Source organism: Periplaneta americana, unplaced genomic scaffold (genome assembly GCF_040183065.1).
Source record: "Periplaneta americana isolate PAMFEO1 unplaced genomic scaffold, P.americana_PAMFEO1_priV1 scaffold_28, whole genome shotgun sequence".
Lineage (NCBI taxonomy): Eukaryota > Metazoa > Arthropoda > Insecta > Blattodea > Blattidae > Periplaneta > Periplaneta americana.
In genome coordinates, this window is record NW_027185509.1 from 110683 (window position 1) to 182771 (window position 72089).

The window sequence follows — 72089 nt, forward strand, 5'->3', positions numbered from 1 at the left end:
ACACTTCCACTTTCTAGTGCCTCCCTTTGTTTTTTTAAAATCCTGCTAACACTACGAGACGATATACCTGTCGCTGCAGCAGTTCTTTCGATAACACTCGACACAGATATTGTTTGCTTTCCGCGTTTCAGTGCCTCATATTCTTCAGTAAAGAATTTGTGTACATTAATAACCATGTTCATACTGTCCGACTTCAAGGCTTTCCCGCGTTTTCCCATATTGCCTACCATGATTATTAAAAACAAGAGCACAACACACATTACAATGTTTAAGATAACAGGGAAACCATGCAATTCCGAAAACATTTTGTTTAAATTGTGAATTATTGTATATTATATTATATTATATTATATTATATTATATTATATTATATTATATTATATTATATTATATTATATTATATTGACACAACGAGACACACACTTACTTCACTATTCACTAAACACTACTGAATAAATGAACTCGAACAACGCCAAGCCGCCACTGAGAGACCCACTAATTGGATTTGCAAAAGTGTGTTCTAGAAGGGCCAAGGGAGAAGGAGGGAAGGGAATTCCAAGAATTCTACAAAAGAAAACCTTTCCCCCCTTACATCTGTTGACAGTCGATAGACAAGGACCGCAGACAAGGATAGTAGAAATCACGCCAACTTAACCCTCATGCACTGTAGTTTGTTTCATGCAGTGGCGATTTCTCTTAAAGAGCACAGGAGCACTGCACCACCTCTTCAACTAACGCATGTTTTTAAATTTATATCAATGAGCTGCAGTAGACTATGTGAGCGACACAATTCTTTATTATAATACTATGTAAAAATAACACTGCACGTGTACTGGTCTTGTTGACGCCTGGGACTTAGGTTTACCGCTCGACACTTGCGGCACACTGTTCCATTCGAGCATGCGCAGTAATACTGTTTCACTGGCAGGCTTTGGAGCATGGTAGGGAGCCAGTACAGCGTGCGTAGGAGGGGTTAGGAGCACTTTCAGATGTGTTCTCAAGCTCGTTCCATCATAAATGTTACAATGAGTAGTGTGCATAATCTTCTTAGTATGTAATATTCTATAAGACCTTTACACGAAAAGATCAAAATAAAGAAGATGGGTAGACCTACACATGAATTAAAATTATAAGTGACAAGAAAATTCAAACTAAAAATGCAATATGCGGCTGCGATATAAAAGACGCTGTATTTTGTTTTCCTTGCCTGTTGTTCGACGGCGAACATTTATTGACAAAAACAAGTACGTTTTATGAATTTTATTTATTTTTCTGTTTGAATTTAGGACTGTGCGTAGTAACTAAATAATTTTGATTATCGTTCTGTAGATATGATTGATTTGAAGCACATGAATGAGAGAATTAAAAAAACACGATTCTTCAGCTGCACACATCAACAATAATGTTAAATTAGCAGTGTTGGGTCAAACAAACATACGGACATAATTGGATTGTTGCAATTCACGATGATAAAGCTACCAAGCACAGATATGTGCGTGCGGTTTTGTGGAGCTTTGAGTTGGCTTTAAGAGGTCACGAAGACGGAAACTCATCTTTAAACGCTATTATTTTTCTTGGCCTCGTCAATTTTAGTTCTGAATTAGACGCACTCTTAAGGAACATTTGGAAAGAGGAGCAGTGTTTAAGAGCACATCAAACACTATACAGAACGAAGTCCTTCAAGCCATTTTGATGCATGCCATGATGAGATTTCAGAGAAATGAAGAAGTTGCTGACTTTTAGCAGTTAAGGCAGATGAGACGACAGACGTATCGAATGCTTGTGAACGTGTGAACTGTGTTATAAAACGCAATATAGCGAAAACAATATTATTTACGGTGTGCTGCATAGAAATTGAACACTTTACTTTGCTATTAATGGACTATATAGGAAACTGATTAACTGCAATTTCTTGACTAACAAAATTATGTAAATCTATACCTACGTAGCGTATGTTAATAGTAAGTGATGTAGTGAGTACCTATAACAATAATCGTCGTCGACGTCTTCCTAACAAGTATTAGGCCAAGTGGCCTGTTACGGTCTCAAACTAGAATTTTCATATAATAATAATAATAATAATAATAATAATAATAATAATAATAATAATAATAATATGATAATCATAATCTTAATAAATATTTGTGCACCACCAGGATTATTTATCACCACACGCCACTGGTATATATCAGTGACATAAATGAGCGTCAAAGAATAGTCTGCAATAGACCACATAAACGATACGAGAATTGTAATGTGACTTGAGTCGTTATTGCACGCACTCCCCGGCAGTTACAACTAGTGATGGGTCCAACCGGCGGCGAGCTAGCTCCCAAGAGAGAGTCGTTCGAAAGAGTGAGTTCGTTCACGAGCTGGCTGCCGGCTCGTTCGTGGCTAGACAGCTCGCGAACGACGTCGTTCAAGAGCTGGTTGCGTAACATATCGAAACTGTCAATAGTAGTGTAATCTAATGACATTAGGAATCAGAAGGATAACAGGGACAATCGTATTATGTTAAACAACACAGATGAAAAAACAAAGCCTGCAACATAAAGGTTATATAATGTTATACGTATATTTTTCTACACACACATCAGCTGATAGAAAGCCGCGTAATATTAGTTCTACATCCGTCCGCTACTGGCGTATGGCGCGGTCTCACGTTATGTCTTTCTCAACTGCAGATGTCACGTGATGATGCAGTGAATGCCATTGGTTATTCGAGAGCGGGAGTCGTGAGACGAGCTGTGAGCTGGTCGAGAGTCGCGAGCTGAAGGAGCTGGAAGTGCCTCGCGAACGACCAGCTAGCTCGTTACTAGCTCGGAGGAGGGAGTCGTTCAAAAGAGTCAGTTCGTTCGCGAACGACCCGTCGCTAGTCACAACGCTTGCGGATACGTTGGTCTATGCTCAGCTGGTCTCGATCGATGTTCGTTATTTCAGTGCCAACTAATTGGACATTAATAATATCAACCGACAATTTCTATAAGACAGAAAAAAAAATGTTTGTTTATAACATAAATGAACGCAATGAGTAAAAGTAAAATCTAATTCAGCACAAATTCCACAACAAGACTTTGTAAGTTCAGTCTTTGCAGAGAATATTTTGCAAACAATAATCAGTTGCGAAAACCACATTAACATTCGTTGATTACCCATTTTGCATTGCTCACTATAGTCAACGTGAGCGACATGATGAGACAGGTAACGTCTTTAATAGACAATCTTACTTAAAATTGGCTCTTAAGGAACCCGCAGGTTCATTCCCGCCCTCACATAAGTAAGCCCGCCATCCTTTAATAGATAATCATTTAGGTTAATTCTACGAAAATGTTTAAGCATTTGGTTATAAAAGATGTTTTGCTATTATTCAGTACGATATTTTTAAGTCTACAAACATTTCATTATACATAATTTACATCAATGGAAAGCACTTAACTTTAATTCTGCTATAACATTAAAGATTAGGTTAGAAAACTTACATACTTTAGGTAGGAATTAATCCATGATCTTCTTCTCACTTTGTTTATAGAGTCCCATTCAGTGTCCGAATTCTAACGTCTTCGTCAAGTCATAGTCCAGAAAATCAGTATCTTTACACAATCACAACTATAACAGTAAATTAAGGCATTTACAAATAACTTTATATCTAGTAAAAAACACACGAGATGAATAATGAGATGGATGACAAATGAACGCGCCTACACTTTACTGAAACAGGCCGATGAATCAATGATCTTGTAAAAACTAAATCCCGGTAACTCACTCTGACAAAACGAACTCCAATTCAACAAAGACAACGCACTGCCTCACTACCGTCCGCCCTCACCCCGGAAGCGATACCGTAACTTCTCTTTCCAGGCATTCCTTATTTGAAATCTGTTTAGTCAGAAAAAAAATGGTGAATTCACCAACGCTTCCTATTGCTTAAAAGTGAAACTACTATAACATAGATAGCCTACCGCCATCTGTCATATACTTTATGATTTACGTTCGAATAATTATAACACTAAAAAGAAGTTATGATTTCTACACAAGAAAATAAGGTGCATCTACACAATTCAACTTTTCTTCAACTTTAATTATTCAAGCAACGCAGGCAATATACGTAGTGAAGATGACGTTCAAAACGGCAAACTATGTATGTACAAAATCTTCATGAGTCTTAATAATTGAACGCACCTTTTAAACTTCATTTTTTCAATATAATTCCCAGATTTCATGCGTACGCGCATAGAAAATTGAACCGTGTAGATGCACCTATGAGCCACCGGCGTGGCTTAGTCGGTTAAGGCGCTTACATGCCGGTCTTAAGTTGCGCTCGGGCGCCGGTTCGATCCCCGCTGATTACCTGGTTGGATTTTTTCCGCGGTTTTCCCCAGCCGTAAAGTGAATGCCAGGTAATCTATCTCGGTATCACCAATCTCATCGTCGCTAAATAACCTAGTAGTCGATACAGCGTCGTTAAATAATCAACTAAAAAATATATGCAGCTATACAGATGCACGACGATCTTAAAATGCCTACAGTTTCTGGATACATCCGAGTTATTACCAACAGAAAATGAAAATGTATTACATAATTACAAATATTGGGAACTGTAATGTTGCTAAATACACCAAGCATGAAACCCTAAAACATATTCTACTGAATTAATAGGTGGTAACTTATACTTCAGTTAACCACTGAATCGTAATTGACCTTATCATTATTAAAGAATTGTCGTAGTAATAATTGTAGTAGGTTATTTTACGACGCTGTATCAACATTTCAGGTTATTTAGCGTCTGAATGAGATGAAAGTGATAATGCCGGTGAAATGAGTTCGGGGTCCAGCAACGAAAGTTACCCAGCATTTGCTCAAATTGGATTGAGGGAAGATCCCGGATAAAACCTCAACCAAGTAACTTGCTCCGACCGGGATTCGAACCCGGGCCAGCAGTCAGACGCCCTAACCGTTACTCCACAGGTGAGGACGATGAATTGTCAAGGCTCTTCATGAAGCCGGACAGTAACATCAAGGAAGATGTCATCTGTTGTCGTCGTCTTTGCTCAATTTTCCAAGTTGTTCTAACAGCTCAAATGGAAGAGTGAGGAACAAAAAAAAAAAAAAAAGAAAAAAGAAAGGACGTCTGAACTTACCACTTAAAGTAAGATGCTTTCAAAATAGAAGTGTAATTTATAAAATAACTGAAGAAATAAAAAAGTGAATAACTCATGAAGGAAGAAAAATAAGATAAAACGAAATAAAACAAGATAAAGTAAAGAAAAGTGAACTAGTTGCCTAAAATATAAGTTCTACTGCTTCTTCTTCTTATTATTATTATTCTTCTTCTCGCTTTATTTATACACGTCTTATTCAGTAATGAGTCCGAATTTTAACATTTCTAACTGAAATTAAATATTGCACTTCGTAATTTCCCTCAGAAAGTATATTTATCATCCAATGTCAAATCTAAATGAAATATACATATATATATATATATATATATATATATATATTTTGTAACCGTAAGTAATGTCATTAATTTCAGAGGGTTATTCTTTGAGATATTTCAAACAAAGAAGTTTAGTACAATAAATTTGTCCCGTTTTCGTTTCCTTTACGAGATAAAAATTGTTATACATGAAACATTTCGTAGTGTGCTTTGGAAAAGCAATTGATTTAATTGTCAATATGCTCAGTCAATGTATTGTGAAAATAAATTATTGAAAAGATTTTAGTTTTGTCCTTTTAATATGCAGAAATCTGATCGGAACACGTATACACGTTTAAAGAAAGTGGCCATGTTAAAAAGTCTCACACACTGAAACACAGGACGTCCTCGATCGGAAGCTGCTGTAATGCTTTAGGTATTGGCAGACTACGTCCGCAGTTGACAGATTTGCATGAGGACGACCAGCTGCACTCTATGCCAGATGTCTTTGGAGCAGACCATAACAAGGGTCTCATGTTATCGCTGCGCTCCCATTGGTTGGCGAATCATTACTTAGCTGAGAGCGTTGTAGAAATAAATCAGGACAATATTTATGAATATTTTTGAATATGCTAAGTTATTAAAATATTTACAAATAAATCAGGACAATATTTATGAATATTCTTGAATATATTAAGTTATTAAAAATATTTACAAATAAATTATCATAACTTTATGAATATTGTTGATCACACTAGCGCGTGCGTGTCCCGGTTTGGACGGTATTCAGAGACGCGTCCTCTACTACAGTTCTATTGCGTCTAGCGGTGTATGAGCAGACGACAGCAGTGCAACTAGTGGCTGGTGCAAGAAGTATGTTCAAAGACATTACTTTAATTTTCACTTTTCCTTATAATATGAACGTAGTCGGTCACTTAATTCATACACAGACATTTAGTATCGTCGACCTGATTGGCGAGTTGGTATAGCGCTGGCCTTCTATGCTCAAGGTTACGGGTTCGATCCCAGGCCAGGTCGGTGGCATTTAAGTGTGCTTAAATGCGACAGGCTCATGTCAGTAGATTTACTGGTATATAAAAGAACTCCTGCGGGACAAAATTCCGGCACTGACGACAAAGAAAAGGCCGACTTATTAAATTCCTATTTCATTTCGGTTTTCAATAATAATAATAATAATAATAATAATAATAATAATAATAATAATAATAATAATCCCGCTGATAGGAGTGGTTGTGTCACAGACCATGAATGTGAACCAAATTCGACTTTCAAAATAACTTCCAAAGGGGTTAGAGAGAGAATAACGAAATTAAAAAATCGGAAGTCTCGAGGACCAGATAGTATTGCTACAGAGATTCTTAAATTAGGTTCCGAGGCCATAATTCCATACTTAATGCGTATATTTCATGTTTCCATAAACAATGCAGCTATTCCATGTGACTGGAAATCAGCTATAGTGGTACCCATACATAAAGGCGGAAATAAATTAGATGTCGGAAACTACAGACCTATTAGCCTTACATCTGTCGTATGTAAAGTCACGGAGCATTTGATATCGGATTATATTCGTCATGTTCTAAATGCGAAAGACTGGTTTTACAACCGCCAGCATGGTTTTAGGGAAGGCTTCTCATGTGATAGTCAATTTACGTCGCTGGTTCAGGATCTAGCTGAAGAGGTAGATAGAGGCGGAAGAATCGATGCAGTTGTGATTGATTTTTCGAAAGCATTTGATTTGGTGCCACATGACATATTAATAGATAACTTAAGTAGGCTAGGAATAGATAAAAGAGTGGTGCTATGGATCCAAGAATTCTTAAACGGTAGAACCCAGAGAGTTAGAGTAGGTCATGAAATATCGGAAATTGGAAATATAAGTTCAGGGGTGCCACAGGGCAGCGTTCTGGGGCCATTACTCTTTATAATATACGTAAATGACCTATGCCAGAATATTACATCAAATGTGAGGCTATTTGCAGATGACTGCATCATCTATAGAAAGATTATAAATAATTCAGATGTAGATGCTATTCAAACAGACTTGAATAAAATTTATAACTGGGCGTTAATGCATAAGATGAAAATAAATGGTTCTAAAAGTAAATCTATAACATTTTGTAAAACCCGAGAGGAAGCTAGTCTTAATTACGAATTCAGTGGTGTTGTAATTCCGCAAGAACAATGTTGTAAATACCTAGGAGTGTATTTAAACTCCAAACTTTCTTGGGGAGAGCATGTTGATAATGTTACGGGTAAAGCATGGAGGGCACTTCACTTTATTATGAGAATCTTGAGAAAAGCTAGCCCCAAATCGAGGGAAATAGCATATCTAACGTTAGTGCGACCGTTAATGGAATACCGAACTACGTGTTGGGATCCCTATAGAATATACCAGATAAATTCCTTAGAAAGAATCCAGTATAGGGCAGCGAAATTTGTTAAAGGTAAAAGAGAAGATGGAAACGATACGATAAAAGAACTTAAATGGGAAACTTTGGAAAACAGACGTAGGAAAACTAGAATAACATCATTGTATAGAGCACATCTAGGTCAGAAAGCATGGGTAGACATAACGGCTCGGTTAGAAAAGCCAACGTACTATGGTAGGAACGATCATGATTTTAAAATCAAATGTAGGAAACAGAAAACGGATGTAGGCAAATTCTCATTTTTAAATAGAACTATAAATGATTGGAATGACCTACCTGCAGCGGTCTTTGAGGGCTGTCCTTCCTTAAGGAGATTCAAGAATAATTTAAAAAGTTGTATATAAAGTGAAAATTAAAATTAAGGTGACATTCAACATTTAATTTTTTTAAGGTGACATGTATTTATCTAGGCTGACGAGTTTACTTCCTTGGTTTGAATTGTAAATTATTTAAAACTAACGTGTAAGAGGGCCTTAGACTAGAAATGTTTAGTTTAAATGTAGTTCTGTTTATAAGTATGCATAAGGATGTAATTATTTGACTTATTTGAACTGTTGTATCAGTGAAGCGAGGTGAGTCAGTGAAGTTATGGTTTTACAGTGCAGTGAACAGTTCCGATCAGTGATAATTTATAGCGTCAATGAAATGTGTTCTATAGTGTCAGTGAAATAAGTTACAGAGTGTCAGTGAAATGTGTGCTAAAGTGTCAGTGAAATGCGTCATAGTGCCACTACAGGGAATGAGATGAGAGTAAAGTGAAAGACTATTGAAACTTACGTAGGACCTATACATAATTATGTAGGTTGTATTGTAAAATTAGGTATTTTATTTTATGTTTTATTATTATTGTGTTAAATTCTATTGTGTATTATTATTGTATTGTGTGTAAAATTGTATATGTGTTGTAAAATGTATTGTGTATTGTAAATTTTATTGTGTATTGTTAATATTGTATATACCACTGCCACCGGGTGCTTGCCCACTTGCAGTGTAAATAAATACATACATACATTCGGCGACGCTGATATAACCTCTGCAGTTGCGAGCGTCGTTAAATAAAACATAACATTAACATTCAGTATCGTGTGAACCGCGCTCTCTTGCATTTCGTTCCGTTGTTTATATCTGCTCCAAAGACATAGATCTGGGATAGAGCCTGACAACTCATTACGTAGCCTCCAAATCCTCCAGGTCTGACGCCAACCGATTTCTTATTGTATTTTGATGGATTATTGCACATCACAGAAGAAAGTTACATACCATAGGCCCACCGGTGGCTTAGTGGTCAGACCTCCAGGAGGTCCGGGTTCGAATCCCGGTCAGGTCATTGAAAAATCCATAGTGACATTTGTAGCTGACAAAGTCGCAGTTGGAGTTTTTCTCGAGTTCTTCTCTATTTTCCCGTATTAGGCATCTACATCATTCCAGCACCATTTCCACCATCGTCGTAAAATAACCTACTAAAAAAAAGTATGCCGGAGGCTACAAGGTAAAGTATTACTGTAGCGGGTGTGCAGCGACTCCTGTGTGGGCGAGTTGGGCAGAACAAGATATAAACCATTTCAACATTTACCATTTATATTATTTAAACTACGTACACCAGAATACGTTATATTGTCCACGCCTGTGGAGTAACGGTCAGCGCGTCTGGTCGCAAAACCAGGTGGCCTGGGTTCGATTCCCGGTCGGGGAAAGTTACCTGGTTGAGGTTTTTTCCGGGGTTTTCCCTCAACTCAATTTGAGCAAATGCTGGGTAACTTTCGGTGCTGCACCCCGGACTCATTTCACTGGCATTATCACCTTCATCTCATTCAGACGCTAAATAACCGAAGATGTTGATAAAGCGTAGTAAAATAACCCAATAAAAATACGTTATATTCACTATTTAAACTATAATAAAGAATACAGCCCACATTATTTTCGTCAGCGCGGAGCACCCTGGGGCTAGCGTCTCTTACCCGCGGAGGGCACACTGCACCATGGGTTTGCTCTCTACCTTTCCTGCTGCACGACGGGGCATACGAGACGGCTCCGCTTACCCTTTGCACATTTCAGCGAGAGCTGACGACCATTGATTTACACTATTATGTACTGTACAGTATAATGGAAGGTATTTCATTTCATAATATTATAGCCTACTTGTTTTGTAAATAGTCTACAAAGGGGCTTCAGACACTGAATACTTACATACGCCGATTGCCACACAGACAGTTTCCATCTCTAGAATATTATCTTCCTCCAAATATAACTTTTGTGGAATATGATTTTTATTTTTAATATATCAATAGTCTTATTGAACACTATATTGTATTCGTTTAACTCTTAGTATTACATATAGGTAACTAAACACATCTACACTTTGCTGTAACTATTATTATTATTATTATTATTATTATTATTATTATTATTATTATTATTATTATTATTACTATTATTATTACTATTATTCCATTGTTTTCCGTGTTGCTGTTATTTTTATTTGCTACGTATTTTTATACTGGTTGAGTGGAGGAGAAGGCATTTTGGTCTTAACTCTGGACAGTGAAAATAAATAAATAAAATAAATGAACACCGAGCGGGCTAGCGGCGTGGTAGAGGGCTGGCCTCGCATTCGGGAGGTCCGGGGTTCGATCCCAGGGGCCGGCAATCCTAACTGAGGTTTTTCATGGTTTCCTCAGTTATTTCCAGGCAAATGCCGGGATTGTACAGTCACAGAAGAAAAATCTGGCCAATGAGCAGCAAAACTCGTAATGTTACTTATGCCGGTTTTGTTGTGATTATAACAGTACTGAGTGTCTAAGAGGGATACTGTTTACTCCCCCCGACGTTGCTGGTCTCGGAAGGAGAGGCTTTCGGACTGTTTCTGTTCACATTCCATAAGGTTGAAACTCTTGTGTTCTTGTCGACATAGGCCTACAAAAATTTTCTTAGTAAGCATGGTAGTAGTAATTTTCAGATAAGTCAATATACAATACAATATAACATAAATATTTATTTGTTATTCAGTCTAAATGACTTATCAGTGTTTTAAAAAAAGATCAATAAAATGTATAAATATAAATATTCATTGAAGTTAAAGGTTAAAATAATGCTAACGTTTTCGCCTATTAGCATCTTTAGGCATTTGAGCAATATTTTATATTAGTTACTTACGATACGTATATATTATAGAACGAATTGCATCATGAACAGCTCAACTTCCTGTTGAAAGTCATACCCGCATTCTACGTTTCAACCATCTGAAATTATTTCGACGTCCGCTCAATATGAAGTTTAATATTGGAATCAATAAGAACCAGAAGATTATATCATTATAATACATATAATTACATCAATAACGGCACATACCAGTAATTGGTAAAATTATACGACCAAATGTAAGCATTAATAAGACATTATAGAAGTAATCAATTTTTATTACAAGGTAATATTTTATTTAATTTGAATCCATTTTAAATCTACAATTTAATCTTTGTGTCCTATAGTTGTTTTAATTATTGTCGTAAATTTAAGTAGAGATGAGGATAATTAATTCAACTATCACACATATCAAAACAATAATTAACTCAACTATAGTTTATAATTTAATTTGCACAAATGATTTTAATATGTTAGTTTTAAGATTGATTAATGTATATATTCAACAGCCATGCCTTTTACTGTAAATTAATGTATCACATGACACTGTTGGCTCAAGTGCCTGAAGATGCCAATAGGCGCAAAACGTTAGCATTATTTTAACCTCAACTTCAATGAATATATATTTTATAAATTTTATTGATCTTCTTTAAAACTCTGATAAGTCATTTAGACTGAATAACAAATAAATATTTATGTTATATCATATTCTACAGAAATTTGTTATTTCATTGTTTTTACCATTGCGGGTATGAGGAATGTTACTGATTTCATTATCATCTCCTCTGTTCGTCTCTCTTTAGTCTATAGACCAGGGGTGCTCAACCTTATGAATACTGCGGGCCAATATTAAAAAGAAATATTATTGGAGGGCCACAGACATCGCCCAATAATAAATTATTTACATAAATGTCTTGCTAATTAGTGATTATTGTAATTTATTTTAATTAATAATACAGGTCTGTTCAAATATTTTTTTAAATTTTAAGTTTGAAACTTTAGTATCGGGCACAGCTGCTATAGACATACTACATTTATTTATGGTTTATTCTTATTTTAATATCTTCCTGGCAAAACAGACTGCCAATATGACGAAGAGTAAACAAAATTGAGAAAGATGCAATACATAGGAACTTCGTTCTAAGACGATATAGAAGTTTTTTTATTGGGTTATTTTACGACGCTGTATCAACATCTAGGTTATTTAGCGCCTGAATGATATGAACGTGATAATGCCGGTGAAATGAGTCCGGGGTCCAGCACCGAAAGTTACCCAGCATTTGCTCGTATTGGGTTGAGGGAAAACCCCGGAAAAAACCTCAACCAGGTAACTTGCCCCAACCGGGATTCGAACCCGGGCCACCTGGTTTCGCAGCCAGACGCGCTGACCGTTACTCCACAGGTGTAGACGATATAGAAGTGAACAGTCAGATAAAGTAGAATAAATATAAATTGACTGACGTAATCCAATACAAATGGTATAAGTGAACATTAAAATAAATTGAAATAAATATATATAAATTAATTTAGGTAAACAATTAATAATAGTGACGAAAGAGGAACATAAATAGATTTGTTAATTAGAAATAATTTTTGTACGATTTAAGGAAACGTTTGATTATATAAGCGGTTTACTATAACTTATTTATCTATTCTATTTTTAAACCTACAGTATTTACTTTAGTTCTGAAAATAAGGGAAAATATACATTCCTGAAGTAAAATAATTAATATTGAATGTTATTTTTATCACAAATTAAAATGTTCTTCTTCCTATGTAGCTCTAGTGATATACAATATTTTCCTTCTGGACTTAATAATCTGTCTAGAAACCATTGGCATTGTTCACTCTATCCATTCTTCTACTTACAGAATTAACAAGGTTGTGGATATATCTGACAATGCAACATCATCCCAAGCATCTGAAACGAGATCCCACAATTCGTCTGTATTCCTAGGACGCCGACCCTGTAGTTGTTCATTAACATCGCGTTGCACTTCCGCAACCATATTTTCTATGGGATTTAAGTCAGGACTTCTTGGCACCCATGGAACCTCTACGACATCATCCCTGTGAATGTTGAACCACCGCTGCATGGCAACACATGTGTGTACGGAAGAAAAGTCGTGTTGGAATTTTATTTTGTTTTCGGGCTGAAACACACGCACACTAGGTAGCATCACATTTTCCAGTATATTGGTGTACTGATGCCCATTCATATGCCCATGAATCCTCCATAGCGCCGCCACCATAACCAGAAATCCATCCCCACACCGACATGGACAAACGACCAATGCGTTGCCTCTGGACCACATATTCAGGGTCAAATCTCTTGGATTGTTTCGGTCGATACACTTGCACTGGCCCTGTTCATAAACACTTTCTAATTCGAAAAGATGACCTTTTGCCATGGATAGTTGTAATGCATTTGGCAAAATGCGACACGATCAATTCGATGGTCTTCAGTCAGAACTTTACCGCCACTCTTCTCGGCACAATATTGCCACTATTGAGGCTTCTACGAGCCGTTCTGTTGGAAGCAGGAAATCCCGTGTCGGCAACAAGCATTTTAGAAGTGTGAAATGGAAAGTGCCTCGAACGTTCTATTAACATAAGATCTTGTTGTGGTGTTGATGCCTTGGGTCTTCCGCTACAAGGTTTACGAGTTACGTAACTTCGCTCTTGATACTGCCACAGTTTAGTATAGACAGTTGCGAAGCTTAGGATGATTTTTTGCAAATCTCGTGATAGTTGCTAGACGCTTGGAGCGCTGTGAGTACTAGGAACAACAGACTGTGTCACTGCCATCGTGATCTAATACAGGCCGTAAGGCAGACCATGTAACTCGCTTAACCTGATCACGAAGGGCGGCGTTTCAACCATATAAATTAGTTATCGTCTGCTAGGGAAAGAGTCTGTGATGAGGCGATAGTAGCGATCCTGGTGGTGAGCAACTATCTATGGATGCATATTTCAACTGTCTATGTTTGCATATTTAGTAAGTATTCAGCTTCGCAACTGTATATACTAAACTGTGATACTGCGCTCACCACCTGGACGCTGTTCTAGTCGCAACTCCATAGCGTTCTCCAGCTTGCGCCGCGCTAAATCCGCCTTCCTCGATCAGTGCAATTACTTTGGCTTTGACGTCCATAGCTATCGAACTGAAAAACTAATGATGATTTTCGAAGTGGTTGTAGCTATTTATAGACAAAATCTGTTGGTAAAGATGGACAGGGTCACGTGTCTAGGACTCTAGAAAAAACACGAAGTAGGCTATACAGTGGTCATAAATCATAAATGTAGTATGTCTGTAGAGTGAATACAGACGAACAGAGGGGATGAAAATTACATTAACAACATTCTTCATATCCGCAATGGCAAAACCAATGCCAAAACAAATTTCTATATGTCGACTAAAACACAACAAACATTGCAATTATACAAATACAGTATATTATAGACTTTAAACAAAACCATTCCGAACGTCAGTCTCTCGTAGCGTAATAGCTACGAGGGGAAGTCAATAGTGTCCCTATTAGACACTCTGAACAGAAACAGTCCGAAAGCCTCTCCTTCCTAGCCCAGGAACTTCGAAGGGGAGTAAACACTATCCCTCTTAGACACTCTGTACTGTGATAATCACAACAAAACCGGCATAAGTAACATTATGAGTTTTGCTTCTCATCGGCCAGATTTTTCTACCGGGATTGTGCCTCTTGAAAGTCCGGCCATGGACGGCGATCCTTCCCTTAATCCTTCCATATGTGTGAGTGAATGATGTGTAATGTCTTAAATGTTTGTGTTGTATCGGAGGTGGCCCTGGCATAGAGCTGATCCCTCATCCGGGGAGGCCCTCCATGTCCTTGTGTGGTCAAAAAAGTATGTATGTGATCCATAGTAATTCCTCTCCCGACAGGTCGCAGCCCTCTAAGGCCCGGGTGGCGTGGGTCGTGTAAATGTACCTAGAAGTGAGAGGTTAAACTAAGAGAAAGAAAGAAAGAAAGAAAGAAAGAAAGAAAGAAAGAAAGAAAGAAAGAAAGAAAGAAAGAAAGAAAGAAAGAAAGAAAGAAAGATAAATGAACAACATTTTTAATATAAGAAAACATCATCATCATAGTAGGCCTATCAGACTCTACAGTAGCTCAGTAATGGGGAAAAGTGCCTCATTGTGTTCCCTCCCCTCTGTCCGTGTTTTAACCCCTTCCACCCATTACCACGACTTGCCTATCTTTACTAGGCAGCTCGAGCATGTCTTTCATAACATTGGAGTGGGCATCAGTGCTGGACTCATGTCTCGTGGTAGAGCAAAGAATATGTTTTCAAACTCGAATGGGAACTAAAGTACTTTTGTGTCTCTCATAATGACAAGGCATTTTGTCTGTTTAATGTGCGACGACATTTTAACACTGTTCACGCAAAGGATTACAGTGAACAATGTTTTTCAGATGTATTTCAATTGTTATTTCATTTCAGTTTTCACATTGTGGTTGTCATATACATAGTTGGCTGTCTTATTATATATGTGTACTATTTTTTATAAAATAGTTTGTGATGTTAAGATATTCCGAATTACGCATAAATTATTTAAAAGTATACTTTTTATATTCCTTCTGTATAGGCCCAAACCGTGTCAGAAAGTTATAAGAGTTGAAGAAAACCAGACATGAGCCGCTTCAGTTTGTTTAGTAAAATTGAAAGAGTTGCTGTGGTTCTCTTTAGCTATGGACGAGAAGATACAAAGACACTGCGCAATTAACCTTTTGTACGGGGTTGGATTCTGAACTCAGCATAAGTTATTTGGAGATTTTTTGATTTTGTATCTTTGAGAGGCAATACAAGGGGAAATGATATCTTCGAAGTTGTGACAAAATATGAATTATCCTAGGAAAACTTGACACTCCAGCAATGATAGGGAACATATTTGCTTCGTAGCTATATTACGACGATTTCTAAAATCCATTCATGAATCATCAGATGAATTCACTACATAATACATAGAGAGGCGTTATGTGCTAAGGCACACAGATAGCCGTAAAAACCGTAACAATGAGTATTAGTTTTATGTTACACATGTAATGAAAGAGTGTTACATTTAATTAAATGTAATATAGTTATGTGCAGTACCTTATTGATCTGAACAATAATAGATCCAAATAGTTATAATCCGACCGCTGGCGCCGTCTTGTGTACAAAGAAGGAAGCAAGCGCACCGCTGCTGTGGTGTGAGGCGAGTTGCTGATCTAGCTTATTGAACTTTAAGTTGAATTGCAATCAGTTAGTTGTGGATCAGGAACGAAATCGGCCCTTAATCACTGATGCATTGTAAACAGTTATCATCGCCATATTGTCCACATCAGACGCCACGAGCGAACGAATTGCCTTTTAAATGAAAAACACGATTGTTTTTAAGAATTTTGCCGCCCATAGGCACATGCACATCTGCTCTCCCCGATCCCCATTTCATTTTTAGTAATGTCGGCATCTCGCTCCCCTGAGCTGTTTTCTGTCGTCTCTCACGACATGTGAATTTAATGAAAACATCTAGTGAAATCTTCGGTACACCATGCAGTGATAATTGTACTTTATCACAACGAATAATTATAGTAATTATTATTTATTTATTACTCGTAATGTCGTGACAATATCTGATTTGGCTTGGAGGATGAGGGGAGTACGTTACACTAAACTCGGCATGCTCAACATTAAAATCGCATTGCTGCGTATGTTGTATCCTAAATAATGCAAACTGTATATGTGTCAATATTCAGCAGTAATAATTAACCATTGTCGTGGAATATTTCGCCACTATAAATGATGATGGTAAATCATACGCTTCTCCTCGAATAACACTACTGATTGTCTTAAGGCAAGACAAACTAAGAACTATATTAATTTGATTTTGATGATGATGATGATGATGATGATGATGATGATGATGATGATGATGATGATGATGATGATGATGATGATGATGATATCTGAAAGTAGAAGTAGTACTTCACTTTCAGCAATTATAAGAAATTAGAGGGAACGAAATCTGAAAGAAAAACACGGAACTGAAAACAATCAACTTGCCAAAGTAAATGAACCAGATGAACAATGTAGTTTAGAAGCAAAATTTTTAATTCAACAAATTCAGACTTTCGGGAAACAAAATTGTAAATTCCATTAAATGACGCTCAAATCTGCATACTGATATTTAGCAAGTCATCAATAAATCTCAAATAAGACTGTAATATGCTTGTTATGTTTATAATCTTCGTACTCGATCAGTAATGCAAAATTAATCAAAGAATCTTCACGATGCGCAATGCTTAGTAATGGAACTATTCATCATTTAATAGGACTGCGAGGCGAACCTAGCGGCAGAAATTGTAATGACGCTCAGACACCCATTCTCGATCGTGCTATGCGTATAATCTCGTAAGCAACGTTAGAGATTCATTTGCACATGATTATCAATTCCGACTGTCAGTTTGACATGCTGACTATTAGAAACAGTCAGAGTTTGAAGTTCGCGCTGTGCGAACAGTAAAATCATGTGCGCATGCTCGGAACTGTTCAAACCAGTTTGAAGCTGCTGTGCCAACAAACCTAATAGCAACTCCATGTAGGCTAACAGAAACGGCATCACGATATCACGGTTTAAATTACACTTCAAAATATTATTCCTACCTCTGAAATGATAGGTATATTTTATATTCCAAATAACCATATCTTTCACCACCTAGCATTTCACAGAAACCTTTTGAATCATCCTGTGTAAGTTCATCGTTTTCTTGTGGTAAAATTGGACAAACTTGTACATTTAGATATAACACGCTCGAAACTAATTACGTCTTTGTTACATTACTTGCCGTGAAGTAACAGGGAACAGCGTTGATTACACACAACAAGAATGGAACAAACTTACAATCCACTCACCATTAGTTTATTACACACATGAGCTACTGTGAGTTTTCTTTTTCTATCACGCGTTTCTTTCCATCAGTCCTGTATTTAGTTTTATGGTATCCGGCATCCAGCTTAACGTTTGGTTTCAAACAAATGGATAAGCAGCTTTTACCGATCTTGTATGTTTATGAATGGCACTTAATATTTGGTGAAGGGAACATCTGACACTAGATTAATGTCCTGTTTCTCTGTTAAAATTGCTCTTTTTGTGAATGGCCTTCTTACCAATGAGCTAACTTTCTTTCTGATGGCTTCGCGAGTAGCCGGATTTTATGTTTGTGTATGTTCAACAACTTGTTTCTAAAAACTTGGAATTTGGAAAGGATTTACATTTTCTTTTTTTTATTTGGAAAAACCTTATGATACTGTGAGGAGAAAATATTTATGGTCAGTTTTGACAGAGTATGGAATACCACAAAAATTAAAACAATTAATAAAGGAATGCATGATTAATTCGAAATGTAAAATTAAAGTTGGAACTGTTATTTCAGACAGTTTTGAAGTTCAATCTGGAGTGAGACAGGGTGATGGTTTGTCACCCATACTTTTTAATTTTGTCTTAGAAAAGGCATTACAGAAACTTAGGAATGAAAATATTGGAATTTCATTGGGCAATGGTAAAATTAATTTATTTGCATATGCTGATGATATTGTCCTTCTAGGACGAACAGAAGATGACATCTGACTCTTAGTAGAAGAAACAAGAATAGCAGGATTAAAAATTAATTCTGATAAAACTAAATACATGACTATATCACGTACCATTGAATGACACTTTTCTGCCCAATAGCAGGTCTTTCACTGCAAAGCCAGCATTCTCTAATCTTTCCTACTTTCTGCCTTCCTCTTAGTCTCCGCATATGATCCACATATCTTAATGTCGTCTATCATGTGATATCTTCTTATGCCCCGAACTCTTCTCCCGTTCACCATTCCTTCCAGTACATCCTTCATTAGACAGTTTCTTCTCAACCAGTCACCCAGTCAGTACCTTTTCTCTTCCTGATTGTTATTATTGTTGTTGTTATTACTATTATTATTATTATTATCATTATTATTATTATTATTAATTCATAGTTTTCACATCAAAGGTAGGTCTTTCACTGCAAACCCAGCATACTCCAATCTTTCCTATTTTTCTGCTTTCCTCTTAGTCTCGTCATAATGATCCATATATTATCTTAATGTCGTCTATCATCTGATATCTTCTTCTGCCCTGAACTCTTCTCCCGTTCACCATTCCTTCCAGTGCATCCTTCAGTATAGTGAGGATCACGTAAGTTCAGTTCCCAAACAGCAAATATTTCCGCCTTGTCAGTGTTGCCAACTGTTACCAGATATCACCTCATGTAGTAAAATCACGATCCTATGTACTGAATGACTTCTTTACTCACCGTACTTTACCTTAATGTTGGAAGGTTATTCTAAATAGTTTCAATAATAATGAGAATAATAATAATGAGAAATGTATTGCTATGTTCTATTCTTTTATTCCTTTACATTATTATTATTATTATTAGTATTAGCATTAATAGGTTACTAGACGTAAATATACAACAAAGTATAGTATATAATATTCAAGAATCAAATCTGTTCCAAGACCTTTCACTTCTAGATACCTTTTTAAAGATTTCATTGGTTTGTAAATTGCTTAATAATGTTACACTTACACTTATTATTTCTGCAACTCCACGTCTGTTATTGAAAAAATGTATGATACATAACTGTGAAGTCTCTTTTTGGCTCTTGTGTCCTAAATTTAAATAAGAAAAAACAAATGATTCAAGAAATGTGAGCTGGTGAAAATTAAATACTCAATTAATAAAATAATTACTACCAAAAGAGTATTTTATTAATTCTATACAAAAGATGGATTACACAGAACAGAATGCCAGAAATCATAGATTTATACACAACATACAGCATGAAACGATCATCCAAAAATGCTTTTTGTACACAATAACATCTTTCAAACGAAGTGAAATAGCCAATAAGTTCAATAAATATTATGCTAATAAGTAATAACTATAATTAATAATTATCTACAAGCTGTAAAAGGGAATAAAATAGTATATTGTTGAAATTAGGGGGTTATGGTTTATTACGTGTATTTATAATTTTAATTACTTTTTCTACATTTAATTATATTTTAATTTCTATTAGATTAGTTGGTGGTGTGGTTGTTAGTTTTAATCTGTGTACGTCAGACTATTAAGGAAAAACTGAAAGAAATATTAAATCTACAATCTACTTTATATAACAATATTTAATCAAGAACTGAATATTACTATTAATTTAATAACATAAGACCCAAAACATCTCCAAGTCCAGACAATACACATGCTGATTTTCTTAAACATGTTGGCAAACAAGCAAACTCACTACTTTTATCTTGTAATCTCATCTAAAATACAATATCTGTCTGGAGAAAATCTATCATAACATCAATTTTGAAAAGCAATTATTCAACTAATATCTTTTCGAGTTATCGACAGATACCACTTACTAGTATGATAGCCAAAATTATGGAAGAGATGATTTCATAGATTGAATTGGTTCCTGGAATCTAGTACCTAACTTTCATCTTATTGAGTTGACTTTAGAGAATTGCATTCAACAAATGGACAGATTTTAAATTTTAGTCAAGATATTAAAGATATTTTAAACAGAAAACAAAACACCTTAACAATTTTAATTTATTTTCAAGGATCATATGGCTCTGTAGATATAAATCACTTAAGAAATTGCAAACTTAGAGTGTCCATGATAAAGTGTTACACTGGGTCAGTGACTTGATTATTTGATTCATTGTCACAAATATATAAATAGAGACAGATTCATCTGGGCTTCCCACATTGTTGTTTTCAGGAATACATTTTCCAATATTAATGTCGATGGTCTAACTAAAGAAATAGATCTTATGATAATCTCATCATTTGCAGATAATATGGTTCTCTAGAACAAAAAATCACAGTCCACAAATATTAATAAACTGAGCCAAAATCCCAACAGACTTTTTGACTGTACTTGGAGAACTCAAACTTGCTCAATTAAGGGAAACTTTACTAATAAAACACAATCCCAAGTTATTTCAAAATGAATAGTATATAAGTTAACTTTAACAGATGATGTTAAGAAATGTGATACTTCTCCAGACATTTTAAAAATCATTAAAAACGATAAATGATCTGGTCAGTGAGTGACTACATACAGTATTTTTTATAGATGGATCCTGTTTACCAAGCCATAGATGTAGTGGTGTTGTAGTACAATACCAGTATATTCCCTTTTACAGGGAATTATATTCAAACACTTGTTTGCCCCCATTTTAACCGTGACAGCACTTTTTAGTTCTTTTAAACATTCTGGTTATTGTATTGTGTTTGTGTTTAGTGAAAGATTTTAGATAAGGGCGCAAATAGCCATAGTAGCTGACACGCCCTTTTTAAACGCCACTAACTAACTAACTAACTTCAAACACTGACTAATTTTGATAGTGAAAATTTAGATACACTTTTAAGCTTACAAAATATCCAGTATCAACTTCATAAATCTGAGAAGGCTGTCATACTATCAGATTCAAAATCAGATATTCTTGCTGCAGTATTGGACGTAACAGCATGAAATCTCAATATTTTACAGTGTTTTAATATTTTAAGCAAAATGGTCGAATTACATCGACGACTGGTACTTCCGTGGATCCATGAACTTTATGGAGTGGGAGGTAATGAGGTAGCTGAAAGGTAGCAAAATTACTGTAAGGTTATCTATACCTGCATCTTACCACACTGTTAAAAGAATAACAAGATCAGAACATGACAATGTGGTAACAAAATTCGGAATGATTCTAAAGCAAATGAAAAAATTGCAATAGGCCATCCGGCATCCGCTCCACGATGGAGGAAAATCCTCAGAAGAAACCAACTAATCAGACCAAATGGGGGATCCAAACTACCCTCGAGTGCAGCTCTGAATCTGCAGGCCAATGAGTCTACCGACTAAGCTACATTGGCGGCTCCATTAAAAATATGAAGTACATGGCACTCAGATTATTAAATTGACAAACATAAACAATTATTCATCAGTTAAGCTATAAAATATAATACATAGCAAGCAAGTTAATTCAATTTAAAAGTATAAACAATTCAATCAGTTGAAATATACAGAAATTGATAATAAATATCATGCAAATTACTTCACATTACAAGCATAAACAATTCATCACTTGTGGTATACAGCCTACTATTTAATTTACAGCACATACAATTCATCAGTTAAGCTATAGGCCTACAGTCTACTATTCAATTTACAGCATATATAATTCATCAATTAAGCGAAACAAAAATATAGTATAATACATAGTAAAAATAATACACCTAATTTAATAACTGAACTTCTATGAAAATCTACAGTGGAAGTACTCATATTATCACAGGCCATGATTGTCTCAAATATTTACTAAGAACTGATATTTCAGAATCTCCCCATGCCATTTCTGAAATCTCAATGAAGATATGGATCATTGTCTTGACTGTTTAACTTTACACAGCTTTCAATCATCTGGTTAAATATTGGAGTGCAAGATAACAAATGACATCAACTGCTGAACACTTGGTATCAATCAACCAACAACTTCATTACATTAAAGGGGAAAAAAAAACTGAAAGAATTAATTGTATATAGACACAACTCATAAGACAAGGCCACTTCAGGACAGTAATTGGCAAGGCTCTGTTGTTTTAGGATTCTTATGTAGATTCAATTTCACCTGAAAGAAAAAAGTAGCATCTATAAGTATGCCTAATTATGAGAAATAAGAGAAACGGTTGCAATAGTAGTAGTAGTAGTAGTAGTAGTAATGATGATGATAATAATAATAATAATAATAATAATAATAATAATAATAATAATAATAATAATAATAATGACTGTAAAGTATGGAAATTAATATTGCAATGTAATATCAAAAGGTGATTTCACACCATCAACTCTTATCATTTAGTACGACAAATCTATTATATTCAGTTGCAATCACCAGTAGCTGTTCTATCCTCCATTTTGTTGTTGGCTGATTTTTCACAAGTCTGCTATGATATGCAGCACTATCCATGACAATAACGCATTGCCCTAATGTTCTCAGGTCAACAACTGTGTTTGCATCCACTTCTCAACTACAGGGCTATTCATAGCACTATGGTAGTCCTGACTTTTCTTTCAATTGCATGAAAAAATTAAATCAGCACCTGCAATAAAATTATACCTGGGCATATAATTACGTCACATGAATTCACAGCATTTAAATAAAGAAAATAAAACATAACATAACATGACATGAGATCCTCTTTGGTGAAAGGCTTTCCCACGTTTTTATTTAGTCACCAATTTTTATATTTTTGTACCCTGATTTAAAAAATTACTCTTGCCAAATTTATGTAAAATATAAATCAATATAACTTACCGAGTATAAATCCACCTTTCGTTCCGGCATCTAATCTTCCACCCTCATTTGTTGGTCTACGAATAACACCATTCATGTCACTGGAAACTTCACCTGGTTTATTTCATGAATAAGTGGGTGATCCTACTTAAAAAAACAGAGAGAGAAAAGCAATTCACATTGACACTCTAAGAGACACAAAAATTTTAAAGACAGGAAAACCGTTCAAGAATTTTATAACTAACCTGTAGTTATAATATGAAACTATTAATTGCAAAACATGTTGTTCCCACCTGAATTCATTACTAGTAGCCTATATTAATTGCAATTTCATATTCCACATAAGTGTTAACCTATTTGTTAGTAAAAAATTCAATCACTCAATGTCTCACAATACATTGAAATTTACCATTCATAAAAATCCAAGTCTCATCCAAGAATACTACGGGTTTAGGGTTCTCATGCTCCACATTTCTTATAATTCTCTTAAAAACTTTCTCGTACATGTGTATAAGGATCCCCTTTGCTCCATAGAAATTTCATCTCTTTCAAAATTTTTTTCACCGATGATAAGGATACTCTAAATAAATATGTTTCATAATCATCATTCATATGTTCCAGAACTTTTGCTGCTGTTAGTACTTCCCCTGTAACAGTAAATGAAAATTATGCCATATTTTTATACATATGACTAATATCAGAATTACATTGCATAAATCAACACAATAATTCCTGTAACTTCCCTACCTTTATGTAACTTGTCATAAATAAATCTCGCAATTGCATCTTTCGTAAAATCATCAGCATCAGTCACTGGATGTTTACGTAGTCTATGTTTTCCTGGTGTCACAAGTGGGGTCCCCGTCTGTGAATTTGTTATCACTTTCCTAGCTCGTAGTAAAGCCAAGCTGTAATAACAAACAATAACATAAACTTCTAAAAATTGTTATATCATAAAATTCATGCATGATACCAACATTTACAACTATATGAATAGAAAATGATCAACATGTTAGGTTGGGTCTACGATAGGTTTAAGTAGGCTAATAGGCTATTTAGGTAATTCTCCAGAAAAGCTACATCAAAGAAGGCATAATTTTATTTTGTTTAATTGATTTCTGTGATATTTACATAGTGATGAACACGTGGTTTTAGTGCACAGCCACAAATACTTTTAGCACAAAAATCCTTTGACACTTACCTGTATATTCTAATGCATTGTTGTAGTCCCTCCCTCAAACTTGTTACTAATTACCAATATAACATGCGAGAGGTCCAGGACGAAGAGAAATGGTTAGTTTCCCAGTAGTGCGTCCTCGTCCTCTCGAGTGTTATATCTTAACAAGTACTTTGGGTGGGGTAGCTTTTCTGAAGAAACACCATATTTAATATTACTTAGACCAGTCATGAATAAATTATTCAGCCAGAGTCAACGTTCCTATGCTTTATAGAGTATATTATATAGTTATTATATAAAACTGAATTATTTTTAAGCACCATAACAGGCCAACATTCATGTAATATTTGTTGCAATATCAAGTTAATAATTACAATATGACTTGTACTTTCTTCGGCCGATGTGGCATGTAAATTGTGATCTGAACGGTTAATTTAATACCAAAAGAGAAAACTGGAAAATTACTTTCGTGCTGTTTGATTATTTGTTCGTCTAATTTGTAAATATATTTAAGCTATCACCTACTGCAGTATTACAGTATCTTAAATGTATTTAGTTTGGCAATATGAAAATCACTGACTTGATTAAACATTAAGGCCTAACCTAAAAATTTGTTTTGTTTGACCACAATCATGAAATTATTAGTGCAAACTCCTAAAACTGAATACCACTTTGAAATGTATGCTTAAGAATACTTACTCCTAATAATTTTCCTATTCTGGTTGTAATTGCTGTCTCCGTTAGCATAATTCCTTCTTCATTATCTTCTTTCTTCAACTCATTATACACGTGAACTACAGATTTCTGAAGCGTACTCTGAATGCCACACATTTTCTTCCTTGGAGGAGTCACTGCAACACTATTTCATTTTTTGACATAGTAATAAAAATCTAAACACGAATGAAATTCATTAAAATTTGAAATAATATTTCTATCCATTACCCACGTGCATTATCACGCCCAAGTATGTTATATTTATTCGTACTTATCTGACTATTCTTGAATTATAACCACAACGCAACACATAAAATAACTATTATGTATTAATATTAATACTAATATTAATTAATTATTAATAAGTTCGAATTTCACTATCTTCCAGTAACCGGCTGAGAAATCTAGTACAATTTTAATTTCATGGAACTCCAGTACCGGCAAATATTGTCGATATTTGCCTCAGCTGCCAACATACCAGTTACAAAATCACTACCATTTATAGTATTTGTCAGTATCGAAATTCGAAACGAAGTTGGCAAAAGAAAATTCAACCTTCAAACTAGAAAATCACCATAATCCACTAGCATTTGTAGTAATGGGGGAAAAATGGTTAGGTTTCACCCTTAGGGTATCAAGTTACCTGGTCTTCCCTATAGGCAGTTTCTTCTCAGCCAGTGACCAAACCAATTCCTATTAATATTCCCTTTGAAGGTAACCTAATGTATTCTAGTAATCAAGATTGCCAGGTTGGGCACCGGTGTTAGGCTACCTCGAAAATAGAAAAAGACGAAATTAGGCTACATATTGTTTCCCTTTATAATATGTTTAGTCAACAATATTGTGCTATTCATAGGTTTGCGGACCATTTTTTTAATCATTGTTCATTGTTGACACTATCGTTGCAATATGGTTAGAATTTTCTTCATCTCTGTATTCTATGACCAATACTTTAAATTCTGACGTCATAATTATTTTTTCGTCAAGTTTATTTATGTATATTTTAACATCTGTGGTCATATCGCGTATCAGGATCTGTGTGTACACCAGTAGTCCGTTGTTACTATTGTTGAGTTTCTGTTTTGTATTCCTTGTTTCAGATGGCTAGTGTTCAAGTAACTGATTATAGATTTTGATTAATGTTTATGATATTGGTGATTGAGGCGGTGATGAATCATGTTATGTAAATTTCTAGTCCGGCATTTGTTTTTGTGAATGAGGAAAGCATGGAAAACCCCAGTCAGATTGGCTGACCACGGGATTTGAATCCGGGACCTCCCGAATACGAGTCTCAAACGCTACCGTCTGAGCCAACTCACTCGGTATAATAATTTTATAACGACCGCAAAATACGTTATTTCAGTCCGCGGTTCGTTGTTTTGCGCATTTTTATTGCTGTACTGTTGTTCTGGTAGTGTCAACTGCTAATAATAATAATATTAATGAGAAAGCACTGCAAATATGAGAGACATTATTGCAAAGCCTGGAAGAATTTTCCTGAATTTGAAGGTAGTTTTGTAGGATGGTACTACCACCACCACCACCACCACCACCACTACTGCTGCTGCTGCTACTTGTACTACTACTATTACTACTACTACTAATAATAATAATAATTATAATAATAATGATAATAATAATAATAATAATAATAATAGTAATAATAATTGCTGGGTTTATGGTTTTATTTTATTCTTGTAGCTTCTTCACAGCGCTATAGGTCAGTGTATTCTCACTACTCCCCATCGAAGATACGAACCGATGTAGTCTAAACTAATATAGGACTTTATAGGATAAGCGCATATGCAATTCAAAAGCGTAAGTAATATATGCACATTTTATTCAGAATATTTGGGGCTAAGTGGGATGAAGTTACAGGAGAATGGAGAAAGTTACACAACACAGAACTGCACGCATTGTATTCTTCACCTGACATAATTAGGAACATTAAATCCAGACGTTTGAGATGGGCAGGACATGTAGCACTTATGGGCGAATCCAGAAATGCATATAGAGTGTTAGTTGGGAGACCGGAGGGAAAAAGACATTTAGGGAGGCCGAGACGTAGATGGGAAGATAATATTAAAATGGATTTGAGGGAGGTGGGATATGATGGTGGAGACTGGATTAATGTTGCTCAGGATAGGGACCAATGGCGGGCTTATGTGAGGGCGGCAATGAACCTACGGGTTCCTTAAAAGCCAGTAAGTAAGTAAGTATTCAGAATAGGCCTACTGTGATTATTATTATTTTAAGACAACTTTAGGCTACATGCAAGTAGCAAATCGGCGACTAGTACCCATCACAATCTGGCAACCCTGGTATTGATGTGTCTATACAGCAGTTCGCATCACAATAACAGACTTTTTTTCCTCTTTCTTAGTGTTTGCTTGTGCAGGATGCCGTCGGCTGTGGTGTGCCTGGCCACCGGACTCTGCTGCAGCGACTTGGTGCGGGCGGTGGAGGAACAAGAATCTGGTGAGTAGTCCTTGATATAATAAAGTTGACAGTTTCCAAGATGGATAGAGGCACTCTTTCAAACGATTTTGTGCGTATTTACTTCCTCGTTGTACGAAATTGTGTATAGCAATTTTTAGGAGTTTTCGGGTCTGAGGTATGTATAAGAAATAAAATTATTTTACTAAACATTAATATATGTTTATTTAAAATCAGATAAACTACAGTAAATGGCGTTTACTCCAAATAGCCTGAATGATTTATTAAAATGTTGCTTTTTGCGTTAAATAAGGATGCGAATAAAATAAAGTGAACACTACCATTGCAAAACCGCCTATATTTAGGATCCAGGATTTCTTTCTGTGAGGGTTTTTATCATAATTTTGTGCATAATCATCTATAGCTATTAATTATACAGTTTCTTGAACCCCACCCAAGACATTAAACGTTAGGCACTGTTTCACTCCTATTTTCGAGACAACGTCGTCTATTACGAGGTGTTAAACGGAGAATGTTGTAAGTTTTAAAAACGACAAAATTAACATTCATTTGACGTGTATGATCTATTATTACACCCATATTAAGGGTGAATTTTGCTCATTTTGAGACAAAAAAATATGAAACAATTTTGTACAACGGAAGTTATACATCGGTCGCCGTGGAAATGCTTACGCCATATCTGATAAACACAACAATGTAAGCGAGTTCATTTCTATACGCAAGGGAGTCCGCATACGTACAGATATGGAAATAAAATTTGGACCTCTCTTAGTGTAAAGTTTCGCTTACAACACACTGCGCATGTGCAGTAAACAAGAGCCCCTGTATATGTGCTACTTGTGGACAATCGTGCGAAATTGTTGCCTACATACGGATGGACTCTCATCAAACTCGCTCCAAATTATAATTACTATCTGTGCATAATCTGCTTGGAAGAGTTCATGAGATTCTTTATGTAAACAGGCATATGCCGAAGGAATATTCGAAATTTTTTAAGATCCAGTGCCAACTGTGAGTAATTGTTGAATGGATGAATGGTGTGAATGGTAGAGAATGGGAGGGTGAACATGTAAAATGTACCCGAAAATGCGTTCTACGTATGGATGCGTGGAAATTTTACCTACTCAACTGTTTCGTGTCTTTGAACTATATTTATTAAACTTGTTTCATAGACTTCAAACTTAAACAAGTATGTAAAATCATGTTGAGTAGGCCATAAAACTAAAGAAAACACTATGACTAACCAAACAATAGATCAGGGGTGGGCAGAATTATGCACTCTGTGCTTGCACGGTGTACTACGAGAGAAGTGTGCTTCTAGAAACCGGTTTATTCAAGTTGCGGTACGTACTGTATTTTTTATTTATTTTATTGGGTTATTTTACGACGCTGTATCAACATCTAGGTTATTTAGCGTCTGAATGATATGAAGGTGATAATGCCGGTGAAATGAGTCCGGGGTCCAGCACCGAAAGTTACCCAGCATTTGCTCGTATTGGGTTGAGGGAAAACCCCGGAAAAAACCTCAATCAGGTAACTTGCCCCGACCGGGATTCGAATCCGGGCCACCTGGTTTCGCAGCCAGACGCGCTGACCGTTACTCCACAGATGTGGACGGTACGTACTGTATGCTTCAAAAGAATATGTTATTCTACCGAACTAAATAAGAACACAAAGTAATGAAACACTTCCTTAAACACAAAACAAAACAAAACATGTCTGTTGCACATTAATTCATATTACTCAATTTCTCAAGATTTGGAGAAACTGTATTAGCACAAGCTATGCGGAGAACTGCCGTTAAAGCCGTCATTTCTTGTTTGAGATTTGTTTAGTTTAGTAATAGAAAATAACTGTTCACATCTGTAAGTGGAACCAAATAAACATTTTAGGGCTTTCCCATTAAAAATTTGGCCAACTGCATATAATTTTTTTTTTAATTACATAGTGTTTTATTACGTGAAATCCATATTTTCGTCATGTTCTGTGATATATTGTCGACAGTATAACAATTTCTTACTAAATTTTCGTCCCTACATATCGCGCTATTTATTTGATCTCTGTGAGCTCTGATGATTGACAATGTCTGTTATATTTTACAAGTTTTAAATTTTGTTAATGCCTTACTTGGTGCCATACACATTTTTCTATCTCACTTCTCAAACATTGCAAATCAAGTTTTCAGGTATAACTCCCTGTGAAGTTGATTTTAATACTTTCGATGGAAAAATTGTTCAAATCAACTTCACAGGGAGTTACACCTGAAAGCTTGATTTGCATAATACACGTCACTGTTCGTTAACAGAAAACCACAATTTAAATCGCACAGAGTTAGTGTGCACTCAATGTTGGTTGCTTGACGGTTGTCAGCACACTTTGAGGTCTGTGCATATAGAGGAAAAACTGGATCGGTGTCTGGCAGAGTTCCCGGGTATCTCAGTTGGTAGAGCGTTGGTACGTTTAACCAAAGGTCCCGGGTTCGATACCCAGCCCCGGAACAATTTTCCCCTCGAAAGTATTCTCAAACATTGTTTCTTTCTGAACTGGTTTTTGTTCAAATGTAATGAGATAAAGTTTCAGAAACGGTTCAGCATTTGCTTGGAAGTCGTCATATTTTTACGAAAACAATTTTATTAAACATTAAAATTCTTTAAAGTTAAAATTTATAAAACAGTTATATTACTGGTTGGTGTGTATGGTTGTGATACTTGGACTGTCGCTTTAAGAGTGGAACAGAGGTTGAGGGTGTTCGAGAATAAAGTGTTTAGGAAAATACTTGGGGCTAACAGGGATGAAGCTACAGGAGAATGGAGAAAGTTACACAACACAGAACTGCACGCATTGTATTCTTCACCTGACATAATTAGGAGCATTACATCCAGAGATGGGCAGAGCATGTAGCACGTATGGGTCAATCCAGGAGTGCATATAGAGTGTTAGTTGGGAGGCCGGAGGAAAAATACTTTTGGGGAGACCGAGACGTAGATGGGAGGATAATATTAAAGTGGATTTGAGGGAGGTGGGATATGATGTTAGAGACTGGATTAATCTTGCTCAGGATACGGACCGATGGCGGGCTTATGAGAGGGCGGCAATGAACCTCAGGGTTGTATATAAACCCATTTGTAAGTAACTAAGTAGGTTAAGTAAAATTATTAATGTACCCAAACTTTATCGTAAAAGCTATGAAACCACTCGATGAAATCTGCCAGTGTAAAATCTTACGAAAGCTATATCGTCAGTCAGGAATTTTGTAACACCCTGTATTAAATTCTACATTCGTATTTCCAGATTTGAACCCGAGAGATAAATCTGAAGATTGACCCCTGATGGCCGGTCAGAGGGAAGATAGTGGTGGACGCAGACTCCAACCCTGAAGACGAAAGCTTCTGGCGCCCTCTGGAGAGCAGAACGTTAAACAACACGAAGAGCAAGAGTCCGACCTCCTAAAGAACGGCGCGACATGGCTGAACTCCGATTACTTGGAGAACCTGGCTGAGGGCGATAACGGCGACTCAAAACAGAATAAACTCAAACTGAACAGCAATATTAAATACACGTGTTTATATCTCTGGCAAATTTCTTTTCTTTATCGATGATCCCATCTTCCTAACCTCTACGACTGTTTGCAGAAAATTTAAATCAAGTGTTGACAATGATTAAGGAAGGCCTATACAGAAAATATGGCGGTTTTGGACAAAAATGGTATATACTTTTTTTTGTTTTTGTAAATTGTTCCTAATATCCTACTCTACACGTCTGCAAATTTTCAAGGTCATAATACGACGTCATAATTAAATGTCTGAACTTTAAATTCATTTTTTTCCTTTTATAATATTTAGTGTAACGTATTGTGAGCTTATCTTTATACTTTCATTTTTTCTTTACTTTCCTCTATTAGCATTTTTGTAATCGCATTTGTAATTTTTTTCCATTTCTTATTTAATTTTTCTCTCTGCATTTGTTTTTGTATATGGCTCTTTGTATTACGGTGGTGTGGTAGAGAAGACGTGGATCATAACCTTAACTCCACCAGATGAAACAAATAAATAAGTACCAAGTGAGCCAGTAAACAAGTAACTAAGTGTAGGCTATAAATTAATAAACATGTGATTAAATGAAGACATGAATGAAGGAATAAAAAGTCAATAATAAATAAATATATAAATAAGAAATAGATACATGCACATAAATAAATAAAAATAATGACTAAATAAATAGGTAATTAAAAATAAATAAAAAACGAACAAATAAATAGGCCTAAAAGAGACAAAGGACGAACGAACAAAAAAACATACAAAAAATCAAACAAACGGATAATCAAATAAATTAATACTAAATACATAAACAATAAATAAATAAATGATAAATAAGTTAATAATAAATAAATGAAAAATAAGTAAACAAACATGCAAAAAATAAACGAACAAAGAAGAAAACAAAGATACAAATAAAAAATAATATGGTTCCTATAAATTTTGTAGCTAAAGAGCTGATTTTTTTTTATTATATTCACTATACAGGGTGTTTCCGAGGTGATGTTACAAACTTTGAGGGATGATGGCGAAGGACACATGTATCAATTTGAGATAAGGAACCCTGGTCCGGAAATGACCGAGTCGAAAGTTACAAGCAAAAATACTTGTGTGGAAATGAAATAATTTTATTCCTCTGTACACCTTATTTATGTGTATTTACCTGTACATCTTACACATACTGTATTCATCTGACGTTGTTTACGTTGTCTGCTTATCTACAGTATTCCATTCAGTGCGCTGTCTGAGGGGTGGGGACAGAAACTACACTAAAGCAATGCAGATGGCGTAATGTGTAACGGATATGGTCGGTCCTGATATGCACGTCTGTAGACAGCAGTGTATGTGTACAAGTTGCAGTGTCCAGTCGATCAGTCCTAGTGAAATGGCAGAGTACACGAGAGCGGAATAAGCAGACCTGATTTTCGAATACGGATGAGCCAATGGGAACAGTAGACAAGCTCACAGATTGCATCGGGTCAAGTACCCACGTAGGAGACATCCGGCCCATACCATCTTTCCACGACTATTTCAAAAGTTAAGGGAAGAAGGGCACGTGGTGCGAAATTACAATTTCATTTCCACACAACTATTTTTGCTTATAACTTTCGACTCAGTCATTTCAGGACCAGGGTTCCTTATCTCAAATTGATACATGTGCCCTTCGCCATCATCCCTGAGAGTTTGTAATACCACCTCGGAAAAATCCTGTACATCACACTTAACAGTTCTGTGCATGAATTTTTTTATAACTCTCCCACAGTGAAAATAAAAATATATAGTCTATGTTCAAGTGATATAAACAAAATACATTTAAAGAATGTTTGGGTTACTTCAAAAATTAATTTTTCTCTGTAATCTGGAATTATTTAAAAATGAATGCATAGTTCTCTTCCTAACACAGCAGTAGTACTGTATAAACATATTCAGACTGATTAATTAAATTTGTATAGGATGTAGGCTTTTGAAAATTTGCCCCCCTTTAAAAAATTAAATAACTTGCAAAAAATAAGTGTTTGATGAAAATTAAATTTCGACAACTCTATTAGGTTGCTAAGATACATCCGTGTACCAAAAATGAAAGCTGCATCTAAAAAGTGTAGAAAATTTCATTTGATCTGTAGTCTTCTGTTAAGAACAGACCTGCAACTCTGTAAGAAAATAATGACTTACTTTAGCCGCAGTAACATGAAGTTAGTTAAATATATTTTCCCAATGAAGAGTACTTGGCCCTACGTCATTTACCCAAGCGTTGCCATCCAGGACTGAAGCGTCGAAACTATAGTTATTTTGCCGCAGATTTAGCATTTCTCTTGGTACGTCATATAACATTGCATTATGGTGATTAATAAAGCAATTATACAATTCCGATAGGAAGAATAAAGCACAGTCTTTGTCCACATCAAATTCCATTTCGAACTGTCGGCAATCGAACCCGAGTTATCAATGTAGAATTCCAATGATCTAGCCATTTAATTAGCCCTATGTCTCAACATTGAGTAAGCCTAACATTAATATATCCCTGAAGTGTCTTCTGAGAAGTTAACACTCCCTTAATAAACTGTAAAATATAATCTACCAGGTTCCCAACATAAAGAGTAAAGCCTGGATTCCTTCTATTCCTGCGTTACCAAGGAAACAAATGAAGAAAAGCAAATCTAAACTACTTTTAATATGGGAAAAATATCAGTTACAATATTATTTCCTGTAATACTCCACACGCAACTTGTTGCTTAGCAACCAGCAACATATCATTACTCGAAAAATAAATGACGTCCGAATATCATAGTATATGTATTATATTCAGGGACAGTTGTATGAACAATAATAAGAAATCAAATTAAACTTCAGTTACATTGCTAACTTTTGGTTGTATAAATAACAACTTTAGATTATTTTGTCTTAACTTTAAGTTAAAAATAAGTGACAAATCTTCTCACTTTACTCACATTAAACTGAAGTTCACAGAAAATACTTTCGAAACGAAAGACAGTAAAAGTTTCTCCTTGTAAGTAAATTCGTGACTCAAATTTTATTTTCTCTCGCCGTTTTCATATATTTTACTGCCAATATCAGTTAGTAGTAAACCTAGTTAACTTGTTTATAATTTAATTTGATATAACATAATTATATACAAACTAATAACGAATTGTTTATTTATTTTTTGTGGTTTATTTTACGACTCTTTATCAACTGCTATGGTTTTCTACTGTCTGAATAAGATGAAGGTGATGAGTCCAGGATACAGCGCTGAAAGTTGTCCAGCAGCTGTTATTGTTGAGTTGAGGAAAAACTCCGGAAAAAACCTCAATCGCGTAAATTGTGCCAACTGGTATTTGAACTCGGGCCCGCTCATTTCACGGTCACCAGTGGTGGACGAATTATTTATCAATGTTCTGTTAAAAATAACCTATAGTTCGCGACTTTCATTCATTTATTTGCTTGCTTTGGTTACGAAATTCATTACAAGCTCAAATTCTTTGTTTTATGATTTACTCTAAGGTGATTCTGATCAAGCTTTGATCTAGGATTATTTAAAACTAATTCAACAAAGTTTTTTTTTTACATTACATCTATTAACGGCCATTTCATCAAATCATAACCTACCAACAATAACCCCATATTTTGTCTATAGAAAAATTGAGAACGGAAATCATTCTGGTAAGTGTATTAAATGTGTGTTAAGGAATGACGTAATAAGATATGTATGTGCTTGGGGAAGACCTCCCACAGATGCTGCTGGCACAGTTCGTCTTGAAGTATGTTGCTTCAATTAAGAGATTTGCTTATTAATTAAAACAGACACAAGAAAGAGGGAATTACAGAGGAGGGCAAAGCTCTGAATAGGCGCAATCTGACAACAGGAAGTGTTATTCAACAACCAGGTGCGGCGAAATTAGAGGACGCTTCAGAATAGAAATGCCGGCCTGTTCTTATGTTCATCACCGGAAAATAATCTGAGAAACGGCAGCTACGTCTGATATGTTTTACAGAACAACTTAAAACTTTTAATTTACTGGCCTTAATTATGCCTGGCAAGAAGGCAAAGGAATGTAAGAAGTCGTGAGTGTGTTCTATTCTACAAAATCATGATATAACACATTAAAAATTACAACTGAAACTTGTTGTGAAGTAAGGAAATTCATATCTCCGTGCCACAAAATTATGCGCAACTAAAAAAGTTAACTTCAAATTAGCAGCTGAAAATTTGCACATACCTTATTCTTTGCACATCTCGCAAACAGTTAAAAAGTTGAAGAAATCTGATTAAGCTCACGTGTTACTGAGCTTTTAGCACGTTCTACAATATTTCCATTGTATTTTCTTGAAATGAGAGTATAAGGGTACAGTACATCAGTTATTCATAGATTTCAAAAAGGCATATGACTCGGTTAGGAGAGAAGTTTTATATGATATTCTTATTGAATTTGGTATTCCCAGGAAACTAGTTCGATTAATTAAAATGTGTCTCACAATCATTGAAACTTACAGCAGAGTCCGTATAGGCGAGTTGCTGTCTGATGCTTTTCCAATTCACTGCGGGCTAAAGCAGGGAGATGCACTATCACCTTTACTTTTTAACTTTGCTCTAGAGTATGCCATTAGGAAAGTCCAGGATAACAGACAGGGTTTGGAATTGAACGGGTTACACCAGCTGCTTGTCTATGCGGATGACGTGAATATATTAGGAGAAAACCCACAAACGATTAGGGAAAACACGGAAATTTTACTTGAAGCAAGTAAACTGATAGGTTTGGAAGTAAATCCTGAAAAGAAAAAGTATATGATTATGTCTCGTGAAAGAACATATTACGAAATGGAAATACAAATACTGGAAATTTACCATTTGAAAATTTGGAACAATTCGAATATTTTGGAGCAGCAGAAACAAATATAAAATGACAATCGAGACGAAATTAAATGCAGAATAAATATGGAATGCCTGTTATTATTACGTTGGAAAGGTTTTGTCATCTAGTCAAGAAATCTGAAAGTTAGAATTTATAAAACCGGTTGTTCTGCATGTCTGTGAAACTTGGACTGTGACTTTGAAAGAGGGACAGAGATTAAGGTGTTTGAGAATAAGGTGTTTAGGAGAATATTTGAGGCTAAGAGAGATGAAGTTACAGGAGAATGGAGAAAGTTACACAACGCAGAACTGCATGCATTGTATTCTTCACCTGACATAATTATTAGGAACATTAAATCCAGACGTTTGAGATGGGCAGGACATGTAGCACGTACGGGCGTATCCAGAAATGCATATAGAGTGTTAGTTGGGAGGATGGAGTGAAGAAGACCTTTGGGGAGGCCGAGACGTAGATGGGAGGATAATATTAAAATGGATTTGAGGGAGGTGGGATATGATGGTAGAGACTGGATTAATCTTGCTCAGGATAGGGACTGATGGCGGGCTTATGTGAGGGCGGCAATGAACCTGCGAGTCCTGTAAAAGCTATCGTCAGTAAGTATCATAAAAAATTTAAAACGGATATAAGGCTCGATAAAATTAAATGTTGCACTTATTTTTCCGGCTCAATATACATTAATAAAACTTGCTGTGATTATTATTATTATTATTATTATTATTATTATTATTATTATTATTATTATTATTATTAATACTGAGTTTTCACCTTGATTGTCTGAAAAAAATACACGGCTTTCTTAATAATATCCACGCGTGAAAATGGGCTGTAATGAATTTGTGTGCAAAGTTTCATTACTCCAGATGTTGCAGATGTCTTATTTCTGCTAAGTTAAAATGTAAAAATTCTGATTTTCGCGAGTAATTTCATTAATATCAGAGGGTTAATATTTCGACACCTTATTTAATAATGAAGAAAATTACCAAAATTGAACAACACTCAATAGCAGGTCCCTTAAAATTGTAAAAATTGCGATAAACCACTTTCAAGTTTATAGTATAGATTCTGAATATTATAGTAACCACTTATATGGGATAAACTGAATTTATAAGTTATAAAATCGCGTTACTTGCAACGGAGTGCAATCAGGCAGAATTCATTATACCAGCGGGCCGGAAGGAACAAGCAAGATTATGGAAAAGTGTGCGATCATATTAACTGATTCCCTGGCGCCACGGCTGTGCAATATGTAGCCTATGCGAGGAAGGTGCGATTCAGGCAGGGCAGCTTGTGTGGACAGGTCAATCAACAAACAGTTAGGAAACCTGAAAGAACGTGGTGACAGTGTTTCCATGGTTACGCAACATCCGTTGTCAATGAATGGCAATGTTGAAACAGAAGACTGTTTGTTTATTAATTAATTAGTTATTTACTTACTTAGTACTTATCTATATATTTATTATTAATGTATTTACTCATTTATTTATTTGTTTTTATTATGTATTTATTTTTTACATTTTTACTATTTATTTACTTGTTTCTCATTATTTTTACTTGTGTAATAATTTTATTCATGTTTTTATTTTTTTAATTAATTTATTTACTTATTTGTGATCTGATTTTTTAACCTACTTACTGATTTATTCGTTTATTTATTTATTTATTTATTTATTTATTTATTTATATATGTACTTATTTATTTATAAGAAATCATATGCTAATAGAGATAAATATTTACAGCCGTAAGCAATATGGGATGAAAATAAATTTAAAAAAGACGAAGACGATTGTTATCGGAAGAGAAATAAAGAAGGTAAACGTGCGAATTCTAAATGAGGCAGTAGAACAAGTGGACAGCTTCAAATACTTGGGGTGTACTATAAGCAGTAACATGAGCTGCTGCCAGTAAGTCAAAATGAGAATAGCAATGGCCAAGGAAGCTTTTAATAGAAAAAGGAGCATCTTCTGCGGACCTCTGGAAAAGACTAAGGAAGAGACTAGTAAAGTGCTTTGTGTGGAGTGTGGCACTATATGGGAAAGAAACATGGACATTAAGACAAAGTGAAGAGAAACGACTAGAAGCATTTGAAATGTGGATATGGAGAAAATGGAGCATGTGAAATGGACAGACAGAATAAGAAATGGAGCTGTGTTAGAAAGAGTGGATGAAGAAAGAATGATGCTGAAACTGATCAGGAAGAGGAAAAGGAATTGGCTGGGTTACTGACTGAGAAGGAACTGCCTACTGAAGGATGCACTGGGAGGAATGGTGAACATGTTTTTCAATTTTTTATTATTTAATTCATTCAATTGATAATTAATTCATTCATTCCGTAATTCATTCAATCATACATTCATTATTTAATTCATACAATCAATTATTAATTCATTCTTTAATTCATTCAATCGATAATTCATTCATCCTTCAATTCATTCAAGCAATTATTCATTCATTCTTTAATCTATTCAATAAATTATTAATTCATTCTGCAATTCACTCATTCGATCTGTCAATGTTTCAAATTACCCTCTCTACAGTCAACGCATTTGCTTTTCCACAGGTGTCACTATTGCTGGTCTTAATTAGAGGCTTGCTATTTGTGTTAAGACTGGTAATTAGAGTTCTGGTCATCGTTGAGTTTGAGATGTGGACGTGAGAATTGTTCGTTTATTTCAGCTATGGCATCCGAGACGCAAATCAGATAAGAATGTTAAATATTTTTACAGTTCGGAATTATTTTACAAATTGTTGTAGATCAAATGACTCCTAATAAACATAAATATAACGTGAAACCACAATGCGTTCGAAATGTCTATTCATTGCGACATGACAATGACGAAAACTTATGTGTCCTTTTAAAAGGACAGTAGGCATATCCCCATATATTTCGAAATTGTTTCGCTTTTCCAATTTTAGTGGATTTTCCCTGCATAAAATGCTATCTACGTTTGAAAATTATGCTACGGGCAAAATTTCATCTCAAATACAGACATATCACTATAATGCAGCCTACAAATGCTACACAGAATTCGTGTGCACTCAAAATTGGAGTTCTGGCGTCTTGTCAGCCCACTGAGATGTGTGGATATGAAGGGAAAAGTTGAGACAGTATCGGGTGTAGTTGCTGGGTAGCTGGTCGGCATAGCGTTGGTGCGCTAAGCCAAAGGTCCTGGGATTGATACCCGCCCCAGAACAATTTTTCCTTTGAAATTATTCAAGTCTTCTTCACAGGGAGATATACCTGAAAGCCAGATTTGCATAGCAAGATATGTTTACAAGTGGATTTTTTTATTGGGTTATTTTACGACGCTGTACCAACATCTAGGTTATTTAGCGTCTGAATGAAATGAAGGTGATAATGCCGGTGAAATGAGTCCGAGGTCCAGCACCGAAAGTTACCCAGCATTTGCTCGTATTGTGTTGAGGGAAACCCCCGGAAAAAACCTCAACCAGGTAACTTGCCCCGACCGGGATTCGAACCCGGGCCACCTAGTTTCCCAGCCAGACGCGCTGACCGTTACTCCACAGGTGTGGACGTCAAGTGGAGGACTGGTGATATTCTGGAGGGAGATATTGAACGGACATAAGTTTCATTTAGTATTTCTGGAAGAGGTCTTATTTTCTATCTAAATTGTCATTGTCATAACAATGTAGATTTTATAAAATGAACTGAAACCTGTCTTTCGCCATTGCCACAGGAACTGCTTCATTATATGTATCGTCACTTCTCTCCCAATATAACCTCCTCCTCGAAACTTCAACACTCTTTTCGTCTATTACTTAGTTTTACGTATTAAGGGAACCCGTATGTTAAAATTTTAGATTTTCATGCATTTACATATTTTTAAGTAACTAGGCTGTTTTTGCATATAATGAGATAAAATTTTGAACACTCGTTCTTAAAAGTAGGAGAAAACATAATTTATAATTGCATATAAATCGACATAGTAGTTTTGGAATAATTCAGATGTAAATTATGCTAATTAATTATATATAATCAATTTGATAGGTACACTTTTCAAAGAATGTATTAAGCCTAGAGACTTGAAACTTTGGAGGCCTAGTAATAATGCTTTTGGCTATAATTTACTACCTCTGCTAGAATGCTGACTTATTTCTAACATTATTTAAATCAATTTCATTTTTTATAATTAATTTACATAGAAAAACAATTAATCCTGTGTGACTGGTAATGGAACTAATAATGTTAGAACAGTAATTGTGGTAGCAAACAGTTACTAATACAATAATAAAGCACTGTTCCAAATTTCAGACTGATAGCTGCAATAGTTTTTTAGAAAAGTGCACCTAAAGTATAAAAAATGTAGTTTTGAGAAAACAGTGGATAAAGTTCAAACTTACAATTACTGTAGTTTCAATGCATCCCTGGATTGTAATCATCTTCCTTCTCCTTTTCTTCCTCTTCTCGTCTTCTTTTCTGGTTCCTCTTTGCAGTCCTATGCTCTTTTGACTGGGTTTGCATCGCTTTCTCAGCTTCTTTTACTCTTCGGACATCGATGGCACATAGCGCACGTTCTATATTCAATCCTGGTTTTATGCCCATCAACTCCAGAACTTTCTTTCTGCTGCTACTGCCATCACTGAAAGTGATAACAGCATCCAGGACACCAGTCTTGAGGACATTCAGGCCCACAAACACTGTCTTTGGCAATCTTTCCTATATGCAGTTGTTGAAACTTTCATTGGGGTTTTGGGTGCAGCCGTGTGTACATTTCTCTAACAGCTTCTTGTCAGCAAGATCTCTGAATATTGGCTTTACCTTCAACATGACAGCTTCTGGTAGGGAATGTCTGTGATCATATACTTTATTTTGAGCTTGTGCCTTATTATAACCGCACCACGAATCCAGACCTTTGGGACAGAGTTGATGGTATGGTTTCTCGTTGGTTGAAATTTTATGGAAGTATGTAGCCCATACACTCTTCCTCATTTCTTCCACATTCCCTGTGTTCCTTCTAATGGCTAAGCCATAGTAGGTCTGAAAGAGATCAATTTCTGTATTGGTCAAACGACCCGCTCCAGCGAGTGTCTTGCCATCATCCAGTTTTATCCCCTTTAGCTCCTTCTTGAGTCTTCCCAGTCGTGCTCCCATTCTCTTGTGAACGTGGCCTATGCATTCAAGTTTTTCAATTTCTACCCCCTCCCCATAGGGTTTGTCTTCTTGTACCTTTTTGAAACCCTTGCTGTCACCATCACCAAGATATTGCACATACCGAATATTCAGAGAATCCTCAGACTGCCTAAAAATGTTCACTGCACCTTGCATCTCCATTCCTCCACTATAACCTTTATAGTTTTTTGTACATTTATGTACAGTTCCCTTTCCCTGTGAACATGTCTGACAATATTTAGTCAATATTTCCACTGCCAACACCTTGCCCGTGAGTAATGATGTTGCAGTGACAACACCATTTAGTGACGTATGCCCCCGCTTTTGCCAACTGCCATCGAAAGCCCCACATATGTCTCTGTTGTTACCATTCAACTCCACAGTTTCCATTGCAGCTTTTCTCATTGAGGCTTCTGCAATTTCAGAGAGGGATTCATTTATAAAGAAAACTTCTCTGTCAAACCTAGCAGGTGGAGGAGGAAGATTCATAATAGCACAAAATGTTTGTGCAGCGTGTCTGCCCTTACCAATGCTTCGCATACCATACACAAGTCTTGTGTTTACATTGTACAGCCTATTTCTGTTCATTGCAGATGTCATTGTGGACTTTACACTTTCACAATTACTGCAATGTAAATTTATTTTTGTTGCCAATCCCTTCCTGGAACTAATGTTTTCAAACATTTCCACACAGTCTTCACTATTGCAGTATTTGCATTTCACATGCTGTTTTATGAAGTCAGATAGTATACCTAAATCTATAATAATATTATTATTACTAGATGATGACACATTTTGACCTTCAGTACCTGTTATATTCTCATTCTCCAAATAAACAAGTTTTTTCTTGGATGAGCTAGGTGTAGGTTCATTGTTTTTCTCTGCCCTAACCTCAATGCTGGGGGTACAACTAACAATGTTTGTATTTGTATATTGATTGCCACGGAACTTACGTTTTTTCCGTTTATTAAAACTCTTTCTTCTAGGCATATTTACACAATAAGAGCACTATGAACTATATTCACAACACCACAAAATCACAATAAACAAAGCCACGTGCTAATTCACTCTCACAACTGTAACAAGCAAAGCACTGTTGGCTACTCTGTGCTAGAACAGAGTAGCCAACACAATTTTCGTCTTGTACATGTTTTCTTCTTCTTCTTACATGAATTCAAGGAGAAAATAATGATAGAAACAGCCTGCAGTCGAACGAACTACAGAAGTGGGCGTGACGCTAGCATGCATTTAAATACCCACGCACACTCAGCCATTTAAAGTCATAAAAAGACATTCAAAAAGGTCCTACCGCTAATAATGTATATATCAATCTGTTCAGAATTGAATAAGGAATAATATTAAGTAAAAATCTAAAAATGCATATTTTGGTCAATTTTAACATACGGGTTCCCTTAATAGCAATACGGTACTATTCAATGACGAAAGCATTCCAGAGTTAAAACGAATTTAGCCACAATGCATCATGCTTCAGAATAATATTAGTAGTAATAATAAAGAAAATATAATAAAATAACGTAATAATTTGTTAATAATAATAATAATAATAATAATAATAATAATAATAATAATAATAATTGTAAATTACAACAATTACATTGTTTCCTTTCATGTAAGCATAGTATACAATTATTCCTCAAAATGTATGCTCATATGCCTCCTGTCATTTTAAAAGGACACCTGTTTCTAGCTCAACCACTTACAACTAGAATGTTTCGACACCATACAAATACTTCAGTTATATACTGCATTAAATGAGATTTGAAAAATATACAAAAATTGCAAACAAATATTTCAGGCATATATGGGTTAATTCATTCAATCATTCATTTATTCTTTAATTCATTAATTTATTATTTAATTCTTTAATTCATTCAATCATTCTTTATTTAATTAATTAATTCATTCATTATTTAATTCATTAATTCACTCAATCACTAATAAATTCATTAATTTCTATATTTATTCCTTTATTTATTTATTTGTTTATTTATTCATCACCATGAACTTCACAGATTAAGGGTCCATTGAGCTTGTTTCTGTCTTTCTCAAGATAAATATTCTTGATCAAACCAGCGCTCCTCAGGTCGTCCTGGATCTCAAATTTAATTATGATAATAAATAATAATTTCCTTGCTGCCTGACATATTTTACGATACTGTCTTCTCGAAAGACATGATTTACAAATTGTAAGAGTCGTATCAAAAACCGAAAACAAATGAAAGATTGTCATTCTTTTGTCTCTAGATGTTCGTGCATGTCGCTAGTTACCATGACGACACTTCGTTTGTCGCACTCAATTTAGTTTCATGATCGCTATTAGCCCGCTGTTCACATCGCATTCCGCAATACGACTGTCGTCTGTTTTAAACTTCAAGGTGGGAACAATGTCTGCCAGACAACGTCGATAGAGTTATATAGTGCCACGAACAATGGAATTTGAAGCAGTTAAAAACAGTGAACTTGAAAGGTAAAGAATTTCAAGTCATGAGTCTGGAATTTGCGTAGTAATTGTGCGGTGATCTCCTTTCAACTATTTGCAAAGCTTTCAGTTTCAGCTTGCAGTCCGCAATTTATAATTCCACAATTAAATCTTCAGCCCAGTCTGTGCCTTTCACTTGTTGCTAGAATTGAGCGCCAGGAATGTCTGACCTGAAATCCTATCCGTTTCAGTGCCTCCAACTCTGTGTTGCAAAAGGAAGCAAAGCAGTGTATTATGATAATAAATGATTGAAAGAATTTTAGTTTTGTCCTTTAAATGTGCAGAAATTTTGGCCGAACAAATATAGGCCCTAACACTTAGTTCTGTAAAGAAATTTTAAAACGTTACGTTTTGTTCGCATCAAATTTCTGCACTTTTAAAGGACAAAACTAAAATTCGTTCAATCATTTATTATCACAATACACTCTTAAATTGACTGAGCATATTGGGAATTAAATCAATGACTTTCCTAAAGCACGCTGTGTAATGTTTCATATAAAACAATTTTTATCTCGAAAGGAAACAAAAACAAGCAATATTGCATTGAACTGTTTTGTACGAAATACCTCAAAGAATAACCCTCTGACGTTAATGACATTATGTACGGTTCACCCTGTGTACACAGGATGATTCACGAGGAGTTACCGCCGCTTACGGAGCTTATTTCCGAAGACATTTTGATCAGAAACTGTCATATAAACATGAGTCCTATTCTGAATATTTTCAGAGTTACACTAATTTGAAGTTGTTAGTAAAATGCCTTTATTATTTAGTTTTAAGAGTAAAACAATGTTACAAATAGAGAGTGAATTATTCAGAAGTGTAATTGATTTAATTGGCTAGTGTTCTGAAACTAAAAAATTCCTTAGTTACTTTGTATAGATTTTTTTCTTCTTTTCCCAATTTTAACTAAAAATTAAATTATTTTTACACACTAATCACAAGAATTGTTTCAAATCATACCACTTCTAGCAACTTGATTCTTTACAGTTCAATTTTGCATCTTAATGTACAGTCTTAAATAGTTTACAAGTAACAATTATTGTGATAAATGCGTAAGAAAAATGTAAATTTGTAGTTAAAAATTGAAAGAAATTTCTGTACAAAGCTACTATGGAATTCACAACACATTTTTAACTTCAAAGTACTAGCGAATTAAAGAAAGTATAGTTCTGAATATTTCATTCGCTATATATTACTCTTAAAACTGAATAAAAAAGGGTATTTTTAACAACTTCAAATTAGTGTAACAATTATTTATATGACAATTTTTGCTCAGAGTGTCTTTGACAATATGCTCCGTAAGTGGCGGTAACTCGTCATGAATCAGCCTGTACATACATCTGCTGTGTGTTGTGTAGTTTATGAATTTATGATAACAGAGCAATATACAATGTGTGTTCAGTACAGACTGTGGCTAATTATATACAATTTTATTGCAAAAAGGGAGTAGCTCCATTATTTGTTTGTATTTTACCCTCCTAAATTGCTGAATTCAATAAATGAGCGAGTCATAAAATGAAACTCCTGGATACCTAGAACATACTATGAAAAAGGAATGAAGGTCCGTTAAAAGTTGAATTTTTTTAGAATGCTTTCATCGTTTCCCGCAACTTCGTAAAAATGGAGCTGCCTCCTTTTTGCAGGGAGCCCTTCAATCATTATTAAAAGCATAGTGTTCCCTTACACAAAATTATCTTGCGTTTCGTCTGACATTTAGAAGAAAATTACCCCAATCACGAAAATAATTATTAATTGTAGCATTTTGAGAACAGAGTAATATACCTTTTCATTTTGGACAGTTACAATAAAATTCCATAAAATGGAATATAACATCTGCCTCATAATTCAGATTGTTGAGTTGAACACATGCGCAATACACCTACTGTATGTAATCTGTATCTAGAGTCTTTCATTATAAATCTTCAATCTTCGCCGACCACAATTCTGATTTAATTTACTACTTGAGAAATTGCAGATGTTTTGCAGTATGATGCTATGTTGCAATCATAGCGGTGTTGATAATGTCATTAATAACCCAGCAGTGAACGTTTGGCCGCACACAATATTTCTCGCTAATTTCCCTCGCGCCTTCACATTACAAAACGAGCCGTGCAACAATAGGCAACGATAAAATTAATCAGCCTTCGTCTTTGTGAACATAGGCCAGCAGACATTGATAATAATTGCTATCGATATGATAGCTAGATACGAGATCGGAAACGTGTTAAAATCTACTGGGGATATTTTATATTTTCACATTACATGTTATGAGGGTCGGCTGAGATCCCCCAGAGATAAGAATATCGTAATTGTCGTGACATACTGTTATTAGGTCTCTTGCGCATATAGGTCATGACACTGAAATGTGACGTAACAATAACAAGCTGTAGGAAGGGAACGTAATATATTACAATACAGTTCATTAATATTTTTACATGGGAAGTTCCTGATTGCGAAACTCGGCAACTTAGGTTCGAATCCAGGGTTGTGCGATCGTTCCGGTCAAACAATGAGTTCAAGAATTGCACAATCTATCTTAAAATATCTCAATTTATTTTAATATCTTTATTTTTTCAAGCTAATTAGGACTTATAACCAATCAGTGACAGATGTCGCTGGATAAGTTAAATCAGATCTGTAGGACACACAATTGTTAAGGGAAGGCGATGGTAGAGGTATCGTGGAAAGCCAGAGAAATAACAAATGTTTTAAAATACACTTAGATATGACGTTAAAAATATATTAGATACAATTTAATAAGCATTTATGTCCTCCACAGCTGCTGTGACGTCATTTTTAAAGCTTTGCTGCACAGGGTTATTAAATTAAACTAAACCTTGATCACAATTTCCCGTAACTTTAATTTTTTTATTTATTCCATACAAAATTCTCTAACACAGTTTAAACACAAAAATTAAACAGTATATCATCTGTATTTCTTTCTTACGAGTTTAAAAGCAATGTACGTGGCAATGAACTTCAACTTCCCTGTTCATGACAAACCAGATGAAGAAGTTGTTGAGAGCAACTCAGCCTTATGTGCACTCCCTGCCGATTACACAGCGTTGCACGATCTCGTAATTAATTAAGTTCAAAACGCACATTTTGTTGAAAACTATTCAAAATGCAGCAAAATGCTATTTGACTTTATTTGTTGCCCTTTACTAAAGGAATCATCCACCAGAATTAATGACATTACTTACGGCTCACCCTATACAAAATACTTTCGTTGAAGAGAAGACAAAAGTTCTCATAAAATAACCAAATTCCATATAAGTACCGATTTAAAGATTAGTGAAAAAATGCTGTGAAATTGGTTCAGAGCTGTAAAAATGAGGTGAAATGCTCTCATAGTAGGCCTAACGTACTAGAGATTTAATTTAATTTTAATTGGTATTACTTTCAACCGAATGAACAATTCGTCAACAGACTACCATTTTGTTCGTAATATTTTCCGTAATGACTTCTATCTCTCGTTTACTAACCTGCAGTGAAAAATAATCCCTATAATAAATTCTTCGAAGACTTAACAGTAATGCAAATTATGTAAAGTTATAATCATAGCTGAAAAACAACAATAAATACCTACCACTGAACTATCCAGTACATTCATAATTCTACTGAAATGCTAATACAACGCTTACAAATAACAAAACGAAATTCAGAAACAAGTGAATGCACTCACCAAAGGTGCGAGTCTGGCATCACCTGAAACAGAAGAGCAGCGGTTGCAGTTACCAAGGCAACGTAAGAAATAGACAATACAATATAGAATTTTTTTATCTAATGTCACCAGGTTGTCTTATGACATTTCTGGTCTTCTCTCGTGGCAGTGGCTTAAATGTAACCCACATCTGAGGTTGGGGCGCCCCGATGATATGATATGATGATCGTGATTATGTGGCGCCAGGAGGGGTCTTAAATCTAAACTTAACCTAAATTCCAGACCATAGAAGAACAAAGGAATAATTCCCTTTAAGGAAACATTCCTCTGCTCTAACCGGGAATCGAACCCGGGAGCTCATGAACTACAGCTAGAAGCTCTGACCACTGGACCATGAGGCTGGACTGTAGGAAATTTAATGAATATTGTAAATTTTAATATTTCAACAGATCTCGCAATTTAGGAAAACGGAATTGGATTATGGATGAAAATTTTATTGTTTATTTTTTTAATCAATATATTATTCCGGTTTCCCTGTTTAAAATGGTATATCACATAATATGACTTTACTCAAATTTTACCCATTTTAATTTTTCGATTTTCTGAGTAGAGGTGTCCAAGTATTAATTTTAACATTCATTCTTATAAAAAAAATGCGAATTTTGGATTTCTTATATTTTTTTTTCAATTAAATCTTTAACTTTTCCTCTTTAAAATGGTATATCACATTTATACTAAAATTATATCAATGTTAACTTTCCGTTTTTCTCGTGAGAAGGCGTGGTATATGTATATACAGTATATCTTATTTTAACGCTCTTTCAATGTATCTTTCAAAATGGCCGAGATATAAAAATTTTAGTGAATTACTGCATGCTGGTATTTCTTTTCTTAATTTGGACCGCAAATATGTTTTTTTTAACCAACCTCGAATTTGAATTTTTTGCAGCAATGATATTTTATACATACAATAAATGAAAAACATGCATCAATTAACAAAAGTTAAAAAAGAAAATACCACCCTCTTCACTTAAAGAGAAAAGGAAAAAAGGAATGACGAAAGAAAGAAATTACTGAAAGATAGAAACGAACACGCATTTTGTGACAGGGTGTGGAGACGAGCCAGCGTCTGGCGACCAGCTGGTATGTCCACATCGATGAGCGACCTGCTTGTTGGCGTGCACGGGTTGAGCAGAGAAAGAAAATTCTACAGTTTAATAAAATAATAAAATAACTCGTAATGAAATAAATGAATAACTGCTTTAGCAGGCCTAATTGTTATCGTTATTACATTAATGACGTCATAATTTTTATATTTTATTATATAATCAACAAACAATTAGAATTTTGTTTTTATATCACAGATTATAATTTGTTATTAAAGTTTTTATTTTGTATAAATTAATCATTCTGGACTTTCTTTTTCTACTGTTCTTTATTATGATTCAATTTATTACTTAATAGATCGCCGTCTATCATGAAAACATCACATCAACAACAAACTTAAATTGGCGTACTCAAGACTCGCTAAATTATATCCGCTCCTCAACAAGAAATCATCTCTAAAGCTACCAAATTGCATGCTACTTTACACATCTCTATTACGACCTCTACTGCTTTACGCCTGTCCTGTCTGGGGAGGAGCTGCAATAAGTGAAATTAAACACATCCAGTCATTTCAAAATAAAGTCCTACGAATTTCACTCAATTCTCCTTGGTTTGTCCGTAACACAGAGAAACTGGTATTGACACAATCAAACAGTTTATTCATTCACAAGCTAAGAAGTTCTATGACAACCTAGAAAATGTTCCAGGCGCCATCCACTACACTCCGGAAGGAAGTCCACATTTCCCACTAGAATCAAGAGCCGACTTCCAATGGACCTCATATTATAATAAAAATTTATCATCACACCAACCTATGTAAATAATTATTTAGTAACAATTATTTTTGTTCATTGAGGAGCCCAATCTAGGTTGCCCTCAATTCAGTGTCATGTATTGTATTATATTTTACTTAGAAATGATCTGTATAGCGCTAAATGCGCTGATCGATCAATAAATTATAAAAAAAAAATTATTACTGTTTTGATTCTTGTCTCTGTGCTGGACTTTTATTGGTCAAATAATTAAATAAATATGTAAATAAACTACTAAAATTTCGGAATATGTATAAGACTTTGTGTTAAATTTTAACGTACCTTGTTTACATGTTTCGACCTATTTATGGGTCATCTTCAGAACTGGTCGTTAAAATTTAACACAAGAAAGTATTATCATACATATTCCGAAGTGATACAGTGTTAAAAGTTGTGTAATCAAGATGTATACTAAAATTTATTTAAAATCATCCGTCCGCAAGTGAGGTTGACCATTGAGATACAGAATTACAAATATGTAAAAATAAAGGGAAATGAAACGAGTAAAATAATTATTCCATTTGTATATTAAAATAAAAATTTATGTGATGACATATAAATGATAGTGCAGAATTTGAAGACAGGTCTTCAGAATTTTCATCACAATCTTCTGAACCTCATAAAAAGGAATTTTAAAGGATTTAAGGATATTACATATAAATTTTGGTAAACAACCCATCGGTCCAAATAGTAAGTCTGTAACATCCCAGTTATAAACAAACAAACAAACAGATGAGTAAATAAAGAAATAAACAAATAAATAAATACGTAAATAAATAAATAACTAGATAACTAAATAAATATATTATTATTATTATTATTATTATTATTATTATTATTACATGTGTAATTTTCATTTTCTTTCCATTCACGTTCTGTTTGTCTTCTTACCCAGACTCAAACCCATCATAGATTAACACAAAGCTTTACTTACATACCAGTAAACTGTCAGTAACAGTTGACAGTCATTTTACTGGTTATGATTACTTTTCTGTATTTTGAGACATTCTTGGCACATAAATCGTAATTTTTACACTACGAAATCCGCAGGTTTATAACATCTGCAGAATGAAAAAAGATTCCTCAATGTCTGGAAAGTTCCTTGCAATGAAATTCCTACTGTAGGAACAGTACATAAATCAGCATTGTTAAAAATGTTTCGTAGTAAGTACGTATGAAAGTAACCTATTGTTGTAGCTTCAGAAATATGAGAAAACCACGATAACATGAATTTAACAATTGAAGACCTAGCAACAATATAAGTAGATATTGTTTGCAAGATTGAAGATTTATGACGTTGCCATGGACACTAAGTCTCACCATTGAATTGATCGAATTCGCAGCCATGCATGGTGGCATTTTAATGCACATGGACGGACACATTTTGAATTTCTAATATAGAAAAGTTTTTAAGCTCTGATATCTTTCATCGGAATACGAAAGCTGACATTGTTCGTGAAAGAGTTACAAGTTCACCTTCAAGGACCTTACGTAAGAACAGAAATTTAAGTTCATGTCGTCTAACATATAAGCTTCGACAATGAATCACATTTTAGCTCATAGCTACTGTATATACTCGGAGTTATCAGGCACAAATCTGAACGAACATAACGATGTAAATTTTCTTTCATTATTTTCGAATTTAGCTGAATCAGTATTTGTAATACAGTTCCAAGCTACAGATGCACATTCAAGTTTCGATGGCTTTAATAGACTCTATATTGTATAGTATTAAAGGCGAAACAAGCGTAGAAACAGAATAAGTTTTGACCATATTATTCCTAACTTTCTTAATGCATGACTAATTTATACTGTATGTAACCAGTGCAGTGTGACTGAAATTACAGTTTGCTGTCCATGAGTATTCTTTACGTCTTTTACGCAATCCGTTCTGTTCATTATAACATCATTCAGACAATGATAATAAAATTTTGGTGAAGAAGTTTTTTCGAAAAGTTAATTAGGCCTACAATAGTTTTGGGGACGTTAATTTTCATACCAGTATCTTCCGGCCATTTTGCGAATGTGTTAATAATAATAATAATAATAATAATAATAATAATAATAATAATAATAATAATAATAATAATAATAATTCTCGTATATTTGGGGCTAAGAGGGATGAAGTTACAGGGGAATGGAGAAAGTTACACAATGCAGAGCTGCACGCATTGTATTCTTCACCTGACATAATTAGGAACATTAAATCCAGACGTTTGAGATGGGCAGGACATGTAGCACGTATAGGCGAATCCAGAAGAAATGCATATAAAATGTTAGTTGGGAGACCGGAGGGGAAAAAGACCTTTGGGGAGGTCGGGACGTAGATGGGAGGATAATATTAAAATGGATTTGAGGGAGGTGGGATATGATGATAGATTCTAGAGCCATAATACAATCAATAGTATCAAACAAACCAATCAAAAATGAAAAAAAATATAAAGAGTTCATCCAATAATAAAAACAAATTCAAAATTTAATTAAAATCATAGTTCTTCAGTGGATTCCTGAACATTGTGGTATAAGCCGTAATGACAGAAAGGAACTAAAATTGAAGAAAAACAAAACTATAATTTTTCGTATTATTGAATAAAACAGGTTATCAAAAATTAAATTCAAAATAATTTTAATGTCCGAATACCAAATACTATAGAAAATTTCCACATGAAAAATTTATTAAAATGACCTTATTCAATTTCTGACCTACCACGTAAATCTGCTGAGGCCATGTTCAGGCTCCTTACAGGTCATGATTGTGTGGTTAAACATTTACATAGGATTGGCATTCTGTCTACTCTAAATTGTGTATTGTATTCTCAATAAGAAGAAATGGATATGAATCATTTAACACACTGTGAAGCACTTCAAAGAAATACAAGTCTTACTGGGAAGCAAGAGAGAAAATAACTAGATTGTTAAATCAAGAACATTAGACACGTACCTACAAAATTAATAACAGTAATAATAATAATAATAATAATAATAATAATAATAATAATAATAATAATAATAATAATAATAAAATTGCTCGATGTCGGTTTCTTTTCTTGCACAAGTTAAAGGACTATCATTGGAAATGTCCAATTACAATATGAAATGAAATGTAATAAAGAGGTACGTGGCGTCACAGCAGATGGAAGGCTAAGATCTAACAACCTACTGCTGACCTCTAGTTCAAGTACCTCAGTACGATTGTTCAGCAGTTACACTTGGGTTACGAAACCGGAATTCTCTACTCATTGTAGCTCCCCATATTCATCACGGTGTTAAGTGGGCACCGATCCATTACATCATTACGTCATTCGGCATTTCTAGTCGAAGGCATGGCGCCTTAGATCACGCGGGTACGAGGAGCGATAAATGAAAGGAAAACAAGCAGAAACAACAATCTCATTAAAGACTTACCTTTTGTACAGCTTTGGATCCAACGCTGCTTCTTTGGCCGCCACTGAACGCAACACGCGTCTATCCTTGTATGACAATTGAATACTATAAGCGCTTTCATGTTTATGCAACGCGAGTGTTAAATCCTTGACACTGCTAAGCGATATAAAATCCAGACAACAATTAAATAAGAAATATTGGTCAAGGTAGAGCATCCAACGACCACTGAACGAATACTGTATACTTTTACCACTGCCAATGTAGCGCTATAAACCAATTTTCAATACTTTTATCACAACCAGAAGAACTGAGGAAGAGAAGGAAAACTCAAATAAAACCACTTCAAGTTGGGCTGATCACCCACTCGAAGGTTAGAGCGATTCAAAGAAACAATAATAGCCACGGATCGGACGGACTAAATAATAATAATAATAATAATAATAATAATAATAATAATAATAATAATAATAATAATAATAACAGTTTACAATCTTTGTAAATTGTAAACTTTGCTTGTAAAATTGTAAACTTCTGTTTCACAATCTTTGTTTGTAATGTTGAACTTTACAAAGGAAATCACATCTTTACAAATTAAATTTTGCTCACTTTACAAGTATTCTGTTTCACAATGAAGGGTAATTTTACAAACGTGTAAATTGTACTTGCAAAATTAGCACATTTTCTACAATACCTCTGAGATGTGTAAAGTTTGATATTGCAACAAATTATGAATAAATGCAATAAAGAAATACTTATTAAATTAATTTTTTAATAACTGGATAATATTAAGAATTAAACTAAAGCAGTTTTGATGTTATTAAGGACTTCTAATGACTCAGACGAAGATATTGAATTTAGACTTAATCAAACGAAGACGTATACCTAAAATTCTCCGGGCAAGAATTAATAACTCGTTCGTATCATTGTATAAATTTAATGAAAGGTTTCGAACGAGTCCCGTTCTATACTTAAGAATACCGCGTAAGTATTTATATACGAAGACTGTATTTAATAAATACTCGCACGTAATAAAGAAGTTCCCTGCACCAAAAATAAATAATTCAATAATGCAATAGCCACACTACTTACGCGGTATTCTAAAGTCGTTTCGAGTCCCGTTCCGCTGGAATCTCTCCTACAAGATATGGGACATCATATCCAAAAGAGAAAAGTGATGCCGTAGCCCCTAACCTCAAAGCGAGAACTGTGTTGTTTTTCATTGAATGCATACTAGCTGTCAGTTCCGTGGGTTAGCAGATAAGCACGGAATTGCTAAGATATCAGTGTGCAAAAGTGCCCACAGGGTAGTTGATGTTGTTAAAAGAGTTAAATTCGGGCACATTTTTATCACCAAAATGTTATTTACAGAATTTTTATGCTGCTGATGGGATCACTAATGTTTGTGAGGTTATGGATGCAACATTAATAAATACTGATGGATCAACAAAAAAAAAATGAACCTGAATTTGTGATAGACATCGTAATTATTTTATCAATTGCATATTTGTACGTGGACCAAATCTGTTATTTACTTATTTGACTGAATTTTGTGCTAACTTTGGTCATTTAAGTAATAGATGTATTGGTATACTCGACCAATCACATCACATCCATTGTCGCCAATATATAAAAATCTAAATACTTTTAATTTTTTTTTAACAATACTTTATATTTTCTGTTGGTGAAATATGAATCAGCAAGCTTAGAATAATCTATTTTAGTGCAAAATATAAACATATATATCGATAGTAGTAAAAATACAGCGACTTCAGCTCTGCTCCTTAGCGATTTTTGTAAACTGTCGTTGGCGATATTGTGTAACCAATAATGCGTATTTGTAAATTTCTATAGCTGATTTTGTAAAGTTCGTCAGACTTTACAAACTAATAAAATAGCATTGTGAAACACAATTTATAAGCATTTGTAAACTTTTACTTGTTATTTGTAAATTGTTAATTTGTAATTTGTAAGGATTGTGAAACGGGCCCCTGATAGAGGGGCAGAGAAGGCCTGACGGCCTTATCTCTACCAGGTTAAATAAATAAATACTACTAATACTAAATACAAAACAAACATCAAATGATGATGAGAATGAATGATAGAAAATGGCAGTGAGATGAAATAATAATAATAATAATAATAATAATAGTAGTAGTAGTAGTAGTAGTAGGCCTAATAGTAATAATAATAATAATATTAATAGTAAGCTCAGTAATAATAATAATAATAATAATAATAATATTAATAGTAAGCTCAGTAATAATAATAATAATAATAATAATAATAATAATAATAATAATAATAATAATAACAATAATAGTAGTAGTAGGCCTAGGATAATTATGCAGAACAACTACAAAAGCGATTTTAAATTTTATTCTTTCCCAAAACCCTACATTTTTACCCATTTAAAAAAAACTTAAAAACAAAAGTAGGAAAACAACGTAAACCGCAAGAATTTAATTTAATTTTTTTCATCTAAACCCTTAATTTTCACCCCTTTTTCAAGAGGAAAAATATAAATAGAAATAACAAACTAACCTAACCTAATCAAAATATCCACACAAAGACTGAATCAATCTCACAAATTCGTCAATCAATATAAGTAGTAATAACCTAAACTAACCCAACCTAGCCAAAATATCCACACAAAGACTGAATCAATTTCACAAATTCGTCAATCAATATAAGTAGTAATAACCTAAACTAACCCAACCTAGCCAAAATATCCACACAAAGACTGAATCAATTTCACAAATTCGTCAATCAATATAAGTAGTAATAACCTAAACTAACCCAACCTAGCCAAAATATCCACACAAAGACTGAATCAATTTCACAAATTCGTCAATCAATATAAGTAGTAATAACCTAAACTAGCCCAACCTAGCCAAAATATCCACACAAAGACTGAATCAATTTCACAAATTCGTCAATCAATATAAGTAGTAATAACCTAAACTAACCCAACCTAGCCAAAATATCCACACAAAGACTGAATCAATTTCACAAATTCGTCAATATAAGTAGTAATAACCTAAACTAACCCAACCTAGCCAAAATATCCACACAAAGACTGAATCAATTTCACAAATTCGTCAATCAATATAAGTAGTAATAACCTAAACTAATCCAACCTAGCCAAAATATCCACACAAAGACTGAATCAATTTTACAAATTCGTCAATCAATATTAGTAGTAATAACCTAAAGTAACCCAACCTAGCCAAAATATCCACACAAAGACTGAATCAATTTCACAAATTCGTCAATCAATATAAGTAGTAATAACCTAAACTAGCCCAACCTAGCCAAAATATCCACACAAAGACTGAATCAATTTCACAAATTCGTCAATCAATGTCAAACATGATGAACCTAACCTTAATAATTCGGAGGAAACAGGGCTGCAGCTGCCGCTCAATAAGCTGTTCCATTTTGCATACTTGCAGTATAATCTCCCAGAACGGAAGTCCAAACTGTAAACTCATGGCAACACACTTCGCAAATCATGCAATCCTTAATAATACCGTGATTCACGAAAAAGTCTACAATATTCTCCTCTCTCAACTCTATACAGTCAAAAAACGAAATTCTACATCCATTACAACTCATAGCGATAGACCACCTACAAGAGGAGAATGATAAAAAGGTAAAGGTAAAGGTATCCCCGTAACATGCCATGAAGGCACTTGGGGGGCATGTAGGTAGAGCCCCATGCTTTCCATGACCTCGGCACTAGAATGAGGTGTTTTGGTCGGCACCACGCTCTGACCGCCTTTTACCCCCGGGAAAGGCCCGGTACTCAATTTTATAGGAGGCTGAGTAAACCTCGGGGCCGTTCTGAAAGTTTTGCAACGAGAAAAAATCCTGTCACCACCTGGGATCGAACCCCGGACCTTCCAGTCCGTAACCAGCTGCTCTACCCGGAATAGGAGAATGATACACGCACCAACTACGACAAACTACAATCACACAGCCAATGACTTGGAGAAACTCTAGCTGGTAACATACAGCTATCACTTAACCACAACCATCCAATCATATTGGAAGACACATCACCCAATAAGAACGCACAACACGTCAGCCAATCAAATCACAATACATTAAAAGTTATGCACTCAACAACATAGTTTTCTAAACACGAAGAAAAAAAATTCTTCATATTTAAAAAATCTACTCTAACTCAACCATAACTGACCTACGCATAATATACACGTATTAATAAACGAAATTCAATACTAAACATTACCAAACCACCACAAATAACAAAATCGCTTCTGTGGTTGTTCTGCATAATTACCAGGCCTAGTATTAATAATAATAATATTAGGCTAATAGTAAGCCCAGTAATAATAATAATAACAAATAATAATAATAATAATAATAATAATAATAATAATAACCAATAATAATAATAATAATAATAATAATAATAATAATATTCACTAATAATAATAATACTAACCAATAATAATAATAATAATAATAATAATAATAATAATAATAATAATAATAATAATAATAATAATACACTTCCTCGATGTCAGTTTTTCTTGCACAAGCCTAGGTTTTAATACACTAACATTATCTATTTGTAATATAATATTTCAGTTTCATAAATCTAAATTTCAAACGCGTGTCCCTAAAATAGAACGAAACACAGATTCACACGACACTGGGCAACATGATGTCGTACCACTTTCGACATGTTGTCAAATACATTTAATTTAAATTCAGAGAATTAAAACTCCCGTACAAAATTAACAATTTTATCGAACTGGAGCTATTCGTATTCACAGTACGCGTGAAATATTTTCTGTTTCCACACGATATGGCGCATATTCAAACCGGTTTCGAATGTCTTCCGAACACGAGACAAGGGATGACTGCTTAGCATACAAAAACTGAACGCTACTGACGCTATTAGTTGTTCACTTGTTTATGTTATGTTATTGTAAACTGTGACGTATTTTAGTAGCTGTGAAGCGTTCTGTTTCTTTTTAATGCAGTAATGAAATATTTTTAATCAATTAACATTATATTGGAGCAATAGTAATAACACGTATTTATATATAGGCTATCTACGAGGAACTAAATCTGTCTTTCGTCTTATGATATTCAACTGTTCTATCATCGGGCTTCTTGGGGGGGGGGGAGAAAGGAAGTCCATACGCAAAAATATATTCGAGAATCATAACATGGCGGATGAAAGTTAATTTCTTATCTTAACTTTATCAGATATTGATTGAAATTTAGGTTCTTCAGATTCGTGTTTTATATTTTTCGGTGTTACAAATTATCTTGCAAGTGAATCTGTTTTTACAGCTGTGCAGGAATTATATAACAAATATTTGTTGTGTAAACAGTGTTTGAAGGACAAAATAAGGTCATACCAAGAAGGAAGACATCTTTGGCACTGAGCGTTCACCAATATGGAGTTATGGTAAGTGTATTTATTAAAATTAATTTCCAGTGTTTTAAACTTACCTTTTCTTTGAAAAATTTCAGGGTTTCTTCGAAGGATCCATTCAAGCGTTCACTGCTGTAAGTTACCTGGTTGTTGCATTGTATTCCATAGATCTTACATTGGCAATGAAGCTTTAAGATGTGGAACAAGTCAACATTTTATAAGATTACAAATTACAATTTTTACATTTCTACAATTTTTTACAATTTTCTACAATTTTTTTAATTTTTTTAGCGAGATGTGATATGAGGTGAGATCGAAAATTCGCTAAAATATTACCTGACATTTGCCTTATGGTTGGGGGAAATCTCGGAAAAACCCAACCTGGTAATCAGACCGAACGGAGGATCGATCAGATATACTTAATGCTGGTAACTATCGGCAGTGAACCCCGGACTCATTTCGCTGGGATCATCGCCTTCATTTCATTCAGACTCTAGATAACCATCGCAGTTGATAAAGTGTCATAAAATAAATAAACGAAAACCATTTCAATCGCATTTCTCTTGCGTTAATCGCTTTAATAGCGTTATAAAACAAGTCTAGAATGCTACACTACTTTTATTAGGTTATTTTACGACGCTGTATCAACATCTCACGTTATTTAGCGTCTGAATGAGATGAAGGTGATAATGCCGGTGAAATGAGTCCGGGGTCCAGCAGCGACCATTTGTTCATATGCAGTTGAGGAAAAATCCCGGACAAAACCTCAACCAGATAATTTGCCCCGACCGGGATTAGAATCCGGGCCATCTGGTTTCGCGGTCAGACGCTCTAACCGTTACTCCACAGGTGTGGACGCTATACTGTGAGTCAATGTATAGAAACAAGCGAACTGCAAAAGCCCACAGAAAAAATTAGGACATGTCGACGGTCCCTAGGAAGAACATTGTAACCGACATTTTGAAGAATTTGAGTTTTAATCGTAGAGCTGAAGGTTTCATAACAGACCATCTGTGGAATAAATATGATTAAGATCGGCTGGATATTTGGGCAGTAATCGCGCAATATTGAAATATTGTAACCAACATTCATACATTTTATACGTAGAATAGTGTTGTATCTACTTAAGAATTGTCGACTGCCTCCTGTCGCAATAATGTCCCGTTAAAACTACTGTAAGCGACCCAGTTACCATAGTCTTCTCCGAATGAATAATTGAATCAGTGTATGGAACTTACAAGTATTGTATCTGCATTTTGCAACAACATGCAGATCTATAATAATCCGAGGCACGACAGCCCATGAAGGACCATGACCAACGAGACCAGCCGACTGCTGGCCTCACGTCCACATGCCGAAGGAGATTTGGACGATCATCCAACCGGAATGCAGGTATCGTGTGGTTAACATGATGATCCTCCGAGCCGTTATATCTGGCTTTCATAACCAGAGTTCGCTACCTATCGTAGCTCCCCAAGTGCATCACGATGCTGGGTGGGCACCGGTTCTATACACTGGCCGAAATTTCATGAGAAAATTTCTTCCCCCATGGGGATTCGAACCAGCGCGCATTCCGTAACGTGAGTCCTAGGCAGGATGGTTGCGAAGGAGGTTATCTATAAAAATGCAGAAGAGATATTTCTGGTAAGTTTGATTTTGCTATATTTTGTTGTTACTTACTATATAGTGTGTTTTGAAAACTTTAGCTTAAGAATGAAATATCCAAATTCACATTCATAACTAAAAATAGAGAAGTTCTCCTTGCACCAACAATATAGGACGTCCATAGATTCTATATAATCCAGCATATGATCCATGTGGCTGTGGTTTGTTGCAGTATTAAAGCACGGTTATTACAAACCTATCTGCAGTTTACTTGTATTCTAGATTTGTTAGTAACTGCAAGCTTGCACCTCAGTCTTGACATTTTATTTTGAAGCTCAGTTAGCTCTGTAATGGTTTTAAGGTATAATTAAATATATTCTTATAAAAGAGTTCTATATTTTAAAATAATTTTTAAATGAGAAAGGTGAGTTTTTAACTTCTTCTCCACCATCTGAAATTTCCAGAGTAGCCTATTATAAAACATTTTCCATGCTTGGGTCTGAGGGCGAATATTTCGATCTGCTATCAGTGTGACGAAATATTCCTGGCATTTATCAGGCAGTGATTAATAACATTCAATTCAGTGGCATTGTAAAACAAATTACTATACTTTTTGTAAATATTTATGTACATTCCTGTTTGTAGTTATGTAGTTACAATTCTGTCAAGTGTAAACTGTGACATTATCGCTCCTTTCACAAGCAATACTATGGTATGTCACATAGGACAATGTTCTTACCGGGAATTTATTTTAACTTTCTAATAACAATACGCATATAAAGAATGATTTCAGAGAATGTGTTATCACTACAATGGAGTAAAACATCAATTTCAATCATGGTAATGCAAAGAAAAAAGGCCTAATGGAAAATCACAGCCATCCGAAGTTGTTTTTAATTCTACTGCAAAAGTTCATTTTGTCAGTTACAATGTTCTTCCTTGGGACCGTCGATGTGCCACTTTTGCTCTCATCACCTTGAAGAGAAATCTGTAACTACAAATTGTGTTGTATCCAACGCTACATGATTAAAAAATCAAACGTATTTTAGAACTTTATTTCCACATTTGTCGAATCTTCAAGAAGATAATGAGAGCAAGACTGGCACAAATCCTAACTTGTTCTGTACCTAAAACTAAACGTTTCCATTGTTATAAACACATGAAAATGTGACAGAATTTAACTAAAAAAGCCTAAATAAACCAAACATAACCGGTCACTGATCCTGGATCTTACTAAACTCGCTTTCCATAAAAAACAGTACAGTGCAAGACTCGCTTTCTGTGAAAAAGCTGATGCAAGGCATTGCAAAAGCCTAAACAAACCAAACCTAACCTGTCACTCATTCCAGCCCATACGGAAACCGCGATGTAAGGCATGCCATGAACAAAACTAACCTGTCACCAATCCTGCACCGTACAAAAATTCGCCTTCTATAAAGAAACGGTACATGCAATACATAACCAAAAGACCGAACAAACCTAACCTCACCTGATATTCGACCTTACGAAAACTCTCTCCATTTATCATCATGAAGTAATGCAACACAAATCAGACGTGTGTGCTGCGTAGCGAGATGAAAGTGGAAATATATATTTTTTAATTTACGTTTTAATGATGCATTGACGGATACAACACTCTGGTGAAGGCGTCTGGAAGCCAGTACAGCAGGCTCCAACGTGAACTCTGACAAATAAACGCATCGGCGCACAAGCCAAACAAATTTCTGCTGCAGACCTCGACATCCAGTACAAGTTCTGAAAACATCCTACCTGCTACAAGCCCTACTACAAGCATGTTGTTGTTCTTCTTCTTTAAAAACTTCTTATCCAACCACTACAAGTCTAACTAATGCAAGGATAAAAAATTACACAACTTGAGTCATTTCGATCACATCACCCTCTATCTAAAACATTAAATTTATGTACTAATGTTATTGTAAAAAGGACATATGTGCAAAACTGCTTGTGTTCTGTGACCTGGTGCAGTGCAACAGCATGCTATGGCTTTAACTCGTAAATAAGCAGACAGATTATTAATAATTTAATAAGTAAACAATAATTAATAGGTTAATAAAATTAAATAATTGAAATAAATAGATAATTACAGTATAAATGATTGACTGATAGAATAAATAAATAGATAAATAAATAATAAGTTAATAAAATTTAATAAATTTAAATAAATATCAATAAATACATATAGTTAAATAATTTAATGAATAAATAAATAAATAAATATACCTGAATAAATAAATAAAGAAATAAATAATTATAAATGATTGAGTGAATGAATGCATGAATAAATAAATAAATATAAAGAAATAAATAATTATAAATGAATGAATAAATAAATATACCTGAATGAATAAATAAATAAAGAAATAAATAATTATAAATGATTGAGTGAATGAATGCATGAATAAATAAATAAATAAATATAAAGAAATAAATAATTATAAATGAATGAATGAATAAATAAATATACCTGAATAAATAAATAAAGAAATAGATAATTATAAATGATTGAGTGAATGAATGCATGAATAAATAAATAAATATAAAGAAATAAATAATTATAAATGAATAAATAAATAAAAATAAATATACATAAATAAATAGGCTAAATAAAGAAATAAATAATTATAAATGAATAAATAAATAAAAAAATAAATATACATAAATAAATAGGCTAAATAAAGAAATAAATAATTATAAATGATTGAATGAATGAATGAATAAATAAATAAATATACATGAATAAATAAGCTAAGTAAAGAAATAAATAATTATATTTGATTTAGTGAATGAATGTATGAAAACTTAAATAAATATAAATAAATAAATAATTATAAATTAATAAATAAATAAATAAATATAGCCTACATGAATAAATAGGCTAAATAATTATAAATAATTGAGTGAATGAATAAATAAATAAATATACATGAATAAATAAATAAATAAATAAATAAATATAAATGAGTGAATGAATGCAACAATGAATAAATAATTATGAATGAATAAATAAATAAATATACATGAATAAATAAATAAAGAAATAAATAATTATAAATGAGTGAATGAATGCAACAATGAATAAATAATTATGAATGAATAAATAAATAAATATACAACAATAAATAGGCTAAATAAAAAATAAATAATTATAAATGATTGAGTGAATGAATGCATGAATAAATAAATAAATATAAAGAAATTAATAATTATAAATGATTGAATGAATGAATGAATGAATGAATGAATGAATGAATGAATGAATGAATAAATGAATAAATAATTAGGTTAATAAATAATTATAAATGATTGAATGAATAAATAAATAAACAAATAAGTAATTGTAAAAGATTGAAAGAATAAAAAATAAATAAATAAAATTGATTAAATAAATAAATAAATAAGTAAATAAATAAATAAATAAACCAGTAAATAAACTAGATTAATACGAGTAAATACATCTCTGTAAAAAATAAATGAATTATACTGCACACAAATTAATATTCAAATCTATTTATTTCTAAATACATAGAAATAAGAAATAACTCTTCGCCAATAATTACAGATTAATTTTAGTTAAGTTTTGATCATTTGGCCAAATAATTAAACCATGAATTCTGCAACTGAAAATAAAGTCGTAATATTATGCTGCAGCTCTGAATGAGGAAAAGGTATTCTTCTGAATAATTATGTAAAATATGTCTCTTACCTCTTGAGGATTATTGTAAAGAAGTAAGTAGCAATTTACGTTCAGGGAGTTTGAAACGTATCGGGAGCAAATTTTGAAATTGGTAGGAGGGGCAATGATTTTTTCAAAATAAAATCAAAATTTGAAAAGGATAAGTAAATTTCCTATAATTTTGGATCATATGAGATGAAACTTTCTACAAAGGCTATTTAGGCCTATAAGCAGCATGATATATGTGCAAATGTTCAAGTATACAGCTCAACGGTTAAGAAAATTCAAATTTCACTCTAAGGCATTGCAGTGTATCCTTAAATTCTTCATAGTTTTTATACTTTGATTTATTCCAATTTTAATGTTTTCCAAATTGAACAAATAATATACATTATTAGAATATTGTCATAAAAATCGTCTGAAATATAAAGAAGAATAACATGTTTATCCCACCAGAAGAAATCTGGCACGTCCTTCAGCTGAAGCTAAATACTACACAACTGCTGGACTAAATCATAGTCAAAGTTATACGACTCTATTTTGATAATAAATCCTGAACAAGGTTATCTTGAGTTTAATAACTTTTAGAAAAAACTAAACAAATTCTTTACTATTCATGTCTCTTTTCCTCTTTTCTTTTCTTAATTCCAATACACTATTTATCATTCCAACTCATATTCTGTTCTTGACTCATTCTCTAATCTTATCTTCGTAGTTATCCCCGTTTTGTAATAACTGTATTGGTTTTGTAATTTTATTGAATCTTTGTTATGTTCTTAGTGCCTACAAAATAGGTCTTACCGAGTGACTTCGGACAGACGGTAGCGTTTGTGACTCGTATTAAGGAGGTCCCGGATTCAAATCCCGTAATTGGCCAATCTGAGTGGGGTTTTTTTAGAGTTTCCCTCAGTCACAAAGGCAAATGCCGATTGTAAAATTTATATACCATGATTCGTCACCAATATCATGAACATTAATTAAAACCTGAAATTAGTTACATAAACAGTACGTATAAAAACAAAGTTATCTATAGCAACCGCCCCGAACACGAGCTTGCTCAAAGGGGTGTGCGCTATGTCATCAATAATATGTACAGTATTTATTTTGTATTTAATATAGCAATTTTTATTTACAAGAGCTTCCTCAAATCAGACGCTGCCATTGGACAAAGCATGCAAAACGAAAAAGGAACAAGCAAACAGACAATGAAAGATAACATAATTCAATTTAAATCATTTTAATATCTACTTATATTACTTTAAAGTAAAAGCCTTATTTATATATAAGGCTGAAACTTATGTACAAATCAACATCAAAACAATAAAAAAAAAGAGTCATCTTGATTATACCACAGTCTATTGTATACAGCCACCAAGCTCAATACGTAGGGAATGCATCCATAGATAGTTGCTAACCACTAGGATCGCTACTATCGCCTCATTACAGACAATGCGAAGTAGTACCGGCACAGTCTATTGTTCCTAGTACCCTCAACAACTCAAGCTTCGTGACTGTATATTCTAGACTGATTATACTGCTATGTTCACCCATTTTGATTTAGCGAGTTTGTGTGCCATACTTTTGTTTTATGTTTCAGTCTCAGCGTGCATTTTTACTCTGTCAGATCTGTCTGCGTTGTGTTCTCCACAAATAACAACACATAACGTCAATATCAAGAGCACATAATAATACACGTGTGCAGTAAAATTCCTATTTTGAAGATTTTTAAGCAAAAAATTTCAGGTTATGACATGCTTATGTTTGCTTTGTCATGTCTGATACCTGTCAGATTTGTTACTCCATCTCATGTCTGTTGCATTATTCAACCCGCAAACTCGGGCACAAAAGAACAGCAATATACCGACTGCGCCACCCAGAATGACTCCTTTTTTTACTATTAGTCTCTTAAAGATGATAGAAGAAATGATAGGAAGTGGAAAGTGTTAGTGGAATGAAAGAGGTAAATGGGAGTACGCCGAGAAATACTGTGCAATGTGTATTTTTTTCCACCACAAATTCCACCCAGACCGGAACAGCATAGAAGGCCAGCCGGCAGTACTGCAGCATGTGAAGTCTGTGGGTGGAGATCACGTAAACTAATATACAGTGACAAATGAAAGCAATTTCTTTCAATAATATTCATGTTTAAAAAATTGAAGATGAAATCTGGATTTACACTAAAGCTCCTAATCTCGTAGTTCACCTGCAACATCTGGCATTATTCTTCAACAGTGAAATAATAATAATAATAATAATAATAATAATAATAATAATTATTATTATTATTATTATTATTATTATTATTATTATTATTATTATTACGAGGATAAAATACAATCTGTGTGGCAACATAGTTAATCACTTTCAATACAATTTTCAACTTTCTGTCATCCACCAGATTTTAGACCATCCTGCCCTTATACACTGTGCTAATATTCTGGGCATTAAACACAATCGGAATTATTATTATTATTATTATTATTATTATTATTATTATTATTATTATTATTATTACTAACAAGGCTGCATTACATTTTGGCATTTCCCTGTTCCTAGCCTTCAGGATTCACATAAATGTTTCAACATCGCTTTGCACTATCCCATACAGTTACGAAGCTCGGGTCACTTCAACCAGTCAGACAGCCATGTCGTCTACAAAGCATAGGCTATCTGCTACTCAGCCTGTGGCACGGCCTATAATAACAATGAAAAGCAAGCTACGATTTTTTCTTCGATTATGCATTATCTTACTTCGAGTCTAATAGACTTCGTGGAACATCAATATGCAAATACAATTTATGGCATTCTCAACCGTAGCCTTCAGCAGATTTTCTCAACTCTATGTTGCAAGGATAAACCACGGGTCACCTGCGACGAGCGTCAACACTACGTCTTTCCTTCATCTAAGACAACACGTGACATTAGGGTGGCATAAACATCCTAGCCCAGTGAGATCTGAAGTTAGCGAATTCCATTCCAGCGGCGTGCACCGCGACTAGCCCGGAGAATAAAGCAACTTCATTAAAAACAATATTTTGTACATTCTTACTACAGATTTGACCCTTAAGACGCATGTAGCATTCGACAATAAACCTATCTTAAAAAACTAGTCCACACCTGTGGAGTAACGGTTAGTGCGTCTGGCCGCGAAACCAGGTGGACCGGGTTCGATTCTCGGTCGGGGCAAGTTACCTGGTTGAGGTTTTTTCCGGAGTTTTCCCTCAACCCAATATGAGCAAATGCTGCGTAACTTTCGGTGCTGGACCCCGGACTCATTTCACCAGCATTATCACTTTCATATCATTCAGACGCTAAATAACCTAAGATGTTGATAAAGCGTTGTAAAATAACATAAAAAGAAACTATTCAATGAATAGCACATAAAATATTATTGCATGACTGTTATTCAGTCGCATGGGAAAACGCAAATACTAGATAACGCCGCACTCTAGCCAGTACTTGGGACATCGCTTCACAACAGTACGTAGAGACAGCAAAATGATCTGTGAAACAAGGGAGAGTAAAACCGTTTTCGATCCTTCATTTTCCAAGAGTATAAAAGATGGCTCTGTCTGTCTCCCTCAGTCTTTCTACTCTTCCTTACATTTATGTCAGCAACGAAAAAAAAAAAGTGTACTGAAAATATTGAAGCATTACAGTAGTAGTCTAAACATCAGAAGACAAGGAGGAAGTTACTTCGCTGTTAAATTGTGACCATTAAATTTAATGCCAGGCAGCGGCGTAGCTCAGGCAGTAGCGCGTTTGTCTCGCGTCGGGCGTGGGTTCGATCCCAGCATTGGACCGATTACCTCGTTCGGCTTTTTCCTCCAACCGTAAGGCGAATTTCGGTGATCCTCGGCCTCACACCATCTCGCCAGCACCAAGTCCATCGACGACAAATAACCCAGTAGTTTATACACCGTCGTTAAACAACCAAATAAAAAATTAATAGGCTATTGCACATTCGAAAAGCATTGTAACGAAAACTAAAAATGAATTTTAATTTTAAATGAAACTCTAAATGTAGACTCCACCAATAGTGTATTTCTAAACAAAAAAGTTCCCTGGCTCTGAAATTTAGGTTTTAGGTAGTAGGCCTACCTACAGGCAGTAGTTGTCTTCGTCGTCGACTTCATTATCAACATCGTCAGCATTATCATAACAATAACTATCACCACCACCATAAATTCCCCAGGAATACCTGTGAAATATCAGACGGAAATGCACGGGTTCAAATTTAGATAAAGTGGCAGTTCACATTACTATGAAACTATATATGAATAAAACATGACTTTTTAATATAACTGCAAAATCTAACGTTAATATGAAATTCCGAAAAGTGTTCCGGCGCTGCCCTACCTTGAAAAATAGTACCTTGGCGCCGTCAGGGCTCACTACAACTGAAATATATCCCAGCTCTCTATTCACTCTGTTTTAAGTTAATTTTCTTGTTTTATTGTTTTATCATAACTATCGATCCAACTATGTTACAATTTATTTTTCTTAATTTTTATTTTATTGAAATCTCGGAAATAGACTATATTTCTGTAAACACTCAGCAACTTACCAAACAGACGTTATCAATAATAAATACGATGAAACTTGAATATGTGTAAGCACCAACGTGCCACATGAAAAATAAGAAGCCGTCCCACGACAAATTGTTCCAAGAATATTTCGCCCCGAATCTACGACGTACCTCGATATATTGTCCCAAGGCGAAAATTTAAAACAAGATCAAAATTCGTTGTACAAACTGGTTAAGAATCATGGAACCTCCACATCTTACCGTATCTCAGGAAGGCAAAACCAAATTAATTTGGAAAGGATATTTGTACACCAAGCATAGGGAAGGAAGGGAGAAAACAGGATGGAGATGTGAAAGAAGAGGAGAATGTTCTGCTAAGTTCATTAGAAGTGGAGTCACATCAAGGTCTAAAAGAAAGTGATCGTACGCATGCTCCTGATTGGGGCAAGTGCAGAGCAATCGAAGTTTTAGCAGAGATCAAAGAGTCAGCGCAGTCGTCGAACGAAGCAACATCTTCAGTAGTGAATCGTCCAGTCAGTGCGGTGTCCAGTGAGCCGCACTTAAAACTTCCAAAAAATCAACGATAAATCGTTTGGTGCAAAGGCTTCGTAAAGAAAATTTACCTTCCGATCCTAAATCCCTGGACGATTTGGAAATCATACCAGAACGTTTCCAAATTGATAAGGACGGCAGACAGTGGTTCCTCTCTTTCAATGCGGATAGTAAACTGACGATATCTATGACTCACTTGGCACAAACATGGGATTAAAACATGTTGTGGCAAATACTTTGCAACGATATGTCACGGTACAAGTCTTGTATCGGTATCAAAACGCGTTTTGACAAATAGTTTGGAACGAATTGTCGCGGTACGATTCTTCCGGGACGCATAGTCGTAGATTCTGAAAAATACTCTTTAATCACTACCCATGAAAATAATAACCAATGAAAGGCGCTATGTGACGATTCTTCCGCCCAAATTATTTCGTTTCTTAAATAGGAAAAATTCCTACAGCATACACAGAGCTACGCGATAACAAAGTTCGGACATATTAGGCCGCCTTTCTAACTCTGCCGACCTATATCCACTACTGGAACAGGCCCGCGAATTACACGGAACTGGTGTGTTTTGAATAATAACAGAGTATGAGTGAATACTAATATAGTACACAGTGTGCAGACAATATAGCCTATAGTATAAATTGTAATCAAGAATACATGCTAATAAATTTACAGTTACATAAGGAAAGATGCACCTCACATCAGCTAATACTGTCTCGTGTAGAAGTGTTAGGCCCGCATCAATCAGAATGTCGCACAGTGTGGTGATCAGCACAGAAAAATACTGGTCCGTGTGGTTTACCTGAGCTAGGGATTTCAGACATTAGTATCAGTAGGTCTAATAATGACAAGAAATCAGGCCTACTTCAGTTTATCCTGACGACGTATATGTGGCAAAAGATGATAGTGATGCTATTTCTGACGATTCTACAAGATCATCATCATCATCATCATCATCATCATCAACAACTTTCAGGTTTAGGCCTTCAGACCTGTTCCGTCCTCAGGGAATATCGTCAGTCCATCTTGTTCTTGGGCGCCCAACATCTCTACGTCCTTTGGTCTTATAATTTAGCATTATTTTGGGAAGTCGCGTTTCATCCATTCTCATTATGTGGTCGTGCCAATTTCTCTTCTGTTGTTCATGTTAAATATGTTCAGCTCTGTTCTGATATCAGTGTTCTTTCTGTGGTCTAGGAGGGTAGTCCCTGCAACTGCTCTTTGGAATTTCATTTCCGAAGTCTCTATTTTCCTCTTATCTTTCCTATTTAAGATCCAATTTTCGCATGCATACATTAGGACTGGTGTGGCTACTACTTTATAAAGTTTCAGTTGCGTTTTTTTTTTTTGTAGTTTTCTGTCGTAAGTGTCTCCTGATGGTTCCGCATGTTCTCCCAAATTTCTGAACTTTCATATTTATATCTTCGTTTTAGTTATATGTCACATTAGACCCTAAATATTGGAAGTTGGATACTTGTTCGATTATTTTATTATTTATAATAATTTTGCATCTAAGTGCATTTTTGCCTATAAAGGCCATTGATTTTGTCTTCGTAGTAGATATATTCAAGTTATATTCTGTCATTATGTTCTGTAGTTTGAAGGATGCTATTTGTAGTCCATCTTCTGTTTCTTCTATGATAGCCTGATCATCAGCGAATAAAATTGTGTTTAAAACTGTATTTCCTAGTTTTATACCCCCCGTTATAGTATCTTGCCATCTCTTAATGGCCTCGTCAATATATATACTAAAAAGTGCTGGAGACATCGGGCAGCCTTGTTTAACACCTTGGTTTACTTCAGCTGTTGTGCCTATTCCATTGGATTCTACAAGATGGATAATAAAATTAATCCCTTCGCGATCACGTTACCAAATAAAATTACGTTATTAAAAATAAGGAGAATGATTTTAAAATTTCACGCAGGTAATAAATTTATCTTCCGAGGTATAATTAATTACGAAAGCCAGCTATAACGGCTAGGGGATCATCGTACTAACAACACGATACCTCCATTCTGGTTGGATGATCGTCCACCTCTGCTTCGGCATGCGGACGTGAGGCCAGCAGCCGGCTGGTCGGTCATGGCTCTTCATGGGCTGTCGTGCCTCGGATCATTATTGTAATTAAGTAAAAGTTTGTTCCGTGAAACTGCCGTTGACTGAGGGAGCACAAGCTTGCTGCCTTGCACGTCTTATAAATCCCGAACACTATGAATCGCGTTAGAAATACACAGCTAAATGAAATTTAAAACTAGGCTCAAAATAATTCTACCTCCATCAACACAAAATAAGAATAGCCGTGACAGAACACCAATACTACCACAGTAACGATGATTCGCTTCTTCCGTACAAAACAGCTGGTTATCATGTGCTGACGTGAAAAAGTCGCGACTTGTCAGCATGGACTCTGTTTGGGTGGCTGGTTTCAGCGGTTGCCATGGTGACGTCTTCAAGCCGCTTAACTGCCAATACCTTCTGTAGACTGTATGTATGAAAACCTGGTATCTATTCATAAAAACTTTAGGTTTACAACGTGCATCGAAACACTTGCCTACCGTCAAATGAACGCCGGACACTTAGGCTCGAGAGCAGTCCTACTTCTCTACGGACATATGGCAGCCTGAATGGAGCTTTATTAAGAGTAACTATCTCATAACAAACACTCGAGCACCAAATCTAAGTGAAAATGTTCTGCATAACGAGTATAAAATACTAACCAAAAGATATAATTATATATTTAAATAGGCCATCCCGCTTTTGTAAATAATTAATTAATAGACAGGTCAATAGCCAATTGAAAACTGTGAGTAGGCCCAGTATAGGATGAAGATAAATGCAAATAAGACGAAGACCATGGTCAAAGGAAGAACAATAAAGAAGTTAATCATGCAATTTCTAAATGAGACAGTCAGTAGAGCAAATGATAGCTTCAAATACTTGGGATGTATTAAGCCTATAAGCTGTGTTGGAAAGAGTGGATGAAGAAAGAATGATGCTGAAACTGATCAGGAAGAGTAAAAGGAAATGGTTGTGACACTGGCTGAGAAGAAACTGCCTACTGAAGGATGCACTGAAAGGAATGGTGAACAGGAGAAGAGTTCGGGGCAGAAGGAGATATCAAATAATATACGACATTAAGATACATGGATCATATGAGGAGACAAAGAGGAAGGCAGAAAATAGGAGAGATTGGAAAAAGCTGGGTTTGCAGTGAAAGACCTGCCCTTGGGCACAACACTAAATGAATGAAACAGTTCAATATGAAATAAACCTTGCATTTCGAGGTATGACGCCTAGTACTGTTGAACGAAATACTTCACTACGACTGGTTAAACTCTGATGAACCAGTTTTGATGGTAAGAATAAACAATATTTTTTCACGATACATAATGAAAAGGAATTTCGAATAACTATTGCATTATAGGCTATTTTACAACTGGAATGTTGACTATAAACACGAGTATAGGCCAAAACCACGAAAGTTATAATAAACTCGTTTGAATTAATGAGTAACTTTAAAAAATGTAACAAGATGAAA

The 72089-nt window shown here is 34.7% G+C and overlaps 1 long non-coding RNA gene across 2 annotated transcripts; it reads right to left on the reverse strand.

Moving 5' to 3' along the window:
- Positions 1–19605: 19605 nt before the first annotated feature.
- LOC138693967 (uncharacterized) lies at positions 19606–25871 on the reverse strand. 2 transcript variants are annotated; one of them, XR_011330651.1, is made up of 6 exons: positions 25272–25871; positions 24143–24303; positions 23805–24042; positions 23417–23539; positions 22994–23201; positions 19606–22726 (listed from the first exon to the last, which is right to left on the reverse strand). It is a non-coding gene; the product is annotated as an uncharacterized lncRNA (long non-coding RNA). The 2 variants fall into 2 exon arrangements; XR_011330650.1 differs by having other exon boundaries at positions 23417–23542; positions 25272–25869.
- Positions 25872–72089: the final 46218 nt, after the last annotated feature.